At 37.3% G+C, this 72,089-nt stretch overlaps 5 protein-coding genes and 2 pseudogenes across 6 annotated transcripts; 5 read left to right on the top strand and 2 right to left on the bottom strand.

Annotated features, from left to right (window-relative positions):
• The first annotated feature begins 3,131 nt into the window (after positions 1-3,131).
• On the top strand, positions 3,132-11,600 carry LOC126586516 (ent-kaurenoic acid oxidase 1-like; annotated as a pseudogene).
• A 1,857-nt stretch (positions 11,601-13,457) lies between these two features.
• LOC126586566 (DAR GTPase 2, mitochondrial-like) lies at positions 13,458-17,051 on the top strand (annotated as a pseudogene).
• A 23,289-nt stretch (positions 17,052-40,340) lies between these two features.
• On the top strand, positions 40,341-40,841 carry LOC126602716 (secreted RxLR effector protein 78-like). Its single transcript, XM_050269610.1, has one exon. The coding sequence runs from the start codon at positions 40,341-40,343 to the stop codon at positions 40,839-40,841; it is 501 nt and encodes a 166-aa protein (XP_050125567.1).
• Positions 40,842-49,319: 8,478 nt separating this feature from the next.
• LOC126586551 (AUGMIN subunit 7) lies at positions 49,320-56,262 on the bottom strand. 2 transcript variants are annotated; one of them, XM_050251405.1, is made up of 9 exons: positions 55,989-56,262; positions 55,808-55,893; positions 54,863-54,924; positions 53,230-53,321; positions 52,963-53,088; positions 52,562-52,652; positions 51,922-52,029; positions 51,409-51,507; positions 49,320-49,793 (listed from the first exon to the last, which is right to left on the bottom strand). In XM_050251405.1, exons 1-9 carry the CDS (start codon positions 56,120-56,122, stop codon positions 49,596-49,598), a joined length of 996 nt encoding a protein of 331 aa, XP_050107362.1. In that variant the 5' UTR covers positions 56,123-56,262; the 3' UTR covers positions 49,320-49,595. The 2 variants fall into 2 exon arrangements, with proteins under 2 accessions (XP_050107362.1, XP_050107369.1); XM_050251412.1 differs by having other exon boundaries at positions 54,898-54,924; positions 55,989-56,249.
• Positions 56,263-59,463: 3,201 nt separating this feature from the next.
• Positions 59,464-61,189, top strand: LOC126586524 (xylulose 5-phosphate/phosphate translocator, chloroplastic-like). Its single transcript, XM_050251382.1, has one exon. The coding sequence runs from the start codon at positions 59,721-59,723 to the stop codon at positions 61,068-61,070; it is 1,350 nt and encodes a 449-aa protein (XP_050107339.1). The 5' UTR covers positions 59,464-59,720; the 3' UTR covers positions 61,071-61,189.
• Positions 61,190-64,152: 2,963 nt separating this feature from the next.
• Positions 64,153-66,306, top strand: LOC126602708 (B3 domain-containing protein Os06g0112300-like; the record flags this gene model as incomplete). Its single annotated transcript, XM_050269604.1, has 3 exons — positions 64,153-64,219; positions 65,347-65,495; positions 65,714-66,306. Coding segments are annotated over 3 exons (522 nt in total), but the record flags the coding sequence as incomplete, so codon positions are not given.
• Positions 66,307-66,964: 658 nt separating this feature from the next.
• Positions 66,965-71,552, bottom strand: LOC126586506 (protein NUCLEAR FUSION DEFECTIVE 4-like). The gene is made up of 3 exons (XM_050251362.1): positions 71,083-71,552; positions 67,938-68,869; positions 66,965-67,848 (listed from the first exon to the last, which is right to left on the bottom strand). The coding sequence occupies exons 1-3, from the start codon at positions 71,389-71,391 to the stop codon at positions 67,347-67,349; spliced, it is 1,743 nt and encodes a 580-aa protein (XP_050107319.1). The 5' UTR covers positions 71,392-71,552; the 3' UTR covers positions 66,965-67,346.
• Between the last annotated feature and the right edge of the window lie 537 nt (positions 71,553-72,089).

The raw sequence follows: 72,089 nt of genomic DNA, 5'->3' as shown, positions 1-72,089 counted from the left end.
AAACTGACACACTCCGATCGGAGTCGAGACGTGCTGGCCGTCACGTGATAGCGACGTAGCCAAGTGTGCAACATAAGTGATAATAATAAAAGAAATGTGAATAATTAAAAACCAAAACTAAACTTATTTAACTAGATATAATATGTAAGTGTGTGAAAGTGATCAAATATAAGATACACGTATCTCAGAACATAGGTAAAACGAAAGTGCTACTTATACAAACAGGGAGAAGATCCTTACTTTTATTTATGGAAACGTCAGAACCGCTGTGTAGTCCTAGTGAGCATCCAAAGATGAACAGCTACCTAGAACCTGGAGGGGCGCAAAACAGAAGGGTGAGTGGGCAAAAACAAAGCGTTTGAAAACACATTTATCTTTATGAACATAATAACCCCTCTCTATAAAACCCGTATAGTTTCCAAAAAATACTACTAAGTAGGTATGAAAACAAATGCGCAAGAGCAGCAAAAACTGAAGTATGCCATGTCATAATATCTCAGCAAGAATAAGTGTAAGCCAAGTGTGAAACCAATATAAAATAGTATGCCAGTTAGAGTCACCTAACGTGACTTGTACGACTGAACCCATAGCTCATCAACATATGTTTGCACACAAGTCGGAATCACCTAATGTGACCTGTACGACAGACTGGGTGTAAATAAGTAAGCTCAAGTGTTACGATCACGTGAAAGTTATGCGATAGATCGTGGGTCACCTACGAGTCGGAACCACTTATTGTGGTCTGTACGACAGGCTAGCACCAAAACTTGGATCCAAGGTGAACGTGCAGTGCAGGAGGTGAACAATCATGTGAAAGCTGTTCCCTGGCCTCGGGTGGGAGCACTAACACCGGGGTGCAACATAATAAACTCTAAATGCATAAATGCATAGCAATATGCAATGCAACAAGACCAATCACATCCTAACTCACCTGCAGCTTACTTGAGCCTCTGCAACATCAAATAGAATAATTCACAATTCATACTAATGCAACAATATAGTACTAAGCGGTATGGACATGGCATACAAGGCATAAATTCATTTAAAAAATGTTTTCTGGAAATCGTAAAGCATATATATATATATATATATATATAGAAAAGAAATGCCCACTCACTAATAAGTAGCAGGATCATAGCCCCCTAGCCTCGCTTGTCCATGCTCGTCTTCGGGGTACTTCTCACCTATATACGATACAACTATTTTAACGTTAATTCGATAGCACATAAACAAAGCCTAGGATTAATTCCTCATATGTTTCTCAAATGGGGTGTTTGAATATACCAACATGATCTACTAGACAACACGAACACCCCCATATTTTTAGAAAAAAATTTGGATGTCGGACGCGCCCTCACGTGCCTGGCACACAGGACAGAAACCCTAACGACGTTAGGAATATTCTGTTAAAATAGCAGAATATTCCGTTAAGTTATAATGGTGTTACTTGAAGCCGTTAGGATATTCCGTTAAAGTTAACGGAATATTCCCCTTCTTCTCCGTTCACTCCGCCGTCTGCCGCCATTTGCACTCGCTGGTTTCTGGAAAATTTTCTAAAGCTTATAACTTTGTCATTTCTCAACCAAAATCCATGAAATTTATATGAATTTGAAGGTCTCGAAGAGTAAAACACAATCGTACCTATTAGGAGTCCAAAATCCAATGTAAAATGGTCGAAAAATCCCTCGAAAGCTCCAGCCAAAACTAGAGTTCCTCTAAACTGTGTGATCCAACGTCAACGCAACCTTAAACCTACTCTAGAGTGCTAGGGAAGTTGCGTGGGAACCTTTCCAAGTCCTAAAACCCCGTAATCTCATCGGGATCACGTCGGAGGAAAATTACACCTCGTCGGAGCTCTGCGTTCTTAGGTTTTTTACGTCCGTTCGACAACCCACATGTATGGTTAGGTTGGTGAAGTCGTTAGAAAGGTGATGGTGGGTTCTAAAAACTCGATCCGTGCGAGTTTGATGATAGTTGGGTGTATGGGTGTCACGGTGCAAAGGGTGAATGAGGGAGAATGATCGAGAGAGAGGGGAAAGGGTGAGGGTGCACGTGTGTGTGTGTCTGATTGGGCAGCATCAGAAAATATCATTTTCTGATTGGGCTGCCGTGAGAAAGAATGAGAGATATGATTCTCAATTGGCCCAAAGAAAGAAACCCAAAAATCTGATTGGCTCAAGAACATTGGAACTATTGTGATTGGTGAATACGTGATAGGTGTACTCAACCCTAAAATATTTCTACCCATTTACATATTCAAATAATCGTAACATTTTCGTTACGAATCTGATTTGGTCCTAACTCGCGTCAACGCGCTCGTGACGCTGAGTACGATTTAATTACGATAGCGAGATAAATAATTTAAAACCATCTATGTACATCCACGTCAATAAGCCAACGAGGGCAATATCGTCACTTTACACACTCAGGGAGAAAATTATATAATAAATTGGGACAGGTCGTCACATGTAGTGAATTAGTGACACATACGAAAATATGTAAAAACATAAGTGTACCGAAAATTCCGTACCTAACTATATGATACTAAATTGGTGTACCAAAATGTCGGTACCTAAAATATATTATATTAAACTAGTGTACCGAAATATCTGTATCTAAACATATTATACTAACCCAGTGTACCGAAATGTTCGTACCTAAATATATTGTAATGAATTTGTGGCAGATAAGAAAATATGTGAAAACATAAATGTACCGAAAAATCTCTACGAAAATATTTTCTTATATAAGATGGTTACCATAATGAGAATTAAAATTTATAATATTTTCATAGAATTTAAATTCATAAAATTATAAATAAAAAAGAGACATTGAATACATTTGATGGCATTAAATAGAGTTTAGGGACTAAAATCAATTTTTAATCTTGTATAAGACATTTTTCTAAACTTCATCAGAGATTAAAATCTAATTTTCTAAAAGACTGATCACAATTTCCTTAACGTATTTTATACCGCTTTGGGAATTTAATTAATCCAGAATCTTCTTTGTAGTTATATATTATAATATTTCCCCACACATTAATACAAGGAGCTATATTTCTAGCCATGCCTAAATTGTATATAAAGGAGCAAACATAGAGACACGGAAACAGACGGACTGAGGGATATCCCTCAAACTTTGAGCTTCTTCTTTTCCCTCTCTCTCTCTCTCTCTCTGTTTATATTCAATCTCTGTTTCTTAAGTGAGTGAATAGTGAGTCATCACAAAGGATAAGAAAAACATGGTGCTGGGTTTGGTGGTGGGTGTGGGAACGGGGCTGGCTTCCATTTGGATGTTATTTCTGTCGAGCTTTGTTGGTCTTGTGGCCTTCTGGTGGCTTATCAAGAATGCAAATCGGTTGCTGTATGAAACCCAGCTGGGTGAAAGGCAGTACTCCCTCCCACCTGGTGACTTGGGCTTGCCTTTCATTGGCAACATGTGGTCCTTCCTCAGAGCTTTCAAGTCTAACAATCCTGAGTCCTTTCTCGACAAGTTTGTTTCCAGGTCAATTTCCACCCCTCTCTCTATCTACTAGCCTTCATGCACGCGCGTGAGGTATTTTTTGAATCACGGCATGTTACGCATGACTTACACGTTTTAAATGTATTTATATGCGTAAATTGACAAAAAGAAAGTCAAATATTTGAAGTGAATGAATAATCTTAGATCATGCTAGAAGAAACCCCTCATAAACCAATTAAAGCAGCTGAATTCACATAATAAATCGTCTCTATAGAATTTACATTAAGAATAGAGAAAATAATATTTAATAAATAATGGATTGAATCACATTATTGCTAGCCCATTGTGAGGTTAAACCCACTCTCTCCCTCTTAATGCAGATAATATCATTTGTTAAAAAAAAAATCATTTGACAACTAATTTAATCACATTATTATCTGCGTGCGAAATACCTTTTTTATAATCAGCAATCCATGCTTCTTAAGATGTTTTGAATATGTTTAAAAATAGAGAAAATAATATTTAATAAACAATTGATTGAATTACATTATTACTAGCATATTGTGAGGCTAAGCCCACCTCCTCCCTTTTAGTATAGATAATATCGTTTGTTAAAAAAAAAACAATCATTTGACAACTAATTTAATATAATTTAATCACATTATTATCCGCGTGTGAATGACTTTTTTTATAACCGGCATTACACGCCTCTTAATAAACAACTGATTTAATCACATTATTGCTAGCCAATTGTGAGGCTAAACCCACCCCTCCCCCTTAGTGTAGATAATATCGTTTATTAAAAAAAATCATTTGACAACTAATTTGATGTAATTTAATCACATTATTATCTGTGTTCGAAAGACCTTTTGAACGCGTTTAAAAATAGAGAAAATAATATTTAATAAACAACTGATTGAATCACATTATTGCTAGCCTATTGTGAGGCTAAGCTCACCCCCTCTCCCTGACTGTAGATAATATCGTTTGTTAAAAAAAAAAACAATAATTTGATGACTAATTTAATCACATTATTACCCACGTGTGAATAATCTTCTTTATAATCGGCATTACACGCATCTTAAGATGTTTTGAGCGTGTTTCAAAATAGAGAAATTGAATCACATTATTGCTAGCCTATTGTGAGGTACTAATTAAAATAAAATAAAAACCACCAAAAAAATAATTATTAAAAAATACTATTAAAATGATGAAAATGCCCTTGCCTTATTGCATTATTAAAAAAAATACCATTCGCCTTTTCCATTGGCTTTATATATAGACTAGCCTGAGCGCGTGCAGAATGCATTTTTTGAATCACGGCGTGCTATGCACGGCTTACACGTTTTAAATGTATTTATATGCGTAAAGTGACAAAAGGAAAGTCAAATATTTGAAGTAAATGAATAATCTTAGATCATGCTAGAAGAAACCCCTCATAAACCAATTAAAGCAACTGAATTTATGTAATAAAATCGGTCTTTATAGAATTTACAATAAGAATAAAGAAAATAATATTAATAAACAATTGATTAAATCACATTATTGTTATCCCATTGTGAGGCTAAGCCTATCCCCTCTCCCTTAGTGTAGATAATATCGTTTGTTAAAAATAAAATAACAAAACAATCATTTGACAACTCATTTAATCACATTATTATCCACGTGCGAAATACCTTTTTTATAATCGGCATTACATGCCTCTTAAGATGTTTTGAACGTGTTTAAAAATAGAGAAAATAATATTGAATGAACAACTGATTGAATCACATTATTGCTAGCCCATTGTGAGGCTAAGCCCATCCCCTCCTCTTAGTGTAAATAATATCGTTTGTTAAAAATAAAAATAAAAAACAATCATTTGACAACTAATTTAATATAATTTAATCACATTATTATCCGCGTGTGAAGGACTTTTTTAATAATCGGTATTACACGCCTTTTAATAAACAACTGATTGAATCACATTATTGATAGCCTATTGTGAGGCTAAACCCACCCCTCCCCCTTAGTGTAGATAATATCGTTTGTTAAAAAAAAATCATTTGACAACTAATTTGATGTAATTTAATCACATTATTATCTGTGTGCGAAAGACCTTTTTTATAACTGGCATTACACACCTCTTAAGATCTTTTGAACGCGTTTAAAAATAGAGAAAATAATATTTAATAAACAACTGATTGAATCACATTATTGCTAGCCTATTGTGAGGCTAAGCTCACCCCCTCTCCCTTACTGTAGATAATATTGTTTGTTAAAAAAAAACAATCATTTGATGACTAATTTAATCACATTATTACCCACGTGCGAATAACCTTTTTTATAATCGGCATTACACGCCTCTTAAGATGTTTTGAGCGTGTTTCAAAATAGAGAAATTGAATCACATTATTGCTAGCCTATTGTGAGGTACTAGTTAAAATAAAATAAAAACCACCAAAAATATAATTATTAAAAAATACTATTAAAATGACGAAAATACCCCTGCCTTATTTGATGCATTATTAAAAAAAATACTATTCGCCTTTTCCATTGGCTTTATATATAGACTAGCCTGAGCATGTGCAGAATGCATTTTTTGAATCACGGCGTGCTACGCGCGGCTTACACGTTTTAAATGTATTTATATGCGTAAAGTGACAAAAGGAAAGTCAAATATTTGAAGTAAATGAATAATCTTAGATCATGCTAGAAGAAACCCCTCATAAACCAATTAAAGCAACTGAATTCACGTAATAAAATTGGTCTTTATAGAATTTACAATAAGAATAGAGAAAATAATATTAATAAACAATTGATTGAATCACATTATTGTTATCCCATTGTGAGGCTAAGCTCATCCTCTCCCCCTTAGTGTAAATAATATCGTTTGTTAAAAATAAAAATAACAAAACAATCATTTGACAACTAATTTAAACACATTATTATCAGCATGCGAAAGACTTTTTTTTTATAACTGACATTACACGCCTCTTAAGATGTTTTGAACGTGTTTAAAAATAGAGAAATTGAATCACATTATTGCTAGCCTATTGTGAGGTACTAATTAAAAAAAAGCACAAAAAAATTAACTATTAAAAAACACTATTAAAATGACTAAAATACCGTTGCCTTATTTGATGCATTATTTTGGGATGCTTTTGAAGTTTTTTGTGTTGGGGGCATTTTTGTCCAAATATTTTTGCTGAAGCTTGGTGACACCAAACACTATTCACATTTTCCATTGGCTTTATATATAGATATGTTGGTTTTGCTAAAGTTATATTGTTCTTCTTATGTTGTTTGATATTCAGTAAAAAAATATGACTCGTATCGAGTACCAATTTACAATATCTGGTACATTCTCGATACACGCTGCATTCTTAATGCGGTACTGTAAACTGATGTTGAATTTACCAATTTGGCCCAACAAGGGAAAGTTTGTGCTGTACGTTTCTTACCATACGTAACCTTAGTGAAGTAGAGAATAAACAACGTTACCAAACATGTTTTTTTTTTTTTTTTTTTAACAAACGATATTATCTATATTAAGGAAATAGGGTGATCTTAGCTTCACAATAGGTTAGCAATAATGTGGTTTAAATTCTCATTTGACAAGAATCGAACCTAAGACCTTTCACTTTCAAATGAAAATGAATATACCACTAAACCGTAGTATTAAGTGGCACAAAAAATATTTTATAGTTGGCTATTTTTTTCACTTTTACTGTCACATTTGTAACCGAAGGTTTTATTCTTGTAATTTGCTTTTGTAACTGATTTTTCCATGCATATGACACTTGTAGAGGACAGTCTATACACAATGTGGGTCACTGCGCACCACACTTCATGCAAATACTCCCAATTTTTCACCGTTCCTTATTTTGTATGTTTTCTGCACAAAAACCCTAGTTTTTGGCAGTCAATCCCCAACCATTACTCGTGATCTTCAGCAGTTTTATCGGCCCCAGAAGCATATTCAACCCCACAATGTGCATGCTTAGGAAGGCTCACTGCCCTCTGCTACAGTAATTTCTTGTGTCGTATAAATTATTCTTTTGGTAGACACGTTTCACACTTTTTCTTGGTTTTTACAGTACAAGTAAATTGTTCACATAGGATTTTAAACTAGAAACTACCAAAAAAGTTAGTTGAATTTGTGTCAAGTACATATTTTAACATGACGGGTTTTTATTTAACCTTTGATAAGAGGACAAGGATTGTCTGCACTTCCATTTCCGATGCCCTCCTGTATCCTTTTGTTTGTGTGGTCACGGTTAAGCCACGTCAACATTTTATATTACTATTAATTTTTGTCTTATTATCTTTATAAAAAAATAATATAAAATATTGACGTGACTTAACCGTGATCACACAAAACAAAATGGCACGTAAGGGCATCGAAAGTCGGAGGGCAAATAGTACTTGTCCTTGATAAGACGGGCTCATCTCCTCCTTCTATGTCCCACACACCAATTGTACATGTGGGAGTCATAGACAGACAATGGGTGGTGGATGTTAAACCAAATTGTCCATGTAGGATGCTAAAACTATAAAATATCCCAAATCTTGTTTACAAAAAATTTGGGTTTAACAATAAACATTAAAAGAAAAAATGTTTTATGTTTTGTATGTGTAGCACTCTTTTTCCTTGACAAAATTGTTTCATCGTGTGGTTTTACCGAGTTAGGCTTTAATGAGGTCACATTTTTTTGCGTTTAGTTGATACTTATTTAATGAAGATTTCATTCACCTTAAATAAAGAAAAATAAAATAAAATAGTTCTACAGTTTAGTCTTCGATGGGTTGAGAATGTCTTCATTTTTGTAATGCGATGATTTGGTAAAGTTTTTGATATTTTGAGTTAGAAGCCTAGTTTAATTTCAACATGCTTCCCCCTTGTCATCAACTACTTGGCATTTTCTGACCAAAGAAACTATTTGGCATTTAAGTGCAAAAGTGAGATATAATGGAGACTCATTCGGAATGACGATGTGGAACTCCATTTCCAAACATTAAGAATAAGTTCCCTACTTTAGTTGATTAACTAACTGCTTTTTCTCCAAGTGATTCTCGTTAGAAACTGCTTTTAATATTCTTCTTTTTTTTCTTTCCCTTTTCTAAAATAAAAAAACTAACAGAATTAAAAAGTTTAGAATTAAATAATATATAGGATGCTAGAAAACTGCCTGAAATAACAAGTTGACATTGTGGCCAGCAATTTGGTCTGAGATTTAGAAGCAGCAAATATTTTTGGTCCAAACTTGCGTGCTTTTGTGGGGTCACCATGTAGCAATGTGTCACTCATTTTTTTATTAGTGTCAGATGCAGTGCGCTTAATGCACCGAATACAAATTGGTACGTGGATGAACGAACATTAGTCACATTGTACCAATTGTTGAACAATGTGAATGGAAGAGTTTCTTAATTTTTGACACATAAGCTCCTCTTTGGTTGACTATTTTCATTTGAATTATTGACAGTTAATTATCGTTTTGTGTGTGCAATATGTTTATCCGATTTGACCAACTTCAGTGTAACTTTGTTGCCTTGTCAATGAACAATGCAGATATGGGAAAACTGGAATCTACAAGGCCTTCATGTATGGGTTCCCAAGTATCATTGTTACAACTCCTGAAACAAGTAAAAAAGTTTTGACTGATGACGATGCATTCAAACCCGGGTGGCCTGTTTCTACCATGGAGCTAATTGGAAAGAAATCATTCATTGGTATATCTTACGAAGAACACAAAGGTCTAAAGAGGCTAACAGCAGCTCCAATCAATGGTCATGAAGCATTGTCTGTGTACTTGAAGTACATTGAAGAGATTGTCATAACGTCCTTGGAAAAATGGTCCAAACTGGGACAAATAGAGTTCTTAACTCAACTCAGAAAGCTTACCTTCAAGATTATTATGTACATCTTTCTTAGGAGAGGGAATATACAGTACTTAACTACGGAGTTAGAGCCATGGCAATCAATCTTCCGGGATTTGCATACCATAAAGCACTTAAGGTGAGGAACTGATAAGTTGGGTTTTTTTGTTTCATAACTTGGACAGTGGTGTTTGTAATTTTTTAGCATTTAACTGAGTTGTTTCCATTTTAGGCTCGGAAAAATCTTGTTGCTATATTTCAATCAATTGTGGATGAGCGAAGAGCTCAAAGAAAGTCCGGAAACTACTATGTAAAGAAGAAAGATATGATGGATGCTATGCTGGATGTTGAGGATGACGATGGAAGCAAACTTACCGATGAGGACATTATAGACGTACTGTTAATGTACTTGAATGCAGGCCATGAATCTTCCGGCCATACCATAATGTGGGCTACCGTTTTCCTACAAGCAAACCCAGAAGCTTTCCAGAGAGCTAAGGTATTTGAATTCACATATTTTTGGGTAGTTCATCTTGAATGTATTTCTTTCTCTGTCTCATTTTTCTTTTGAATATTAGGGGACTGATTTACATGTGCAGGCGCCTTGTCGAAAATCACCATAGTCACAACATTTTAGCGTTCATTTTGCATGCATAATCAATCCACTTAGATTAGCCCGCATGTTTCAAATTCATGGATACTTATGTTGTTAAGATTGTTTAATGAAGAGATGTGATCGTATCCTTGATATCGTTTGATGAATTCTGGTTTCATAACTCCTGAAAACTTCAAATATAATTTGCTAATCATGTTTGGACAACTTTAGGCTGAGCAAGAGGGGATTCTCAAGAGGAGGCCACCAACGCAGAAGGGCTTGACACTGAAGGAATATCGAGAAATGGACTATCTTTCCAAGGTAAAAAAATGGCTTCATTTTCATTTTCGTTCTTATTCAACCATTGCCAAGTGGTTCCAGCTAACTGTTTTAAACTCCATAGGTGATTGATGAAACTCTTTTCGCGTGATAACATTCTCACTCACCGTCTTTCGAGAAGCAAAGAAGGATGTCAAAATAAACGGTAGGTTAAGATTTTTTTTTCATATGTATTTTTACTCTGCGATGGCAAGTGCCTTCGCCCATGAGCGGTAGGTCTCGGGTTCGAGACTTGGGAGCAGCCTCTCCATAAATGGGGGTAAGGCTAGCCGACATTCACCTCTCTCAGACCCTGCGTAAAGCGGGAGCCTTGTGCACTGGGTACGACCATGTATTTTTACTCTGCATACATATCTTCACCCGTTACACATTTTTCTTCGAATAACTACTAGACCTCATAAATTTGGCTTTCAGGTTATAGCATTCCCAAGGGCTGGAAAGTATTGGTTTGGTTCAGGAGCATTCACTATGATTCTGAATTATATCCAAACCCAATGGAATTCAACCCTTCCAGATGGGATGTAAATTTTTAAGCACTTATAATTATGACAAACAATAATTTATACTTACATCTGATCTGACTTGTTTTATTGCTTTCTGCCGGCCCAGAATTTCACACCGAAAGCATTAAGTTTTCTTCCCTTTGGAGCTGGAAGCTATCTGTGCCCCGGAAATGATCTTGCTAAGCTGGAAATAGCTATTTTCCTTCACCATTTCCTCCTTAATTATAAGTTAGTACTCTTAACCAATTTCCTCTCCATGACTAAAATTGGAAAATCGGTTGTTATATTTTTAATCATCTTCTAATGTTTCGGTGATTTGATCGATGCTGCAGGATGGAGCGCGCTAATCCGGGGTGCCCCTTGATGTACTTGCCTCATACTAGGCCTAAAGACAATTGCGTGGCAAAAATCAAGAAATGTGGATCTGCAGGGGCATGAGTGCATTGAGATAACAAGGGAACTAAGTACACAGATCAAGGTATATATATTTCATATCGTAGGTTATAAAAAACAACGTTTTTTACGGCCTAATATATTTGACCTAGGTCATATGATTTTAGTTGGCAAGTTTTGAACTTTGATCCTCTGTCCATCTGTTACCAGACCAGGAGCCATGCCAGCAACTAATCCTTACTCCGAAGTGTGGCGGCCGGGGAGTTCTCGCGCAGTCATCAGCTAGCTAGTTTTAGCAGTTAATTTAGAGTTTAGTTATGTTTTATCGGGAAAGAGAGCCTAGCATACAAACTAAGCCATAAGAGCTGGTACTTCTGCATTTGCAGGCTTGTTGAATGTGTAACCTTGTTGTCCTCGCTTAATAAAACTGCTGGACATTGCACCAAGCACTTTTGTTCTTTTTTTTTTCTTGGGCCTTTATGATAAATTTGGGCGAGAGATTTCTTAGTAGCAACGAATTTAATCTAAATTAATTAGAACTGGACTCCTCATGAGCATTATAAAGTCACCAAACAAACAAAAATGCTATTATTATCATCTAGGTGTACCTCATTTGTACCATCTCTCTAATATAGATGAGAGAGATGGAACACACGTCTATTGGCAGCCCTCTCTCTATTAGAGAGATTTGCAAGCGGCACAGTACAAGTAATCAGTTACAAATCTCTATCTGTGCGTTAGATTGTGTGGTTTCAATTTTATGTAGGCCAAATTTTTTTCGTGGTCTGTTTGGTGACTCGGCACTTTCAATGTGGCCCTCATGGTAAAAAAAATTGTTAATTAAATCCTCGTGATGTGCAGTGTTCGCAATTGAGGTCCAAATCCAAATTTCTGTTAGACTTATGTTAAATAAACTCACGTGATTATCATGGCGGGGTCAAATTAGTCATTTCAATCCAAATTATATCGTATGTTGTGGACATCTAGTATTACTTAGGATTTAACTGAAATTAAATTTCACATAAAAGAAGCTTGAACGTCGTCGAAGAGTGAAAAAGGGAGATAATTTACATTAACCATTCAAGAAAGAACAAACAACTTCATCATTTCCCAGACAATAATATATTTTGCACACTAATGACAAAAGCATATGTCCAACATAAAAAAAAATAACAAAGACAAAAGTATGTCTTCCACAATATATTGTGGTTCATCATAACAAAAAGACAATGAAAATATGTCTCTTGTGAGTTTATGAGTTTAGTTAGTGAAAAGGTTACTTACTCATTAAGTTTTCTAGAAACTATATATAGCTATTGAGCTTTCTCTTTGTAACTAATTCATTTAGTTGAGTAATACAATTGATTTCTCTCATATTTTTTGTTTCTCTCTCTAAGACGCCATGACTTCTTTGTTAAGCTTTTGCTATACTGTTATCATCTTTCACAAAATTAACAAATAATCTAGTTTCCCAAAAATAATTAATTCCCTCCACTTCATCATTTCTATTGCAAGGTACTATGCTTTTTCATCTGTTGATTTTGTATGTTGTGCATTGGGGCCATTTCAGAAGGTTTCCAAGGATTTTTAGCATTGGATGATATTGCAGAGGTTAATCGAGGAGGTCTCTAAGGTGCATTGGCAGAGTTGGCACTGGATGGTATTATTGTAGGCAATACAATCGATGGAGCTGAACTTGCAACATGTTCTACGGTTGTTTGCTCCTTACACTATATATTATATTTGTAGAATAAATTATTAGAATAACAAAATAACATCCAAATGTCTACATAATATGCGCATAATTACAAAATAAACGATATATGCACTTGCATTGAATTTCCAACTGACTGATATTGCATTCACCTATTGGACCTTCAGTGGTTGCAGTTGCCATCTTCACTTGTTTAAATTATCTCCCATTTTCACTTTTCGACATCGTTAAGCTTCTTTTATGTGAAATCTAATTTCAATACTAGATGTCCTTGGCATATGATGTAATTTGGAATGAAAGGATGAATATGACCTCTCCATATGATAGTCAAGCGAGTTTATTTAACGGAAGACTAACGAAAGTTTGGATTTGGACCTCAATTGCTAACAGGGCTCACCACGAGGGTTTAATTAACAACTTTATTTACCACGAGAGTCACATTGAAAGTGTCGTATCACCACAGGGACCACAAAATAAATTTGGCCTAAATATGACACGTTTCATTTAATCTCAATATCTCATGGATATTAATATTGTGAAAATTAAACTAACATTATCCGAAAGATTTTTACTATAGAAGAGCGTCAAAACCAACATATAAGGGTGGGTTCCTGTTGCCCACGTCTAAAACTCGCAAAATAACGGTATTTCAAACTCGAAGCGAAATGGCAACGGCTACTTTGGCAAGACAAATAGGCAGAGCTATTACAAACAGCACAAGCAAGGGAAACGGATGGTTCAACCCTCACATCACATGGCTGCTGCTTCTTGCGCCATTGCCGAACGGATCTCATTGGTTGATCTCGTTCTCCAAGTCAGAGACGCAAGGGTAATGCGTAATTGTGATTCAAAGTATTTGTCAAGCACGCACTGCAACTGTTTGATGAAATGCCCGCCTCACGTACTGTAGCCTCTTTTTCTTTCTTAGGATTTCTATGTTTAAGCTCTGGATTTGTGACTTTTAGCCCTTTAATTGTAAAAAAGTAGTGCAACCTGTGTATCTGGCTTTCAAGTTTGCTTAATTTGTTTGGTTGACAAAATTGCTTCATTGACCGCAGAATTTTATACAATTTTCTTTTATGAAGTTTACTTCTACACTACCAGTTTAAGCTTATTGTATAACTTACTTTTATGGAGCAATAATTTTTTGTCGAAGTTTTCATTCATTACTCGGTTTTTGGTTAATCTGGAGTGGAGGAACCATATGGTTTGCTTACTTTTGAAACATATCTTTCGTAATGGATTTTTCCATTTGAAAGTAATTTTTTAGCTTTGAAGTTGGCTCTTTACTCCTTACTTCTTTAGCGAATAAAAACAAAGAAAAAGAAAAATTGAGTTGAAATATTCTCCAGGAGAAATAAAAAGTTTGTTTGAAATCTTAAATGGGAATATTACATAAGTGGTTTCAGAAATGCTAATTCAACAGTGATAGCATCATTTCACATACTTCCTTTTTTTATCTTTTCTGCTTTATGAAAAGAATTGCACTAAATATGATCTGAACCACGAATAATTCAATAATACTACTTTTAGATTCCATTGTCGTCGGAGTTTGACCAACTAAGGAACCATACACCACTCTTAAAGAGAATAATACTGTTCAATAAGATGGACCTTGCGAACCCTTCTCAACTGAAGGTGAGCATTTCTTCAGCTGCTTTATTTCTATTCATGTTATATTTATAGGACAAATTACTGAATAAAAAAGGTCGTACCCAGTGCACAAGGCTCCCGCTTTACGCAGGGTCTGGGAGAGGTGAATGTCGGCTAGCCTTACCCCCATTTATGGAGAGGCTGCTCAGCATGAAATATTGTAAGATAGGTCAATTGACTTTTAACTGAGGCTGATGCTTCTTTCCTTTTGCTTTTACTACGGTGTTGAGAGATTGTGTATACCTGTTCCTAAAAACCATTTTCATTTCTACTTTTCTATTAATTTCATATTTTGTTTAATTTGTAGGACTGGATGAAGTACTTTAAACAAAATAATCGTGTTTCGTATGGGGTCAATGCCCATAATAACGAGAGCATTCAGCAGGTAAAATGTAATTACCATGCTTGTTTGTAATAACTTTTGTTAAATGCATTTTCATTAGAGGAAGAAGAAATTGAAAGATGGAAAGCAATCACACTTTTCATTTTCTATATTGCTAGTTGTTTCCATCTATCTATTTATCTGGACCAACTTTGCGATGACCACACTGTGCTGGAACTGGAGGGGGAGAAGTGAGGTTTTGTTTTTTTTCTTTTCTAATTTTCGGCAGAGAAAAATGACTTTTTAACTGAAACTTTGACTAAAAGACTGGACATAAGTGTCTGTTTCTGAAACCTGAAAGGTTGTGGTGGAATAGGTGCAGAATTCTCAGAAGGTAATGAAATGTACCCCACTTCTATAACCAAAATGTAGTAGGAAAGTCAATTGTGTGATCTCGGTTTGATGGGATGCCAAAACAGTCTAAAACATTTGGGGCACTCAAAATAATGATCAGCATTTTCTTGTTCTGTTCTACTTCACTGGAATTCACGTGTGCTTGGTGATCATTGGCATGTGAACTCTTACATACTATTAAATTGAAACATTTATAGGTTTTTCCAAGAATATCCATACACAGCAGAACGATATGCTTTTTTGGTTCTTGATTTTTTGTCCCTAGATTAATTTTTCAGTTTGCTGGATATTGAGGACAGTTTACTTCTTACAGTTGTTGAACTTTTTGCAAGCTCAAGTAAGAAAATTGAAGAAAGCTGATCACTGCCATACCACAACAATATTGCTAGTTGGAATTCCTAATGTTGGAAAGTCAGCCGTTGCCAACTCTTTGCATCGAATTGGGAGGATTAGTGCAGCAGGTACCTCTTTATATCATAATCATTCAATTTTCTTTTCTGGGAGTGTTTAGCTGGAAATAATCACAAAAACTTCATTTTCATTTATTACGTATCAGTACAAGTTGAATAAATTATATACTTGATTGGACATTGGTTGTATTGTAGAGAAGGGAAAGTTGAAGTGTGCTACAGTGAGTCCACATCCTGGTGGGACAAAAAATATAAGCAGCTTGAAGGTTTGTAGACTATGTCTTTTAATTTTAACATTGTATTCTGTATATTAGTAGCTGCTTACGGCATTCAGTATTTCATTACAGATTGCAAGCCACCCCAATATTTACGTGTTGGACAACCCAGGTGTTTTGCCTCCACATATTTTGGACATGATGTCTGCACCAAGCTAGCCTTGACAGGTACGAGCATTACGGATAGTTTATTTTAGCTTCACTTGGTTCAAAAGGGTTTCTGTTGCTGGTGTAATACCATCTCTCCTGTGAAGAGGACAAATAGAGTTACTTGCCATACACTCTTACTGCAGAATGACTGATATGAGTGAAAATTATGACTTTTTTAAGATGCTCTGTTCATCTGTTTGCATTTCCAAATGCAGGAACGATTCAAGATTGTTTTGCTGGGGAGAAAGAAATGGCTCAGTATTTTCTGGCTATCTTGAACAGGAGTGACGAATACAAGAAATGGGCAAAGTTCTCCAACAACGAGAATGAGGGATCACTTGCAAATAAGTAGCCAGCCTAGGTGACGTTAATTGTCACCAGGACGAGATTGTCCTGTATCCGGGAGTTGTGAACCAGTATCTAGGCGGTATGATTTCTTTATATTGAAAATACATTGTGATATATGGATATCATACCATTTCCAAGATACCGGTTCACTACTCCATGGAGACAGACATTATTAGAATACCAAAGAGACATTAGATAATGGCACTGCTGTCGTACACACTTATCAAGACAATTAGGGCCAACGGAACCGCAATCATAGAAACTTAGGAGCAAGCCATGTAGGAAAATAGCAAACCCGTAGTCATGTCAATGACATTAACCACCAATAAGACATATTACCCTTGTTTATTCAAATACTTCAATCACATGGTGCCTTAGTCGGGTATGTCTCGAGAATTCCAATGCCACAAGGCAAGTCTGTTATGCTAGTGTGAGTGTAGTGATTGCACCGTTTCCATTACCAATCTGGTAATGCTAGTTAATATTATTTTGTTGGATATCGTGGAATTCCACGTAATCCTTATGGTCAGCCCTACTAGCAAACATCAGAAACTGAAGGACAAATTAATCCTTGCTGCAAAGGTGAAACATTTATTGAGAAAAGTTGTTAAGGCTTATTAGTGTGGAAATGTCCCACATTGACTGTATCAATGACAAAAGAAGAATTTAAATACCCTAATCTCACTTCAACTAATACCGAGGTCTTTTGTAATAAAACCCAACATCTGACGGATTGTGCAGGTGGTTATTACCAAGTTGGGGACAGTATCGGTGTTGTTAGAAGTGGGTCGTATGACCTGTCTCTCTTATAATTCTACATGGTATCAGAGCCAGGGAGCGGCCCCGTACCGTACTGCCACGTGATGGGTGGGTCATTTTGGCCCCGCGCGATGATGGTGGGTCCCTTGGCCCCGCGTGTAAGGTGAGTCCACTTGGCTCCACGTAGTTGTCAATGTGTGGATCTCCCACATGTGACCTGCTAATTGGGTCCCACGTGAGGGGGTGTGTTGAAATGTCCCACATCGACAGTATCAATGACAAAAGAAGAGTTTAAATACCCTAATCCCACTCCAACTAATACTGAGGTCTTTTGTAATAAAACCCCACACCTGACGGATTGTGCAGGTGGTAATTACCAAGTTGGGGACAGTATCGGTGTTGCTGGAAGTAGGTCGTATGGCCCGTCTCTCTTATAATTCTACAATTAGCGCTTGTTGTAAAGGAAGACGACAATCTGGTATAGCTGGAAATTATGAACCTAGTTAAACTAAATTCGTGACGTCATTCCTAAATATCTACCTGTGATACCACTAGATTGAGGTGTGAGAAGCACCATTGATCTACGTCTAAGTATAAAACCTATTTTCCTTGATCATTCATCGTAGAAACCTCTGCTTCCATTCTTGAAGAGCAAAGACCGAACCTTAAAATTGTACATTGTTTACTAGCAATTCAATTGGGTGGCGATTAAAAACCGTTAAACCATGCCTCGAATTGATGATCTCTACAACCAACTCTATAGAACCCGAGCTTTCTTTGAGATTGATCTGAAGTTTGGTTGCAACCAGTTGAAGATCAGAAATGATGATGTTCCTAAGACTACGTTCAGGACTCAACATGTTCATTGTGAGTTCCTCGTGATGTCATGCGGGTTGACGAATGCTCCAACATTGTTCATGAACCTAACGGACGGTGCATTTCGCCTATGTCCCGAAAGATTCGGGATAACCTTATTGAGAACTTCCTTGTTTACTCCAATAATGAAGTCAAACTTTCTAAACACCGATGATTTAATCTAAAGCAATTTCAAGGTGAATCAGCTTTAACTAAATTCCCTAAATGCCAGTTTTGCTTAGATCATGTTTCTTTTTGGGAGACATGAGCTCAGCAGACGACATTCTTGTTAATCCCCTAAAATGTTGTAGTTGTAGAAAAATTGGAAACCCCTACAAGGTTTTGCGAGATACTAGGTATCTTTGGTCTTGTCAATTACCATTGACGTTATGTGCTAACTTTCTCTACCTTAGCCTTATTTCTTACAAGTTGACCAGGAAAGAAGTTAGTTTCATTTGAGAGGTGAATTTGATTAAGTTTCTAACAATTGAGATGTTGTCTCTTACCGACAATCATTCTTACACTTCTTGATGACACCAATAATTTTGAAATCTACAGTGATACTTCACTGAAAGATCTGGCTGCATGCTGATGCAGCATAGTAAGGTAACCACTTATGCCTTCCGACAGTTGCAGTTGAAGCCACATGGAGTGAACTATCTTACCTACGACTTAGAGTTGACAACTACTGCCTTTATGCTAGAAATCTTGATGGCGGTTTCTCTATGGAAAAACTTGCCAAAATCTTCATCGACTCCCTTAAACCTCTCAAATACATCTTCATAGGAATGAGCTTGATTGTAGATGGCGATGATGGAGAAATTAATCAATGTCTACGATTGCACCATTGTGTACTACCCCGGTTGTGTAAACGTAGTTAATGACGACCTCGGCAGAAAAAGCACATGGATGACTCAGCCGTTATGTTCTATTTCAGTTATAACTCACGAATATTGATGTGATGTTACTTATTGATCATCATGGAACCTTGTTAGCTAATTTTCCAAGTTCGACCCTTCCTTTTTTAACTTGGGATGAAAAATGAGATTGCTTAGGCATTAAGCAAGAACTTGATTTGTCAACTAGTCAAAGCACGATGAAAGAAATCGTTCGAGTTGTTACAGTCATTCCTTATATCCGGATGGATACAAGAGAATATCACCATGGACGTCATGTGCGAGGTCACCCCGTACATGTGGAGACAATGATGATGTTTTGGTGATTGTCGATTGACTTACTTGGGTGCCCATCTTTTGTTGCTCCATGAGGACACCCTCTAAACCAATTGGCAGAATCCCGTCCCACTTTTATTTTTATTTTATTTCCCTAAACGCCCTTGGCCGGCTAATTGGAAATCCTACCCGGATTTCATGCTTGGACATTTGAGCCCTAGTCATTTTTGTCCCTTTTCTCATCTTTCTAGGTAGTACATGTTCTTACGAACATGTGTGCACGAATTGCACGATTTATGCACTTTTCCCGATGAGCAGCAAAATCGTAATTTTGCACTCTTGTAGTTACATTACTTGTTCATCAAGACAACAGTCAGCTGTCGGTATTGCAGGTTGGAAACTGTGATATTGATGGCCTATTCGTTGGGTTCGTTAAGCAAGTGGGCAAGTAGGCCCGTTTCTAGTAGTATTTTATTAATTGGGCATCGTGCCTAATTAATTATTGTTTGGGCTTGATCCAAAGACACACACACCTACTCTCGTAGTGTTGGCCACTATGATCGCGTGGACACAAGCGATACGAAATTCGAAGATACCACTATGTTGAAGAGGCTTCATGGGAAACTGAAGAACGTGTAAGAGACTTGAATGTATTTCTTCCTTGATTAAATTCTGTTGTTTTTAATTTCGAGGACGAAATTTTCTGAAAGGGGTAGATTGTGACATCCCGTCCTAAGATTTATCATATTTTATTCTTAGTAGGGTAATTAGCCAAAATGGTCCCTAAGATTTGCATAACTTATCATTTTGGTCCCTAACATTTCAAATCAATCAAAGTGGTCCCTGAGATTGTCCACCATCCATCATTTTGGTCCTTCCGTTAAAAACTCCGTTAAGTGTCCCGGAGCTCTTCGCCAGAAGTTTGGGCAATTTTCAAAACTTCGTAACTCAATCATTTCTTAACCAAATTCGACCCATAATATATCAAAATGAAGACAGGAAAGTGTAGAATAAGATTATACCTATTTGGAAGCCCAATGGTTACCAGAGATGGCCGGAAAATAGCCTCAAAGTTAACTGGTCCGAGGGAAAACTGGAAAACTCTCCGGAAACTGGGTAAACTTTAAACATTCATAACTTCTTCAATACTCAACGAAATCAAGTGATTCAAAAACGAAAATCGTACTTCTTGACGAGACGAAGAGAATGGTACCTTTTTAGATGGCTAACTCGCCATTCGAGCCATTTTCCGGCCAAACCATGGTAAGTTAGCCGTCTAAAAAGGTACCATTCTCTTCGTCTCGTCAAGAAGTATGATTTTCGTTTTTGAATCACTTGATTTCGTTGAGTATTGAAGAAGTTATGAACGTTTAAAGTTTACCCAGTTTCCGACGAGTTTTCCAGTTTTCTCTCAGACCAGTCAACTTTGAGCCTATTTTCCGGCTATCGTTGGCAACCATTGGGCTTCCAAATAGGTATAATCTTATTCTACATTTTCCTATCTTCATTTTGATATATTATGGGTCGAATTTGGTTAAGAAACGATTGAGTTACGAAGTTTCGAAAATTATCCAATCTTCCAGCCAAGAGCTCCGGGACACTTAACGGAGTTTTTAACGGAATGACCAAAATGATGGATGGTGGACAATCTCAGGGACCACTTTGATTGATTTGAAATGTTAGGGACCAAAATGATGAGTTATGCAAATCTCAGAGACCATTTTGGCTATTTAGCCTTCTCAGTAGTAGTGAAATTATCAAAATACCCCTGAGATACCACATAGGCCTTCCACGTGGACCTCAATTTTCCTTCCACTTTTCCAGTCTTATTTTACTATTTTCGAATAGTATTCATTTTTACAAACTCGTGGCCGCAAACGAAACTCAATTCGGAATTATAACGAACAAGTTATGTTCGAAACAGCAAGGTTTTAAAAAACGCTAGGCGCTAGTCGGGCAGCAAACAGGGGCCTAGCACCTAGGCGGCCTAGGCGGATTTATGTATATTTATTATATATTATTATAAAATATGAGTATATTTGTAAAAATTTAGGACGTTTTATGTTAGTTTTATAACATTTACTCAGCCCACATATTTTAATTATTATTGGGCTTTGCTTCTTTTCTTGATCAAGATTGGGCTTTGCTTCTCATTTAATAAACAACTTTGTTTCTTTATATAAAAATAAATTTCTTATTCCTGATGACATAGACAAAAAATGACAAAAAAAAATGACATAGACATGGCAAATGGACAGCCACATCTCTTTTCCCACTTTAGTTTCTTATCAGCCCGTGAACCACACAAAATCCCAGAAATTAGCCCGTGAGCCACACAAAATCCTAGAAATCTCTCTCTCTCTCTCTCTCTCTCTCTCTCTCTCTCTCTCCAGAAACCTCTAGCAAAGCAACCATGGCTCTCTCCCTCTCTTTCTCTTTCGTTCTTTTTCCAGAAACTTTGCAGATCTGATAAGAGTTCAAGACGACAAGAGTTGCAGAGCCTTCAACGCTGGCAAAAGTGGAGACCGTGGAAACTGGAAAAAGACGATTGACAACGATGGCCCAAAAAGCCTCTCGAAGTCGCAGCGGGTGAGTGCACTGCAGTTGAGGAAGAAGAGACGGAGTGGTTGACGACGAGACTTGGTTTTTGAAATTAGGGTAGCTGCAAGGCACAAGAAGTTAAAAGTTAGAATAAAGATAGGAATTTTTTTTTTAATTTAAAAAAAAACGCCCAGCTCCGCCTAGCCGCCTAGCATCGCCTAACTCGGCTAGGTGGCCGCCTAGAGCCCAGTTGATTTTTCTGGCCAATTTGCAAGAAAACGCCTCAGATGGTGACCGCCCAACGCCTAGGCACCTCCTAGGCCGTTTTTTAGAACACTGAGAAACAGTGTAAATTTACCTAAGACAAAGTTAAATTCAAAATTTTCATTTTTCTACCTATTGGTATAATTGAGTGGTGGCACCCATGTTTAATTTTTATATGGGATTGGAAATCCAACTCGTGACTTCTTTCCGAATGTTACAGACCTTTCTTGTTTTTATAGGAGGAGGATTATCTACCCTCCTATTATCATCCCTTTCCATCCCCTCCTCCCACACATTGCTTTTTGTCTTATTATCTATATAAAAAAATTAATATAAGATGCTGACGTGGCTTAACCGTGACCGTTAAAATAGGAAGGATGGAAGGGTAGAGAGATTAGGGTTTACTATCATATTCATTTCTTTGTTTTCTTTAATCCCCATTTTCCCATCTTTTCTATTCTATTTCTTTTCCATGTCAGCCGATCCCACCCCCTCTCTCTCTCTCTTTCTAACTCTGCAACCTTCACTCTCTCTCTAACTCTACTTCTCTCTGTTGCACTCTCTCTGTCACCAAGAAAAATCATCACTACCTCCACCTATTTTTTATTCAAGATTCAACTTGAAACCATCATATTCAAACCCAGTGTGACTTGAGGAACACAAAAATGCTCCTGCATGTGTGTGTAGATAACGGGAAGGGGAAGAACTCAAGCTCAAGTTCTCGGGGAAGGAACTCCGACGATTTCAAAGTGAACCTTAACAAAATCTGAGGTAAGTTAGTCTTGACATGCAGTTAGATTGTTACTAGGAGTGTTTTCCAGTTTGTTTTGGTTGCAACTGAGCTGCAAACTGAGATTTTAACATATGTTCCTCGTTCTCTGTTTCCTCCAAGGATGTCCAGACGAACTCCGGCGACTTCCGAGGCTTTTGAGCCATTTTTCGACCAAACCATGATGATTTAGCCATCAAGAAAGGTATCATTCTCTTTGTCTCGTTGAGAAGTAAGATTTTTATTTTTTTAATCACTCAATTTTGTTGAGTATTGACAAAGTTATGGACGTTTAAAGTTTGTCCAGTTTTCCGGTGAGTTACCCAGTTTCCGACGAACCAGTCTCCTTTCTGGCCGTCTCTGGCCACTTTTTGAACTCCAAATAGGTACAATCTTGTTCTACACTTTCCTAGCTTCGTTTTAGTATATTATGGGCAAATTTTGGTTGTGAAACAGCTCTGAACGGAGGGTTTGAATCCTTCCCAGATTTTCCGACGAAAATCTGCAGAAAAGAAGAAAAAGGAAAAAAAAAAAAAAGAAACCCAAACCTTTGGCCCAACTCGGCCCGAACCCTTTACCCTCCAACCTGGATCCGGATCCTAACCCGGGATCCGGCCCAGCCCAGATTCTAAATGGATTCTGGAATATTCTCTAGAATATTTCTGGAATGTTCTTTGGAATATTCCTTGTGTTGACTTTTATGAAATTTTCTCGGAAACCGTCCTAGGCTAATTTTGACGTCCCGAGTCAATTTTTGACATCCATTTAGGAAAATTCTGAAGTTTTAGCATAGTTAACCACTTGGGCGTCTCGGTTAACTTTTTAGGGTTGACCGTTGACTTTTTCGTCGACTTTTTACAAAATTTACCCAAGACCCTTCTTAGCATATTTTGATGCGTTGATTCCAAATCCGCACTCCGTTTTCTCAAATTTGATCATTTAAGTTGACTTTTACTAATGGGCCCCAATATTATGCTTAAGTGCGATTACTATAGGACACTCCGACTTTCTTAGCTTGAAATTATGTGACATTGCAAGTATCTATGAATGGGTCTTTTGTTTTTATGTGTGTGTGTGTATATATATATATGTATGTATGTGATTTTCCTAACAACTGCTTTTATATATTATGATGTGACATGTCATGTTTAGCTTTACAAATAGACTTTTCGTACACTTTATGTTTTTAATATTATTTATGAGCATAAACTTGTGGCATGACATCCTTAAGTTTTATCTACTCATTATTATATGTTTGCACATTGTCTCTTAGCTACTTGTATTGTCCTGGGCCAAGGACTAGCTTCACGTGTAGTTCACATGCACCGTTTACATTCGCTTTGGATCCAAAGTTAGGTGCCAGTCTGTCCTTTTGTGTGATGTTTTGGACTCATATGTGATGTGACTAGCGCAGCTTATGTGATGTAGTACTAGAATGTAAAACCTACACCCAGCCTGTTCCATTGTTTGAATATCTCTGCAGTGGACTTGTGTGCCTACATAAATTAATGAGCATTGATTTCTTGTAATAACGATTTCAAATTTAATGTTGAGATACCTTGTTGTTGTACCCTACATCTTTGACTCACTTCTACTAGAGGGTACCTATTACATACTATTATTATAATATTTTTGGAAAACCATATACTTGTTTTTACGACAAGGGGTTACTCTTTTCGAAAACGTTTTACAAAACTTTATTTTTCAGACTCACTCACCCTTGTTTTTCACTTCTCCAGGATTTTGGTGGCAAAGGCTTCATGACGACGATGACTGTTGGCAAAAGTTGTTATGTAGAAGACTTCCCCTTTCGGTATAAATGTCATTACTCTTCTTTTACTGCAATTTATCTATGCTCTGACATCACTTGTGTGATATGGGTTCAATCCCTGCTCACATGCGCACTCTAGATTAGTCACATTTAGGTTTTAATTTACTCACATTTTCCGCATCACTACACTTTATGGCTTCATCACCGTCTAGGTGTCGGCCAACATCGCGATTTAGGTGTCCAGGTGGACATTCCGGGTCGGGGTGTGTCAGGTATGCTCTGAACCATCTGAGTCTGGCCTAATCATGGTCCCACACTATCTAATGGAGTCAGAATTTTTTCTTAAATATATGTGATATTATTTACACTAAACTGAGTTAACCATAATAATTTGGTTCGTACTTTTGGCAAAAATCGAACATAACACTTCTAACTTACAAGTAAAGAAGATGCCAACTTTTACAAAAAGAAGGAGAAGAAGCCAACTTTGACTGAAACTACACATTGTCTAGCCAATTCAGAAAATGTGCTATATGCCACCATTTTAAGGGCATTGCCTTTATCGGTGGCATTGCAAATTAGGTTGTCACTATTGTCAAAAGTAGGTGTCTTTAACTTTAGTAACGCCGATCATTGGTGGCCTTACCTTTGTAAAACCAATCATTGGTTCAACTATAAAAATTTTGACACCCAAGGCATGTTTTTGTTGTGAATAATATGTGGATGGCCCACATGAATAGTTTGTTACTATTTATGCACAGTATTTTCACTATTCATTTGTGGAAAATTTGTAAAGTGAATAGTTTCTCTTTTGTTTATAAAATGAATGAGAGGTGAAGAAGGTTGAGAGACTCACGGAGAGATAGGAAGGAAGAAAGGATGAGAGAAAAAAGATAGGAAGAGAGAAAAGAGAGGAAGAGGAGAAGAGATAATAGAGAGAGTTATCTTTGTACTCCTATTATTCCAAATTATAATGAAAGCACTAATGCTGCCCCGAGGACGTACTCCAGTCACACTGACTGTAGAGGAACCTCATAAATTTTGTGTCTTGTTTCATTTATTCCACTGCACCCACTGTCGATTTTACAACACGTTATCAGCACGAGAAGCTATCATGTCAGTGGAAAGCACAACGGCATAAATCCGGTGAAGCATTACCTACCTCTCACCTCTGCTATCCAAAATATCACAGAATAAAAGGTATGTCCATTTTCTGTCTCTCATACTGCGCCTGAAGCTCCCCACCAAATTCCAGTGAGAATTGAAATTTACAACGACCTGAAGTCGTCACTTGATGAGAAAACTCGTACTTGACAACTGGTTTCCAGAGATCCAGAAGAATCTCATCAGACTTGGAAACCCAGATCGCGTCGTTTTTTATGGATCTCGAGAACTCCCATGAATACTCGATTGTCTGAGATGGTGAGGGCAGGACTGACTCCACATAAGCCTCCCTCTCTTATACCTCCATCAACCCCGCTGTCATCTATGTTCCTGTATGGAGGTTCTTGCTTTGCGATGCCATGTTCTCTGGGCCATGCAAGAAAATTGAAGAAAACACGGGGATGAGAAATGGTATTCCTTATCTGGCCTCTCCTATGGAAAAAGTAACAGTCTGTGGGTTTTTGCAGAAAGAAAAAGGGGCAAAAACAATGGAATGATGCATCATCACATTTTGAAAAAGCATAAGACAAAATAATAAAATAAAAGGAAAAATGATGGTGCATCAGGCACCATGTGGAAACCAAGGAAGAAAACAAATAAAATAAAATAACATAAAAGCAAAAGTTTTCGGAATGATAGCGTTTGAAAGAATAAGAAGAAATAATAAAACAAAAAGGGGACATAAAGGTTGTTGTGATGGCAACAAATTTCGAACACCTCCGTAAGTGGAATTGTCAAACTCCACCAACCACAACATTACAAGCTCTTTACTACAATTTATTTATGTGAATGGTGTTGGTTTAAAATCATTTCACAAGTTCTATTTACTTTAAAGCAATTTATTTACCATGGACGGTTTTACCGCCTACTGCTTTAAGTTTTGATTTATGTGAATGGTGTTGGTTTAAAATCCTTTCACAAGTTCTATTTACTTTAAAGCAATTTATTTACCATGGACGGTTTTACCGCCTACTGCTTTAAGTTTTGATTTATTATATTTATTTATGGCTGGAATTACCGCCTATTGCTTTAATTTATTTATTATACTTATTTTTGTTACGATAAGTACATACTGGACCTGAAATTTCTTGATCAGATCAGAACCTGTAGTTTCTTGATCCTCATCATATAAAATGATTGGACCCGAAGTTCCATCATACAAAAAGATCAAGCATGAAGTCCCTTGATCCTAAAGATCAGGACATGAAATTCCTTGATGAGTATCGTAAGTGTGAAGTGCCGCAGTGCCTCAACTTAATTGTACTAAAAGCCATAAGAGTCTCAGTCTACAGACTATTTAATAAGGACTAGAAGTTCCTTATGTCCATACTCAAAATGGTTTAGTAGAAGCATTTATTAAGCGGATGAAATTGATTACCCGCGCTCTGCTCATGAAAACGAAATTGCTAGTTTTGACATTGGGACATGTCATTTTACATAATTCATTATTAAGTTTGGTTGAGGCCAGTTGCCAACCATCAATATTTCTCAGTACAACTCGTGTTTGGGCACCAACCAAACATTAACATTTACGAGTTTTTGGTTGTGTTATCTATGTGCTTGTAAGACTGCCACAACGTACTAAAATAAGGCATCAATACAAACTGGGAATTTATGTTGAATTCGATCCACCATTTATCATTCAACATTTGGAACCCTTGACTGTGGATATATTTACCGCATGATTTGCAGACTATGATTTTGATAAGACAGTTTTCCCGCCATTAAGGGGAGAAAATAACATTGTTCCAAAAGAACGATGAGAGAATATCATTCCAGAAGAATGATAAGAAAAGACCGTTCCAAAAGAACGATGAGAATTTGTCTTATTTTGATTCACGAAGCAATTAATATGAAAATGAAGTAAGAATAATTGAATGATGCAACGAAAATGAAGTAAGAATAATTGAATGATGCAACGATGAGAAAATATAATTGAACGATCCACCATATATACTTGCTGCAAATGTGCCTACAAGAATTGATGTCCCTGTTGGACAACATAATATGGCAGTAAATGATTTATCTGTTGCACGCCTAAAGCGTGGCAAACCTTTAGACTCAAAAGGTTCATTCATTCGAAAGAAGAAGAATATGGCACTACTAAACTATTGCATTCCCAAAGCATAACTGTTGCATGCTAGAAGCATGACAGTCGCCGCATAGATATACATCCCAAAAAGGACAATCCACGGACATGGGAATGTTGATGTCTCATGCATGGAGCATGATAGACAAATAGGTTCAAACGACTCAACTCCCGGAAGTGGAGATTAAAATCCAAGCTCTATAACGCTCTAGAAGAGGTTATGATCCGCATTCTCTAAATTACGACTATCCTGGAAGAGATAGTGTAATGCCCTTGAAGAGGCAATGGATATCCAAAGAAATGAAAAGCTTTTATGCATGCGCTTGCACATGAGAATATGGGATCACAGATTGATGATAACCAATGGTAATTTTGGTTTTTATAAGTAGCTATTAAATTCATCAATGAGTTGTGTTGATATTGAGTCTCGTTCTTTTTCGTCAACAAATTTTTTGGCAAAAATGGAGAAAGGCAATTCCAGTACAATTTTGTAAGAACGTGGAAAAATTGACCTATATATATTTGAATAGCCAAAATATGTTGAATCAATGAGGTTACATATAGGCATTTGTAATACAATGAAATACACTTCCATGATATGACCCAAGGTTACTAATTATACTCTTGTAAACGAGTTCATATGAATGGAGAATTATATACGAAGGGTTGTGAGTCACCCACATCATATCTCCATAAGTAAATCCCTCAAGTATACATGGGAGCAAATTGCTCTGTATAAATTCCAAAGGAAAATGTGTCATGAAGTGTAGAAAATCCCTGAAGGATTCAAATTGCTTGAAGTAAGCCCCCGAAGGGTAAAGCATAAATTATGTACTCAATACCAATGGATGGTATAAATTGCCTTAGTACTATCATTATGATATTGTTGCAACATACTAAAATCTCTTGCAAGAGTCAATGACATTAAATTAGAACTCATGAAGAGTTGATGATATTAAATTGGGACTCCTGAAGAGTCAAGAAAGATTATAAAGTGTTGAGAGAAATATTGTCTCAAGTTGCAGATCGAACAATCTACCAACATGAATCTTATCCATGATGTCTATGATATTAAAAGAACCATATGGATTGAAGATTATGAGTTGAATACTCAAATGATGTAGACACTAAGAAAGATCATTTATCTTCATGAGGGTAAAGATACATTAATGTTTGGTCCAGAAGTACCACATCTTAGTGAAGTATATGCTTTATTGTATTTGGCACAATACACTGAATGAAATAAAGCTTATCTATTAATATCCTTGAGAAATTACAGATATGTGCATACACATGAGTTAAAACAAACAAACATGATGGAGCCTTCACAAAGGTTGCTCATGTGAAGCCTCAGTACTCTAAAATACCCCATAATGAGGAGGCACTGGAGATTGATCATGTGGCACCCTAGTACTCAGCAAAACACCAGAAGGGGAAGATATCAGTTTCTTTCAAAATCTAGCAATGACCCTTTGGTGATCACTTTGAGTCCGATTTTCGGATTCCTGCAGCTGGTCGAGCTTTCTTTTCATGCTCGTAGAGTAATTATTTGCAAGCACGTGTAACACTCTATTCTCGTGCTTGAGCCCTCTGATCTCTTGTTTAAGACTTGCCACATCAGCCATCAATGATTCAACTTGGCGAGTTTGAGCAAGTAAGCGTTAACCTATATTGGAAACAGAGCCAGCACACTGAACATTGAGAGCCAAGGAGTCTTGAACGGCCAACTCGTTAGACCGTTTTGAAAGGATTATGTTATCCTTTGGAGTGAGAAGATTCCTATCTACCACAGTAGCGGTTATATTATTCTTCATCACAGAGTCCCCAACTGTAAGAGGACCATTAGAAGATAAGAAGGACGGACACCATATGTTATCTTGACGCTGCTCGGCTGTATCACTCCTAAGACTCAAATCTAAGCAAATGTTAGATGGGCAAGTCATTTTCAGAAATGATGAAGGAAAAAAAAGGTCAAATAAAATCTCAGAAGTACAAGAAGGGGAAAATTTCTACAGGCAGTAACTTTCTTAGCATACTCTTGAACACAATTGATATCTCTATAAAAGAATAGGCAACAGATCTACTTGTTCAGAGATCGAAGAGGCACCGCTCTCTGAATTTCAAAAGCCATATTTTCCTGAATAAAGTTCGTTGGCATTTTTCTGACGCAATCTCAGCTTTTTCTGATATCGAATGCAACTTTGTCAAAGATCTCAGACAAAGTTGAAAACGCGTAAATCTTACTGTTCTAATTACAACACAGTTGCTGACAAGAGTAAAGGCACATCACCACCACTTGTTATTGAAAAATCTCTATATATGTCGACCTTCGTTCTCCATAACAAGGCTAACCTGCAAAACTCCTAACTCTTCCTCATCTCCGAAAATGCATCTTCAACAAAGCATCTTGAAATACTCAGTTTTCTTCCTCTCTGAGAATACCTCTTAAAAAACAAGTCATGCCAGAGCAAGAGTACCTCATATTATCAGGGACGAGAGTAAGAGTATCTCATATCATGCAATCTCCCTGTCTTTTCCTTTGTCCTTGTTCTTACCTGCAAAGACAATGATAAAGAAAGCAATATGTCGGAACCTCCACTCCAACTCCCAGTAAAAAACCGACTGCCTGGAACCTTTCCTGATTGCTAACCTAATATTGCTCTCGAGTAGCCATCTTCAACTGTTGTTGGAGCTGGGTCTCCAGTCACCAAGAAGTGATGAACCATCCAAATGCAAGGGTTGCATTCCACTCCTGCATCAGAAGGCAAATACTGCAGGAGAATATGCCACACATGCATGGGGGAAAACCTGGGAAAATACTACTTAAGTAAGGAAAACAAGTAAGGCAAGTGAAAATGATACATTGAAGTATGTGGAAATAAGCGCAACAAATACGTGCTGATTCATCCCCGACAAAGCCGAAGATCACTTGCCATTTGAAGCTTCTCACGGTACAACTTCATTCAAGATCAAGTTTCGAAGGTCCTTGAAGAAATCACAAGTTTGATTCAAGATCAAATGTCCACCACCTTTGAATTAGATTTAGCTCCAGATAAAAGAAGTAAATTCAGACCTTTGGAGGAAGTCTAGCAGAAGGCCCTCCAGCCCAGTTCAAGAACAAGTCTGTGGAAAGTTAACAACAAATAAAGCACCTCTTTCGGCAACTCTTCTTACTAAGAAACTGAAGCAGAATGATCAATGATCAGCCTAAATGATTTGAAATCAAGGGGAGATACTCATCAGGGGGAGCATTCAAAACAGATCAAGATTTTAAAGAGTTAATCAAAGACTTGTGGCCATCCAAGGGGGAGTGTTGTGAATAATATGTGGATGGCCCACATGAATAGTTTGTTACTATTTATGCACAGTATTTTCACTATTCATTTGTGGAAAATTTGTAAAGTGAATAGTGTTCTCTTTTGTTTATAAAATGAATGAGAGGTGAAGAAGGTTGAGAGACTCACGGAGAGATAGGAAGGAAGAAAGGATGAGAGAAAAAAGATAGGAAGAGAGAAAAGAGAGGAAGAGGAGAGGAAATAATAGAGAGAGTTATCTTTGTACTCCTATTATTCCAAATTATAATGAAAGCACCAATGCTGCCCCGAGGACGTACTCCGGTCACACTGACTGTAGAGGAACCTCGTAAATTTTGTGTCTTATTTCATTTATTCCACTGCACCCACTGTCAATTTTACAACAGTTTTATGTTTTTCAGCTTTGGAGTTCATTTTCTAGTTTTTATTTTCAGTTTTCTTCTCAATTTCTTCTGTCAAATGTACTTTTATTTTCACTTTACAATGTTATTCTACCGTACTTTCACTGTTTCACCACCTATGTAAATACAAAGTTTACCCCAACACAAATTTTCAACCAGTCGTTTCTCCTCAACCCCCTTCTTTCTCTATCTCTCTCTCTATATACCCTTCCATTGTCGGTTGTTCGACCTCAAACTGTGTCACAATACATTGTTGACAGTCACAATTCCTCGCAACTCCATTGTTGATGCTACAATCCCCTGGCAAAATCAGATCTGCAAATCTCAATTCATCCCATCATGTAGACAAAATCCAGGCATGTTCTCGTAATTAACTTACTAATTTCAGTTTTATGATTTAATCCGAACATAATCTAATGCCCTATTGTTCAGATATGCAATACACTGTTCATCCTATCTTGTTGAAAAAGACTCAGGCCCAAGTGTCTCGTCCCGATGAACCCTCAAGGTATGTTCTGGTAATTTCCCTTTATTAATTTTCATGAAAAAATATTAATTTTATTTTTTTACATATTTCATGAAGAGTATTTCATTTTTTTTGTTCTTTGCTCATGCATTTGAATTGATGGAAACAGGATTTGAGGAACTTCTAAAATAAAGGAAGAACATAACAAAGACCCAAAAAAGAGGAACACAGCAGAGACCCAAACAGAAAACAAAACAAAGCAGACACCTAAAATAGAAAAATGTTGCAGCCAAAATGAAGCAATGAGATAATATTGGGTGCCATGTTTTGTTGGATATATGTCAACAATATGTGATAAACTTATATATGCTAATAAATAATAAATACGACTAAATATTGAACAGAGTATAAACAACGAAATAATTTTAAACAGAAAAATTGAAGATCGAGGAGTGCGTACCGCAATGTCCTTGAAACAGAAATTTTGTCCCTACTCAGTGCTTGTAGTTCTACAGACATCTGCTTTATTAGGATTCAACGATCAAGTTAGAATTCCAGCACCGGAAAACTTAACTTCTGGCGAATTTATGTGTGGTTCTCTCAGAATCCGAAAATTAATTAATTAAATAATTTAATTATTAGAGCCCGAGCCTAATGCCCATCTTTTGACAATTAATTATATATTAATTATCAATTAATTATTACACCCCTCAAAGCCCAACCCCAAGGGTGAGCCCAATTTTAGTCTTCAATGTCCATCACTTCAATCACTTTCTATAAGGGACAAAGCCTTATAAAGTGAGGAAACCCTGTGATGGTGAGCAATGTGGGACAATGAAATTCTCTACTCAAAATTTTCAACATGTTTCTGGCTTTTTTAGAAGATAAATAAAATAAAATTCAATTTGAAAACTAGCTAATAATAAAATAAGAGAAATACCCTCTTAAAACTGGAACTCTTTGCTACAACATATTTTAGCATAATGTTTTATAATGTTGGTATAAGAATTAATGTTAAACTGTGAAGTGTCAGATAGTCCATGAAGAGTCCCACTTTGAGAGTCTCCTTAGCATTTCTCATCAATTAATATCAAAAAATTTAGTTTTAACCATTCTCTGCGCCACCAACTTGTGAAGGGTGCACCACGGACTTGTGAAGATATCTTGGCGAAATTGTTACATATGAAGACGACAAGGTGAAGGACGAGGTGGTGTGATCTGGCTTGCCCAAATGGCCATTGCTGTCAGTGGCTGGCGGTGGTGTTGGCCACTGCAACTTCTCAATGTTTCATCGAGAGAAAATAGAGTTAAGAAGAGAGGTCAAGAAAGAGATGAGAGGGAAAGAAAGAGAACAAACCGGAGAGTGACAGAGCGATATGGTTGCCTGAGGACTCGCTGGAGTACGCAGCAAACGGGGATGGGGCTCTTTGCCCTGCGTTGCACAAAGAGCATAGAGAGAGAGTCTGAAGGTGAGAGGTGAGGGATGAGAGAATATGAAATAGAGGTCCGAGAGAGAGTAGGAGAGAAACTGAGGGGAGACACGGGAGTGAGGGGAGGAGTGACGTGGGCCCACTTGGCACACAAGTCAAAGTCATCAATGGAGAAACAGAAAAATATCTCCTGTAAACGTGAAATTACTAAAACGTCCTTTACTATCGTAGTTCCATAAAATTTCCATTGCAACTCTGAATTCGATTCCGTTTACGTCTACGCGTTCATATCGTCAAGTACTTCAGGAATACGATAAAATAATAGGCCATACGTCTCACAAAATGATGGTCAACGAAAGTCAACGGTCTCGCCTTTAGGGACATTTTCGTCAAATCATTCTTTTAAAATTTATAAAATCGTAAAGTTAAGGACGGATTATCACATATTCGTGCCGGATTAATTTACAAAATAATTACCACTTGAGCACCCTATATATATAACCCAAGGAGAATTAAATTGAGTACTTAACTTGTAGAAGTTAATGAATAAACGAAAATTACATACAATTTCAAGGTTTTTCCTTTATAGATTTCTTTATTGACCTTCTCTGTATGATCAGTTATTTATATATCAGATGTTGATGGGTTTATTTTGTGTCTCACTTTTTTTTTCAATCATTAGTTATTGTTTTACTTCGATATATACATACATCATCACTTAACATAGTTTTTTTCTCTTTCAAACATGAACTTAATCAATTATTGTTCCCAAATTCATGTGAAACTTTTACCACATTATTGTGAGGCACGATGAAATAATGGATTAGCAATTTAAAATTATTATATAAAAAGTTTAATAACTTATCCGATAACCAAAAAAAAAAAAAAAAAAGAGTGCAATAACTTCCTATGAAATCAACAAAAAAACAAAAAAGTCGACTTTTCACAATAATGTGAAAAGCATAGTTTAGGGTTAAAACTTTTTTAGCTATTTGTATAAACTCTTTATTTTTAGGTGTTCATTCAACGTCATCCTTGATTATTGCCTTAAAAATTTTGATTATTTTCGACAACAGCACTCTTTTTGTTTTTTTTTTTTTTGTTTCACAGTTTAGATATTTAAACGATCTTCAATTTGAGTGAATTTTCTAAGAGATGGCAATTCTATGAAAATTAAAAAGAAAAATGAACAATTTAAATAATGAAATTAAATAGTAAAGTGGAAGCAAATGAGTTATTCATGCCTGATTAACTTAATAAGTAGTTACCACTTGAGCTCCCTATAACTTGTGGAAGTTGAAAAAATACACTTTTTTTGTCTAATCTAATTTATGATTTTAAAAAATTGCTCTCTAGGGTTTCGCTAGGAGAGCACTAGGGTTTGATATTGCGGCGTTGGCTGTCAAGATTTCTAGGGGATTGTCCGAGGTAGTGGTTCGACTGGTACTCAAGGCAACAATCTGGGTACGTCAAGGGTGGATGTTGTCTAGAATAGTAAGATTAGTAGGGGTTTTTGGCTACAAGTTCTTGCTGAGCACTGTGCAAGTGGTGTACAGGGGGATGGACGATATGGTTATGAAGTTTGCAGATGGTTTGGCTCTCACGATTGAGGAACAGAGGGTTGTGGTGATCGACGATCATGAGCTCTTCTCAGGACCGACAAGGTACTCTTGGTGGAGAAGGTGCTTACATGAAAAGCCTTCAAAAAAGGATAGGTTCAAACGTCAAATGTTGAATCTTTGGCACTCGAAGACAAGAGTTACGATAGTTGAATTAGATGATGGGTTGTTTTCATTTGGTTTTGACAATCACTGGGAAAGGGCAATGGTGCAAAAAGAGGGCCCACGGTTGTATGATGGTGCCTTGTTAGTGTTGGCGGAGGCAGACAGTTTTGGAAGCTAAACAGCTCCTGGAGTCGACGGATCAAAGGCAGCAAGAAGCTCCCGAGCATGGCTGCTATCTGCATCGAAGAAGAAAGAAGAAATGAAGGGTTAAAGCCTCCAACGGCTAGTTTTTGTTTAAATGTATGAGTGAGTGTGTGAGTGACAAGTGTACACTTCAGATTAGATCACTTAGAACCCAAATGAAGGGCTAGGATTAAATCTGGAGAAGTAAGGTTGAAATACTTGTTTATGTCTCTTGTCAATCACTCTCTCTAAAATGTATGGGTCATGGCAATGCACCATACCCTTCAATCACTCCTCGACTTAATGAAGTAATGGCTGATGCATTTTTTTAAGCATAGTCTTGAAGCCGTCAGTCACCTCTCCAAGTTTTCTCCATTCTCTTCCATTCTAACATTAAGAAACCCATCCAAACAATCAACCAAAACACTTAAACAAACAAACTTTATCAGACAGTTTGGCAAATCCAGCATGTATTCCGTCAGTGTCTCAAGAATTCTAGGTTCAAGTCAAGGGTCTACCTCTGCTTATATGACTCGGCATATGGGTCATTTTATTGAGAATCGGATTGGAGATCATGTTTTAACTGATCATAGCAGGAAATGTGAGCTCTTAGGGAGCATTCTACGTATTAGAGTTGCACTGGATATTACTACACCAATTCACCAAAGTCTGTTGCTTTCCATACAGGGCATAGAAGTTCGGGTTGATTGTGGTATGAGAAGCTGCCAATAACATGCTTTTTATGTAGGCTTATTGGTCATATGGAAGAGCAATGCGTACAGTTCAAGGGGAAGAACAATGATGATTTATCGAAGTCGTATAGTCGTTGGTTCCAGAATGATGTCTTAGGAGATAATTATCATAAGCCACAAAGTAAGAGGTTTAGGTTAAATCCATCGCATGGCTGGGCTATGAAAGCCCAATTGCATGTCGAGGAGGTCGATAGTACAAATAATTATGAAAGGGAGGTCCAGGACTCGGTAGAGGAAGTTGTGCCATTGGCTATGGAGGCACGTCTAAACGATGACAGTCTAAGAGGAGAGCAAGAGGATGGTAGTATTAATGACACCATTAATTTGCTAGATTTGAATGTTGCCGTTACTTCTGAAGAGATGATGATTAATGCCGTGGCAATTATTCCTTTCCAGCCAACTCTTACAAATCAGAAACCACGTGGGTTGACTTTATTTGGATTTGATTTGAATACCACACCAATTGTGAGTGGGGAGCATACTCCGGTCCAGTCTTCTATTGTAACAGTAGGGGCAGAGAGCACAAATGGGGAGGGGCTCATTGGGCCTCGCAATGGTGAGGGGATTGTATTGGGCCATCATGTGGAAACGATGGAATACAATTTGGGCCACACACAGACTCTAATGGGTTTGGGCTTTCCTCAGCAGGAGTTGTCAAGACTAGAGTCGGGCCCATTTAATTTAATGCCTATTATTGAGCATTTTCATAAGGGTAAGAGAAAGAAATTTAGAAGGGAGAAATGGGCTGGTGGTGCTAGTTCTAGCAGAGTGCAGGCTAATGCAAGGCAGGGTGGTGGTGCGCCGCTACCTGAACTAGGAAAAAGATTGGTGCGTGAGGAGGAGGACATGGTGTCGCGACCAAATGATCGTAGGAAGGTGATGGCTAGCATGGAGCTTTTCAGTTCATCAACAGAGGTTGACCAAGTTCAACCCCACCGTCAACAATAAGTTGTTTAAGTTGGAACTCCCAGGGGCTTAGGAACCTTCGTGCAGTTCATGCGCTTCAACGCCTAATTTATAGTCAATAACCCACTGTAGTGTTCTTGTGTGAGACTAAAAGTAATTTTTTTCACATGGACCGTTTACGTTTAAAGTTAAATTTTGATCGTAGTTTTACAATTGATAGTAGAGGTAGCTTAAGAGGATTGTGTGTTTTATGGAAGGATGAAATAAATTTATTTTTATGGTCTTATTATCAGAACCATGTTAATTTTGATGTGGGTGTTCCAGAGGATTCAAATTATTAGCGATTTACCACTTTTTATGGATTTCCAGCTACGGCCAATCGTTATAAATCCTGACAATTGGTACAGTATCTTTGTCATAATGACTCTTAGTCTTGGTTATGTGTTGGCGACTTTAAGGAAGTTCTCCAAGCTAATGAGAAGGAAGGGGGTAATGTCCGACAAGATAGACAAATGGAGGGTTTTCGTAACGCAGTGGAGAGCTATTGGTTTATTGATCTTGGCTTCACTAGGAATAAGTATACGTGGTTTACAATGAAAGGGGGTGGAATAAAGGTGGGGTTAGATCATGCTCTAGGTAATCAGGAATGGATTGATTTGTTCCCTCTACTCACAGTGCATCATTTGAATAAATCCATATCTGATCATGTACCGGTTCTATTAAATTGGTCAGGGTGTATGCCAGTTCAGGGGAGGAAGCAGTTTTGCTATGAGGAATTTTGGAATATGCATGATGAGTGTGGTGCAATGGTACGGGATGGATGGGAACGTGTTGTGGTTGGGTAGCCAATGTTCCAGGTCACTGAGAAAATGAAATTGACAAAGATGCAGCTAAACAACTGAGCTCGAAGTAATGCCTGGTCAGGGCTAAGAGAGATTAGGGAAGTGGAGGACAAGCTTAAAAGTCTATTAGGCCACCCTTTTACAGAGGAATCTATTGAGCAAAAGACGGCACTTATCGGTCGACTAAATAGGTTACTTGAACAAGAAGAGCAATATTGGAGACAGTGATCGAATGAGAATCGGGTTAAATTTGGGGACTGTAATACCAAATACTTTCATCATAAAGCATATAAGCGACAAAAAAGAAATTGTTCGTATGGTCTGATGGATGATCATGGGGTGTGGCATGAGGACCGTGGAGGGATGGAGGATATAGTTGTGTCATATTTCTCTGGCCTATTTACTTCTAATGGAGTGCATAACTTTGACGAGGTCTTACGTCATATCTTACCTTCGGTAACAAAAGAGATGAACTCTTCACTAGAGAGCCCCTTTACGGATGATGAGATTAAATGTGCAGTGTTTCATATGCATCCAACCAAAGCTCTTGGCCCTGATGGTATGTCTCCTGGATTTTATCAAAAACATTGGGAAGTGGTTGGTGCGGATGTGTGTAATAGGGTTCAAAATATGCTCATCTCAGGTCACTTTTTGAGGAAATTTAATTATACCCATGTGATCGGATCATATTTATATATATTTTTACTTCGAATTCACTCGTCTTTTCTTAGTTAGTTCCTTATATTTTTGAGCTATTTACGTTATTTTTGTGTTTATAGGATTTGTTATGCAAAGAAAATAAAAATAGAACAAGTGAAATTTTATGTAATAAATTCGTCAAAACTGTCTGTGTAGATCAGCTGACTTTGGGAGCAAGTTGCGAACAGTTCAGAATGAATTAGAGAATGAGCCTTATATGCTTGGAAAGCTACAGATGTCTATTTTCTAGAATACTTCGCGGATTGTTAATATTATTTTTCTAGAAGAAGTTATGGGCATTTGAGTAAGGGAAGGTCTAGCTGACGACAACTTGCAGATTGGAATTGAAAAGCAGACAAAGATGACAAAGAATAGCATAAAGCATAAAATCATGATGAATGATTAAGGCTGCCCTTTGGTTTTGTCTGAAATGCAACAAATACAGCAAAGCACAGGTTGGCAATAGAAGAAAAGTCAAATAAAGAAATAAATAAAAACAGCAAGTAGATGGGGGCATGAGTGGTTTAAGGACACGGAGGCGCAGAAAAAGAAGGGGAGAAAAAAAAGACAGCAGAAAATTTAGTGAGAGAGACTGAGGAGGAGCAGAAACGAGAGAAGAATCAGCAAGCTGCCTTGCGCAGCGTGAGCCTCGGAGAGGAGAGATAGGCAGAGAGAGATTGACAGAGGCTGACGGAAGCACGGCAGCAGTAGCACAGAAGCAGAGGCTTCACTCAATCTTTCGGTTAAATCTTTCCAAATTTATATTTTATTTCTGTTTTAATAATGTGTAACTAAATTTATTTTGGCTAGAGGTTAATTCAAAGCCATGAATATATTTGTAATATGAATTGATTACCTTCAGTTGTGATTTCTGAGTTGTGATTTAATTTGCTTAACTGCTTGATTGATAGCTTATTTTTGTATGTTGATTAAGAATGCATACTTAATTTACATGCATGAATTTGACGCTAGAATATAAGGGAGTTTCACCTAATCGTTATGAACTTATATTCACAAGTAGTGAAGGTTGCTAGTCACAATCACGTTAAGTAAATTCTTGGCATAAGTTTCATGCAAATCATAGTAACGAGTGCCTCGTCAATGCTTATGTTTTTCATAGAACTTAATGATTCTTGCTTGTATCTCTATTATGCAATTCATGTAGGGAACTTGTAGGGAATGTTTTGGGTTGTCGTATGCAATCATCCAACCCAATAACTTGTGGAAAAACTGAGGGTTAATTAGTGCAATTCACGGTTAATTTGGGGCGTTGAGATTTACAATTTATTGAAAGAACAACTGAAAATCAATTTAGGTTGCATATGTGTCATGTGTGGAGAAGAACCCTCTAGCTAGTCCGTCACCTATCCTTTCACCTTAATTTCATGCTTTTGTCAATTCTGTAATTTATTTAAGTTTAATTTACTTCTCGTCAAAACCAAACCCCCCCATTATTAAATTATATTATTTAGTTAGTTTTTATTGTTGTTAGTCTTTTAATTCAATTTCTGTCCATTTCAGTTCCTAGTGTCCAATTTGATTGTTTTCATTATTTTGAGTCATTCTAAGTGTGTTTCGAGTTATATTAGAGTTTTTAGCCTAGTTTTGTGTCCTTGAGTCTTGTTTAATATTTTTAAATTAATTTAGAATAGATTAGCAATCCCTCCTAATCCCCGGCCTAGAACGATACCCTACTTACATCTATACTACAATTGTCAAAAAGAGGGTTAATTTGTGTGTTAACTTATTTTACGCATCACCATGTTACGTTAATTCCCAAGGTAAATGATGCTACGAAGATGACACAGTTACGACCTATTAGTTTATGCAATGTCCTATACAAGATTGTGGCGAAGGTTCTCACGAACAGGTTGAAAACTATTCTCCCTCGTATTATTGCGCCTACCCAGAGTGCTTTTATTCTGAGGCATCTGATCTCTGATAATTATTTGGTTGCCGCTGAAGTTGCTCATTATATGCATAAGAGATCATTGGGGTCTAATGGTCTCATGGCTTTGAAATTGGATATTAATAAGGAATATGATCGGGTGGAATTGAGGTTTCTTGAGGCCATGATGTCTCACATGGGCTTCTCTAATAAATGGATTAAGATGATTATGTTATGTGTTACAACGGTGACCTATTCTTTTAAGCTGAATGGGAATCCCGTGGGTTATGTGCATCCAAAAAGGGGAATTCGACAAGGGGACCCCCTATCACCATATTTGTTCGTCATTCGTGCCGAGGGTCTCTTGGTAGGGATGGCAATTCTAACCGTTAAACCCGATAACCGTGGATAACCGCCTGAATGGATTGGATTTGGATATGAAAATTCGGGTATGGTATGGATATGGGGAAAAACCGTGAACTTTATTCGGTTATGGTTTTGGATATGGTTATAGGGGTCCCTAATCCGTATCCGACCCGAATATTATATATTATATATATGATATATAATATAATTTTATTCAATTTACCGAACCCTCCCTATACTAATTCATTATGCATGCATCAAACCCTATACTATCTTTATTATGCACCAAACATCATGCATGGGGCATACCAACAACCTCATCAATTCAATACTCTTATTGTTATACTCAACCAAATTAATTCATTGAATCATTTTATATATCAATTATTGAATGTTACAAGTTTATCAAATTCGTCTCTCTTCAAGAGTCTCACTGTCAAGAAATTGGTGCATGTTATCATGAACAACTTCAAATATATTGTTATGTTTTTTGTAATTGGATGTTGCTATTTAATGACGGAATTAGTATCTACTAAAATTTATAATGTGTCAATTGGATGAATATAATTTATTTTTTGTTTTTTGACGAAGATGGATATAACCGATAACCAATTGAAAACCCATTACCCGGTGGATATGGTTATGGATAATCCCCGATGGTTAATTTGCGGTTATGGATATGGTTAATTTTCGTGGTTATAGGGATGGATATAGCATTTCCGTCCCCAAGCTGAACCATTGCCATCCTTATCTCTCGACATTGCTCTCAAAGGCCGAAACCGAAGGGGAGTTGCTGGGAATTAAAGTATGTCGTAATGCTCCTAGTATTCATCATCTCTTCTTTGTTGATGACAGTTTTCTGTTTGCTCGTGGTACCCTTGATAAGTGTCAGAAAATCAAGCAGGTGTTACGTACGTATGAAGAGGCCTCTGGGCAAGCAGTGAATTTTTAGAAGAGTTGTGTCTTCTTTAGCCCTAATCTCACGAGTGTTGATAAGAAATTGCTTACCGATTGCTTTGGCATAAAGAGGGTGGAGTTTCATGATAAATATCTAGGGTTGCTGGTCCTTATTAGGAAATCAAAAAATGAAACTTTTGCGTATGTGAAATATAAGCTTTTGGTGGAGTGGTGATCTAGGCAAACGGAAAATACATTGGCTTAATTGGCGATGTTTGTGTAAGTCTAAGAATGAGGGAGGTCTTAGGTTTAAAGTTCTCTACCCTTTTAACCTTGCTTTATTAGCAAAGCAAGCTTGGCGCTTCATGCATCAACCTGAGTCGCTTGCTTTTCGAGTTTTCAAGGCTCGATACTTTCTTACGATGTAATTTCTGGAAGCTCGGGTTAACGCCAACAACTCCTATGTGTGGAAAAGCATTGCCGCTTCACGGAGGTGATACAGAAGGCTTCTATATGGCAGGTGGGGAATGGGAGGAGTATACGCATTTGGCAAAACAATTGGGTGCCGAGAGGCCATTACTTTTGGATCTTGACCCTTCTCCGATGCATTGGGATATTGATGTTATGGTGGACGGTCTCTTTTAGAATGAGTCAAAGCAATGGGATGTTCAGTTGTTGGGTGAGCTCTTTTCTTCGGAAGAAGTGGAGTTAATTCGTAGCCTTTCTATTAGCTTGAGGAATGTGGAAGATTGTCGAATTTGGCACTATGAGTGGACTGGCAAGTTCATGGTGCAGAGCGTTTACCATGTAGCACAGGCCCTTAATGTTTCTAGCGAGGGAAATGCAGCAACATCGTCTTCCTCTTTTGGTAGTGTGGGAGAGAAGTTTTGGAAGAAATTATGGGACACATGTGTCCCAGGGAAGGTTAAGATATGTGCTTAGCGTGTGTGCTTAGACACGTTACCTACACACTCAAATCTGTGCAAACGGTGAGTGATGAGTGAAGATGTGTGTGTGGTTTGTGATGGGCTAGTCGAGTCTGTTGAGCATGCTTTGCAAGATTGTAGCTTGGCGAGGGCGGTGTGGTTTCAAAGTTTGGGCCTGAGGGTGGAGCTGGATCATGGGTTGTCTTTAGTGCAATGGCTCTCTTGATTATCTCTACAGATTCCATCATCCGTGTTTGAGTTGTGCTTGATGTTGCTTTGGGATATTTGGAAGCAAAGGAATGACATGGTTTGGAACGGTTCTTCGATCCCACCGCAAGAGGTAGTGATAAGAGTTGAAGGGTGGCTGCATGAGTTTCAAAAGTGGCATAAGAGGGCTGCTAAGAAGGCTAGCCGAGAGGTGCAGCAATGGCAGAAACCAGAGATTGGGTGGAGTCGAAATGAGCTACGATGGGGTTTTGGGGTGGTAGTTCGCAATCATTCAGGGGAATTTTTGGCTGCTTCTGCAAGTCCTATTGAGATGACACAATCGGCATTCCATGCAGAGTTGATTGCTTTTCGAAATGCAGTTTTATTGGTTAAAAATAATTGTCCTATTGGCTAGAAGGTTATTTTTTAAGGAGATTCGAGTTTGGTGCTGGCCGCAATGAAAAATCAAGGGGATGATTGCTCATCCTATGGTCCTGTAATAAATGATGTTAAAGTCTTCCTTAGAGGGATGACTCATTGGCGGGTTTCCCATGTGCAACAGGAGGGCAACTTTGCAGCTCATCGCCTTGCTCGTATGGGCAGTGGGAGTTCCCAAGAGATTATGTGGTTTGAGGAGCCTCCGGATTTACTTCAAGATGTTTTAGTTGAGGAAGGAATGTAATTTCTTTATTGTTCAGTTGAGGATAGGTCACATTGTTGTGCATGACATTCTTTTTCCCTTCGACCGGGTTGAAATCCCTGACAAGGTTTTTATTGAGGCCCATTATGCACACTATCTTTAGGTTGTACGTATTATTCGTTTGTTTAATGAATATCGTACCATTCTCCGAAAAAAAAAGGAAGTTAATAAATAAAACTACATACACTGATGGTTTTTTCTTTATAGATTTTAAATATTGACCTTTTTGTATGATTTGAAGTTTCATGTTTTGTTTCGTTTTTTAATGAGACCACAATTTCACTTAGGCCTTAATATATCAAATGTTGATGGGTTTGTTTATGTCTACGTTTAGTGTTATTCCTCTTCACTTGTAACTGAGATGTCTTAAGTTCAATTCTCGCTAAAAGCAAATTTGAACTACATTGCTAAACCATTATGAGGCTAAACCCACATCTTCCTTTAATGTAGATAATATTGTTCAAAAAAATAATCATTAGATCATTTTTACTTCGATCTTGCTCATATCCATATCCATCATCACTTAACATAATTTTATTTTGTTTTATACAGGAATTAATCAACTATGGTGTGATGGATGTTGTGAAGGCTTATGCAGCTGGGTCAGGTCAGGAAATTAATATGCTAAAAAGTTCGATTTTCTTTGGTTCGAAGGCTATGAAACGAAATAAGAAGAAAATTGAACAAATTTTGAATATGAAAAATAATGAGGGCATTGGGAAGTATTTAGGCCTACAAGCTGATTTTGGTCATTAAAAAAAAGCAGTGTTTGAAGAAGTGTGGGAAACGATTGAGACACGAATGGCAGGATGGGTTGAGCAGTTCCTATCACAAGCAGGGAAGGAGATCCTTAGAAAGGCAGTGGCTATGGCTATGCCTTCATGCCATGAGATGATTTAAGCTTCCTATTGGGGTATGCAGAGACATAGAAAAAGCTATTAGGAATTACTGGTGTAAGGGAAATGATCAGTGGAAGGGACTTCATTGGGTTGCTTGGGATTGTTTAATGAAACAAAAGCAATATGGTGGATTGGGGTTCAAAGATATACAATGTTTTAACCTTGCACTTCTGGCAAAGATCGGGTGGCGACTAATCCACAACCTGGAGTCTCTTCTTGCTAGAGTGTTAAGAGATAAATAGTTCCCAGGGAAGACCTTTAGGGAGGCGTGTGGTGGGCAAAGGACGTCCTGGGGGTGGAAAGGTATTGTTGAAGCACGTAAGGTGCTAGATAATGGTATTCGATGGAGGGTTGGTGATGGAACTTGTAAAAACATCAGAGAGGAACCGTGGTTTCCTAAACCAACTACCTTTAAAGTTCGGCCGTGGGAGGGCCTGCAAGCAACAATGGTGAGTAATCTGATTGACTCGAACCTAAAGACTTGGAATACTGATCTGGTTTTGCCGGGGTTTAATTGGGAGGACGTGGCACCAATTTTAAGTATTCCGGTAAGCAAAACAGGTTGTCGGGATAGGTTGGTGTGGCACCACACTATAAATGGGGTGTACATGGTCAAGTCTGGCTATGGGGTGGCTTTGGGGCTTATGTAAAATGGTGTACTGGGGAGGAAAGGGAGGGGTGTGCCAAGTTCGATACCGAAGAACAACCAGGTGTGGAATAGGATATGGAGTTTGGAGGTTCCGAATAAAATGAAATTCTTTATATGGCGGTGCGGCAATAATGCGTTGTCGGTAAGACAAAATCTGCAGCGGAGACATATGAGGGTTGATAACGTATGTGGGGTGTGTAGCCGAATCGATGAGACGGAAAACCATCCATTTTCCGATGCGAATTCAGCCACCTATTCTGGTTTTGTTCTCCACTCTAATTGAAATCTTTTGATTTGGAAGGTGCTGATTTTTTAGAAAGTTGGGAGAAATTCTGGAATCATGTTAAGGGAATCCAAAATGCAGGCGAGATCATGCAAGAGTTCGTCTTTGGTTTATGAAGATTATGGAAAAATCAAAATGAGGTGGCTTTCAACGGTGTTCATCGACAACCTTTAGAGGTTTTGGAGGCATGGAGGATGAGTATTTCTGAATTCAGAGATGCGAGGGTACAGGGAGCTGAGGGCGTGTGCCCAAAAATTGGGACGTCGACTGTGGATCTGGGAAAGACTGATCAGTGGCAGAAACCGGGGTTTGGGACAATAAAGATCAATACAGATGCGGCCTGGTGTAAGGATTCGTTGCGCGTTGGAGTATGATGGGTTGCTCGTGATTTCGCAGGCGTGCTGCAAGCAACGGGAGCCTCGGGAAAGATGTATTGTCACTCTGCATTAGGGCCGGAAACTGTAGCAATCCGGCAAGCTTTGGAGGTTTGTGGTGACAATGGCTTTGACAATGTGATTGTTTAGTCTGATGCAAATGTGATTATTCAAATAATTAGGAAGGAATTGATGCATGATTACAGTCTTGAATGTATCCTTGGTGACATTGAAATTATAGCGCGAAGGTTGAGGTCGGTGACGTTCGTCTTTGTGTCTAGAGAGTGCAATCGTGTTGCGCACTCGATGGCTAAGTATGTGTTTAAGGAGAGGCGATCTTTGCGATCTTTTGTATGGGATTGTATTGGTCCTGATTTCCTGTTTAATATCCTGGCACAGGATATCAAACTTTCTATTCGATTATAATAATAATAAATTTATCCTTTGGAAAAAAAAACAATTGTTTTCAAATTCATGTGAAACTTTGACCACATTATTGTGAGGCATGGTGGAAAAATAGGGTGTTGGCTACAATATTTACATGTATTTAATACAATCAACATTTTGAAGGTCAATGATGATGATTGTATTATTCACATGATTATATTTGACCTTCAGATAATAATTATATTAAACATATGTAATTATTGTAGCCAATTATGAAGAAAAAGAAAATAATTTGAAATTAAAATATATAAAAGTTTAATAACTTATCCATAATATAAAAAAACAGTTAAATCACTTCAAATGAAATTAATAGGAAACTTGAAAAGTCTTTCATAACTACGTAAACAAAAATGAATTTTCGTTGACACCCAATAAATATCTGGAAACTGAGTAATACTAATATGCTATGAAACCACTTAAATATACCACATTGATGTATCATCTCATGTAGCAAGTTATGCGTACAACCAACATCCAATGATAAGGAAAATGCTAGAGAGACCAACTTTCTGTGATTTTGCGAAAAATCAATAAAAAGTTACAATATTAACAATAGATCAACAATATTTATATTAATTATAAATAGGTTAATCATGTATTGTGATACTTCAATGCATTTAAAATTAAAAAAAAATTACAAAATCTGCAACTACAGCTGGCACCCACTTCAATTAACACTCTCTTTCTTATAGTTTTATATTTGGAATAAGTCAATACGAATCAGACACTGCAATGCAGTGTCTGTTTCCTGATTCTGTTTTTTACATTTGGATTCAGACACTGAGTTGCAGTGTTCATTTATTGGTTTCTTTTGTACATTTGGATTTAGACACTGGAATGCAATGTCCGTTTCCTGGTTCTGTTTTTCACTTTTGAATTCAAACGCTGCGTTGTAGTGTCCGTTTCCTAGTTCTATTTTTTCCATCACTCATATGTCTTCTACACTTCACACCTCATGCGACTCCTGATTTTACATTTAGATTTAGACGCTATAATGCAATGTCTGTTTCTTAGCTCTGTTTTTTACATTTAGATTCAGACAATGTAATGCAGTGTCCGTTTCCTGGTTCTATTGTTTACATTTGGATTCAAAAACTGCAATGCAGTGTCCATTTCTTGGTTCCTTTTTTTTTTTTTTTAAACTTGAGTGGACTCCTTCATGTAAACATAGGACGAGAGAGAGTGATAGAATATACATATTCTAACTATTTATTGGATTCAAATCCTCTCAAGATTAGTTCTATAGGAATAGAAATCCAACGGCCAAATCATTTTCTCCCGCCTCTCTTCTCCCTAAACTCCTATTTCTCCCTTGCACCCCCACACCCCACCATTGTTAACAAACCCCAAATTCAATTGCAGGTTATCTTTGCTCTAAGTTTGATTTATTTTTTCACTATCCTTACTGTTTTAGTTTTTTATTTGTTATCTCTTTCTTCTTCTTCATCTTTGAGATTTCTCTCACTTTAATTCTTCCATAGTTATGAAAAAGATCTTTGCAACCAAAAGACATTGGTTTGCACGACCCCTCTCTTTGTTGTTTCATTAATATTGGCTAAGATTTTAAGGTCAAAGGACTTGCAACTGAGGGATGTGGTGGTGGGCTGATTTTGGAAAGGGTAAGATGAAGGACTTGCAATTGGTGGTTATGGGTTGGGTGGGTTGTGGTAGTGTTGGGGCTGATTTTGAGGTGGGGTTGAATGTAATTTGGAATTTGAGGATTTGGTGGTTCGAGATTGAGAGCTTCGAAGTGAGGGAAAAAAAGAAGAGTTGAGGGGAAAAGAGGAATGATAAGAGATTTTGGCCATTGAATTTGTATCAATGGATGAGATCCATCGGCCCAGAGTATCTCCACAAATTGATCCGAAGATAATCTAAATCCATATTTATAATAGTTTAAGCCCATATAACATTTATAGAGAGATAAAGAGAGAGTGAAAGATAGAATAGTCAAATTCTAACTATTTATAATGACTTAAGCCCATGTGGCATTCATCATTGACCTATTCCTAATTAATAAAAATATCATTGATTAAGTCCAAAACAAAAATATGTCATAATATATGGCTTAATAGTAAAGTTTTTATTGACCTTTGGCTAAATTACCTTTGCATTAATATATCATTTGATGTGGCATTTGATGTGTACATACAATGTCAATTAATGAATTCATCTCATTAGATGTTATTGTACTCTAGCATTACACGTGAGATAAATTCATTAAATGCCATGACATGTACAAATCACTTGCCACATTAAATAGTATAATGATGTGGTACAAAAATCTGGACCCTGTAGCCTTTTCCCTAGAAACTATGAGCTAGTTTGAAATTTCTTTAAAGCATTTTTTTTTATCAAAAGAACTTCCAGTAAAAGCGCTTCTATTAGATTTATATTGAAATTTCAAATAACAATGCAAGTGCTTCTTGAAAAAACATTTGACGTACTTTCCTAAAAGAAGCACACAAAAGATGCTTCTCCTAAAAAGCACTTCTAGTTTTTTGAACTTAAAAGCACTTTTTACTTTTTATCGCAAACATGATCAGAAAAACTTTCGATGAACTGAAAAAGATTTTAGTTATTTTCAAAGCACCACTTCTGGACAATGCCCTACGTACACGTGATTATTTGAAAATTTCCATATCAAGAAAAACAAAACTAAACCAAAACAATAATCACTGGAAATTCCATATAAACCACAATTATACTTCCCCCTCGATGGAAGGTGACCATCTTGTTCAATCTGACATTTATGGTCTGATTATTGTTCAAGTTGGGGCCCATCCCAACCGTTATTTTGGCCATGAAATCAATATAATTGAATACGTTTTCTCATTATTTTTGGATTGAATATTCATTGCAAATGGCTTTTTACCACAATGGTGAAAAAGAGTTAAGCCCTTACATGACGGAATGAGTTCGAACCTTATCAGTAACTAATCTAACATCTAATCTAACAAAATCTATCGCATGACAGAAAAAACAAAATATGGATTCATTCATTCACTCAATCCATCAAATCTTCCAGTTGGGCCTGATTCATCTCATTCCTTATTCATCATTTTGGCTACTAGGAGGGGTTTGTGTCTCTGTGTGTGTGAGAGAGAGAGAGAGAGAGAGAGAGAGAGAGAGAGCGGAGGACTTAGGGAATCACCTGTAAATTGAGGTGTCGTTCGCCTTGTTATAGGGTTCAATCCTAGGAACTTAAAAGAAACGGTCTAATTACAACGATGACTGTCAAGTAGTCAGACTGTAAACCAAACAAACATGGATAAAGATCCTCCCACAGAACAGTGTGGTTGATATGAATACTTTCATTCGACACGAAGAAGCTACATTTTCCCAACATACATTCGCGGTCCCAAAAGAAGGGGGAGAGACTGAATTCATGGCCCTCCCCTCAACTACAACAATTTCATCATAAACTCATCTCCTCACCTTGCTCGCGAGCAATGGAAGCCGAGAGAATCCCAAGGTCGCGATTTAGGAATGTCAAAGCAGATTCACACTCTGAGATTATTCTTGTGACTGATGAGGGCTCGCCAGCAACTGAGTCAGATGATCCAACAGCAAGAGCTGCGTATGAGTCTCTAAGATTCCTCAAGTTCCCCAGGAACTGCAATAAATGTAAGAAATATAAGAAGAGGCCTTTTTACAAAATTCATGGTCGTACTAATAATACTCGTTCAAATCTGGCATCGTTCAGTAATGTGATCTACAAAGCTCCATCCATACCCAAAGTAATCCCACCTCGCCTATTTCACATATCCAGACACACACAAAAGGCAATGGGGAAGTAATACCATGTTTGGAGCAGGAGAGAACGGGAGGAGAGAATCCCAACAGACGATTTGGTTATGGTTCTCTCCTACTGTTCGGTTGAAGAACATGGATTTCTTTGTCTGATGAAAAGAGAAGGGAAGCCAAGAAATCCAAAAATGGTTGAACTACAATATTGCCCTTTTCCATAATATACAAAAAAATTTGTACCCAATTTGAATGTTTCATAGATTATAAGGTGAAAATAAATAACCAGACATTCAGTCTCCCCATGTTAAGAGGATAATGCTTTACCGAGCTCGAGAGGAATGCTTTCCCAGCTCAAGGGAAAACTACCTTTCTCACTTTCTCTTCCATTTCCTCCCTCCTACCCCAAAACAAAGAAAAGCAAATTCCCCCTTCCTCTCCCCCACCCCCACTTTTTTCCTTCACTTTTTTCTCCTTTAAGACAAAAGGTAAAAGGTGAACTTGATTGAGTGAGCACTGAGTACGTTCTACAAGCAAACAACTACTTTTGTACTTTTCCATGCTAACTTAATGGGGCACTATGGATGTTTGAACCAGGGAAAGTCTATGTAAGCAAGGGTGGAATGACCACCACAGCATCTGCATAGGGATAGCAAACACAAAGCACAAATGTAAAGGGAGAGAATAGAAGGGACGGCATAAATTTAAAAGATCAAGGTTGACAAAAAGTCCAATGATATATGAAATCCCCATTAAACCTTCATAGCAAAGAAGAAAAATGTGGGATATGCAAAAAAAATGTTTCAATTGTTAACTCCAACTAAGGCCCCTCATGCCTACCCCACCATGCTACCAACATCCCTATGTTTGATACTTCAAAAGAATAACCAAAGATCAAGATTACATGTAAAACCAAATGAACGATGATCAAAAGGCCAAAGATCAAGATCCCTATGTTTGATACTTCTTTTTTTTGGTCGAACCCTATGTTTGATACTTCAAAAGACAAAATATCTCCATGAAACCTCTGTAGAGAACAAAGCCAAATGTAGCATGTAGAAGCTACTTTCAACAATTCCAATCCAGACCCCTTCCAACTAACACCCCAGATACCTACCCATCATCAGCCCCACCATGAAGCTAAGATGCCTATGTTCATTACCTCAAATCAATGAACACACCTGTCCTTGTGAAATTTAATTGTAGAAGAGATTTAGTTGTATAGATTGAAGAATTGATTAACTACAGAGGTACTTCACCGATACATACTACATCATTACATATAACAAGAAAAAGTCATTTTCTAGACAGGTAGAAACACCTATTGGATTAGTGGAAAATGAAGTCCCCATGAGGTCTTAATACTATATAAAACCATCACTTACATTAGTGGTATACGAACCAGCAAATTGCCATTCAGACTTTAGCTGATAAACCTTATAATGTGCTAGGAAAAAAAATGTATAGATTAGCAAATGAGATACCTTTAAAAGCATCTTGTATGCCTCCAACAATCGATTGGCAGCCGGCCCAAACCCATGGAGCTGGGGTACCTCCATCATGTGTGTCCAGGGACGTATTTCCTACAAAAGGCACAACATTTCAAGGTTGCAGATAAGCATATATACCTCATATGCGCACACAGAGCAAAACAAAAAACAAAAGGTATTATGGATTCATGCACGTCAAAATAAATGTCAGCATTCCAACTGGAGTACTGACTAAATAGTGAACTTTTCTATTATCAAGGAGCTGAAACTGAAGCATAAACTTTCTCCTAAGCCAACCAAGCCAGGTATGTGAATATGGAACCCACCAAAAAGCATATGGTTGATCATGGTGCACATGTACCACCGGCGCCTCACTTTTTTAGCAGATATAGAATTCTCAGTAACATGTCAAAATCTTTAAATTTGGTACAACAGGAAAAGAAAAGAAGAAAAGGGACATCAGATTGTCAAAAGGCAGAGTATATTAAAAGACAGAGAAGGTCCAACCTTAGTGTAAATCGTATTGAATGATTTTGCAGTTTCTAGAAAAGACTCCAAATGTGCACGCAATCTTGATTCCACCTCTGCATAATCCTCATCTGGGTTGTAAGCATGCTACATGCAATAGCACAGAATCAGAGTGAGAAAAACAAGGAATCAACTGCACAACTAGTTTTTTTTTAACAACAACCATACTAATATTTTTTTTTATTTTAACAACAACCATATTAGCATATTAATGAATCTTTCGGCATCCTCTGCCACTAGCGAGGGCATTACTATGCGTCTGTTCAGCATAGGATAGGTGAAGGTCAAAAGCAAATGAAAGGTCAGGAGGTGGTGTCTTTAGGTGTTAGAGGCAGTTAGAGAAACCGAGAACTTTCATGAACACAATGACAGTACAGTAGAATGGCTGGAAAAGAGCATTAGGATACTGTTTTAAAATGGCAACAAGTTTATTTTCTGGTTTAAGTTGGATGATTTAGCTAAATTATGTTGATATATGAACACTTGGCATAATTATATAACACAAAGAGCACTAGGTGAAGCTGATCAAATAGCTGAATACTCCAGGTAAAAAATCATAAGAAAAATAAGCAAGTATTGTTAAAGGCAAGAAGATCTAAGTTACGGAACGGAAACAAACCTTTGAAGCCAAATCGTCAACCTTCTGTTGAAGGCTTAAGAATATCTTTGATTGTTCTGAAAGTTTTTTCTCCAATTCAGAAACATCTGGCCTGCAAATGAATTATGATTAAACAAACAGGATGTTATTGTATCTAATGAAACAAGTCATTCAACTTAAATGATATAATCATCTCATTTAAAAAATTTATCCTAATTAATTGGGTTGGCTTTTAAAGAGGATTCCTCTTTTTCGACAATAAAATTTCAGTGAAGTGATTATTCTTTTTAATTCAGGGAGTAAACAATAATCAGAAATAGCTTTTCTTACAATGCATCTGCTAGAGTTTTTCTTTTTCTTTTATTGAAGCAATTATCTTTCATTTCATTACTCAAGGGGAGGAATTGAATAGATATCCTTACAATGGATATATGGACTGAATCTGAACATCTGCAGGGAACAATTTGCACTCTTCAGAGAATATTTGAGCTTGTTTTTCAGCTATGGAATCAATTAGTTGTATGTCCTTTGCTACCTGCTCATCGATACTGCAGAAATTACAGGTCATAATCTCAGCCTAAAATGATTTTTGAAATCAGAAAACAAATCACATGTTGTAGAAGATCAAACAGTACTTTTGTAAAAATACAACACCTTGCCAAGACATGTAATACATAGTATCATCCTACCTCCATTCTTGATTATCAGGATAAATACTTGCCTCCACAAGATCTACAATTAGATGAAGCATTTCAGTACGATCTTCATAGCTTCCTCGCCCCTGCAACAAAAAGGCTTTGCATTCAATAAAAGTGGAAGAAACTCACACAATAAAGAGTTGCTAGATTTTGTGACAAGTGCAGAATACATGATGCCCCATTAAAACATTTTAGCCTTTGACAGGACCTACAAGGTTGGTTGGGGTTTGAATTTTCAGACTTGAATCAGATTAGCTTCCTGAACCCCAAACGCCAATTCACACGAAGGTAATCTCAATTTTGATTTATTCAAAGTTGCGATCTTTAAATTGGAAAATAAAATGAATTGGGGAGGTTCTTTGTTCGCCTGATTAGAGCACAAGTTTCAATTAGGGTTTGATAGATGTGTTGGGTTACCGGGAAATTGGGAATGTTGGGTTTGAATCAATTTTGGAAACGCATCACACCAAGTAATCTTAATTTTGGAAATTGAAAATATTGTCAGTAAACCCTATTTACCGTTCTTCTGCTGATGCTCTGTGATATTGCCCATAAAATGCATAAGTACCAGCTACAGTGATGCTGAGGAATCGTTTTACAAATTTATTTGGAAACTTGGAGCTTTGGAATTGGGAATTGAAGGTTTTCAATACATATTTCTGAAATTTGATTGCTTTATTTACTGAAACTGAAATTTACCTCTCAATTGTGATCAAAGAGACTGAACTTTATTAGTGAATTGGAGATTAGAAATGTAATTCTTTTATAATTATAATTAAAAAAATTTGAATTCCTAGAACCCTAGAAATGAACTCTGTTTCCTTGATTTGGAAACAAAGAAAAGGAGTATGTGGGAGGTGTGGCCATGGCTGTGACTAAGAGAATTTCTAATCATGCAACAAGCTGTTGATCTGTCAAAAAATGAAGTCATGAATAATCCTGAATTTAATTTCTTTTTTTTGGACTCTTTTCGTAGAGAATTTCTAATCATGCAACAAGCTGTTGATCTGTCAAAAAATGAAGTCATGAATAATCCTGAATTTAATTTCTTTTTTTGGACTCTTTTCGTAGAGGTCGCACTTGGTGCGATGGCAAGTGCCTTCGCCCATGAGCGGTAGGTCTCGGGTTCGAGACTTGGGAGCAGCCTCTCCATAAATGGGGGTAAGGCTAGCCGACATTCACCTCTCCCAGACCCTGCGTAAAGCGGGAGCCTTGTGCACTGGGTACGACCTTATATGTTCAACTTGTCTAGACTGCCAACTACGTGCATGATGTGCATCTTGCAAACAAAACTTCATATCATCTTTATTTATATGATGTGCAGTCTATTCTATCGCATAAAAAGTTCGTTGTGATCTGTCAACATAATTTATTCTCAATAGAAATATGAATAAATTGATTGATAACTAGATCGACTCATGGTACAATTATCATAGAGATTGGTTGCCCGAGAAGAACAAACCAACAAACAATGACTTTCAAACGAGATATGAAATAAAAAGGACAAAACAAGTACAAGTGCACTCAATTTGTAAAGCTTTCTGAAGAGGAAAAAATAAAGAAAAAATAAACACCCATATCAGCCAGAATAAATACTCCTAATCAACACAAATCCACAACTAACTTGGATGGCTTCTGTGTCTATAGTAGTAGTAATACCCAAAAACTTTGCAATCTCTGCCAAATCTGCAAAACACAAGGTCAACATTTATTAGCTAAACAATAAAAGAGAAAATTGTCCCGTCAAATGACTAAAAACAGTGAAAACTAGCAGGTGCAACATATCTAACATCACATACTAAGAAGATTAGAATTTGGGAAGGTAAACAATCAACAGATAGACCAACCAGCTGGCTTTAGAAAAAGGATTAAACCCAAAAGGAAGCAGCAAGAGAAGGATGCTCCACAAAGTTATCTTAAAAAGTCCTAATAAGGCGAGAATTTGGGTGCATAGAGTATCGAGTTTGATAATTTATTAAGTTATCTCAAGCGCAAGCAATATCATACTTGCTTCTTTAAAGTCACATTGCACTAAGATTGTGCAATAACAACTTTGCTTCTTTAAAATCACATTGCACTAAGATTGTGCAATAACAACTGTAGTATGCATCTACCTTTTATACAATAGAACAGTAATCGTGTTCTTGTCTTTGTCCAGTAAACAGTCTTATTATTGATCTAATTTTTCTTTCGAAGTGTGATTTCCTTCAGCGTAATTTGAGAGATAAGAACTTTCGTCATATCAGTTTGAAGTGGCCATGTAGATCATATATGTAGTGATGATACCAAAAAGTTGTTTTCGGTTTGGCAACTACAGCACAGAAGTTCTTTAAAGCCTTAACACAGTTTGTCACTTAATTATCCATCAGGAAAATTTCAGAAGTTTGCAAGCAAGACTGGTTAAAAAAAATCACGACCACATTTTCGTATAAAATTAACATGACAACACATTAGTATAACTTAGATCAACCATTTGATGGAATTCAAAAACCAATATAAAGTACATTTTCATCAAATTCTCAACAAATTCAGCACGACCCAATTCGACATTCTACAAAATAGGGCTTACACTGGATTCGAGCAGTCTCTTCGTCACGATCCATGGCGTCCCCTTGAAGATTTTGTTGAGAAAACGGCGACTTTTCCCCCAGCAATCTGCAATTATACAACACAATCGGCGGCAATCAAACATGCAAGACACAGTGAGAACCACAAAAGGTCAAAGAAGAAGTAAACGGCATGTGGTGTACCGGAAGAAGAGCCACTCGAGAAGGGCGTAGCGTTCCATGCCGGCGAAGAGGAGGGACTGAGCAGCCGCATTGGCCCTGGGATAATTCAGCATCGCCAGCTTCCTCTGTATCTCTTCCATTTGTCTTGCGGCCATTTGCGAACTCCGTACACTTGGACTGAGATCCAAAATGGGCACAAAATGTTTTGGTGAATTTTGGGGTTTTAGTTGGGATGTTTGAATCGATCAACAATTTGAGATTTCCGTTTTTGATTTGATAATTTATTTTGAATTGTTTAATTCACTAATGATGGAGGGACTCTTTTTCTTTTGCCACGGAATTTTCGTTGGGCCAACATAAAACAAACTGAAACCACTATCATGAGGCCCAAATCCCAATCTACTCCAAATCCACACGGGGAGCGTTTTCTATACACTCAAATATATTCAACACAAATTAAGTGTGCCAAAATTATTCATTTTTATATATAAAAAGTGATTTTTAATTTTCATTTTATATAAAGAAACTAAAGTGATTTTCGCACTTCTTTTTTACCCATGCACTCATTTATTTTATTTTTTTAGCCTCTGAATTGAATAAATTAAAAAAAAACTTGGTAGAAAAAAAACAAGAAATGAGTCCTAAAATACAAAATGAAAATCCTAAGTAAATAAATCAGTTCCTTACCAGCCACTTTGGTGTTTCTGACAAAGTTGATGCTGTGAAGTAACTAGGACACCGACAGAGTTGAAAGTTAAAGTGATTCATTTTTGCCTTTGAAAATGAATTCCATGAGCTAAAGTTGTTTTGCCTTTGAAAATAAGGAAAACTAATGAAAAGAGCTTGAAAACTTTGAGTTTTAATGATAAGGACAAAATAAAGGGTAAAATGAATAGTACCAGAATTGACTTTTTAGTGTAAAAATGTGGTTTTTCGTTAAAGTGAACAGTACCAGGTGCTTTTCGTTAAAGTTCACTTGAAAATATAATACAAATCTCACATTGTTCCCTGAAGTTGAAAGTTTTGTTTTTTTTTTTTTTTTTTGTCAAACGATAAATTTTATTAGATTAGATGTTAGATTAGCCACCGACGGAGTTGAAAGTTAAAGTGATCCATTTTTGCCCTCTTAACTGGTGTTTCATGTCCCATTTTACCCTCACTCTTGAGTTCGTTAACCATTCGGCTGAAAGAGTAATGTTAAGGAGACTTTCTTAAAAGTATGACTATCTATGGACTCTTTACCACATCATGTTTTTGGCATAATATTTTATAATATTGGAACGAAAATTAAGTTAAACTGTGAGGAGACAGAGAGTTTATAGAGAATTTCACTTTGAAAAAATCTCCTTAGCATTCCTCTCAGCTAAAATTCCTAACGTGGCATAAAACGGCCCATTGTTAATAAACAAAATTGCTCTAAAAAAGATAAAAGAATATTCATCTATGTACTAGTTGTAATAAGGGAAGGACCTTTCCCTTTGGGGGTAGGAAAATCACGATCGAGATAGCGGACCCAAAGCTATGAAATTTGAGTGTGGGTCTTTTGTCGAAATGCAAGGCCTTATTTTTTCTTTTTATCTATTTATTGTATGTACTAGTTGTAAGGGAGGATTTTCCCTATAACCAATGCTTTGGTCAACTGCTTCTAAGTAGGGTTGTAAAAAAACCCGAACAAATAGAAATCGAATTGAACCGTACTCAAAATCGCTCTATAAAAATACCGAACTACCGGTCGTACCCAGTGCACAAGGCTCCCGCTTTACGCAGGGTCTGGGAGAGGTGAATGTCGGCTAGCCTTACCCCCATTTATGAAGAGGCTGCTCCCAATTCTCGAATCCGAAACCTACCGCTCATGGGCGAAGTCACTTGCCATCACACCAAGTGCGACCTCCAAAAATACCGAACTACCAATACCAAATAATTCAGTAACCAATTACCCAAAAAACTCTAATAATTCAATATGGGAATCGGGACATAAGTTCGATAATACCATACGAAACCGAACAAACAATAAATATCTATATATATGTATGTTTTATTAATTATTATTATTATTATTATTATATATTTGAAGTATTTGTGACTGTTGGATTTGATTGGAATTGAATTTGAATTATTCGTAAAAACTAACTCTACTCACTCGTAAGTCCTTCCCAATTCCGTTTCTCTCTCTTGACTTCAACTCTCCATCTCTGTTTTTTCTCTAGCTACACCACACTACACAGACCTCTAAATTTATCTTCTTTGGCGACTCTGACTCCCTCCCCTTGTTTCTTCTCAACTCCGACTTCCTATGACATGACTCAATCTAGATATCCATATGGAAATCTAAATCAAGCCGCTTTGGGCAAAGACCATAAAGTGATGCATGCCAAAACATGCATAAAGGATATAAAAATATAAGTTCAAAGTAGGGCCTACAAAAATTTTGGCATAGTTGGCTGTTATAACAATTAGACATCAAATCTAGCACATGAAACTCGACATGTTTCAACATGTAGGATGCTCACAAGGCGGTATAAAGTTACAAGGGCTGAACTCAGATGTACTCTGGTTAATGTTTAGTTATTTGTATGACAAACATTCAACTATAACATAGTGCTCAAACATCAGTTTAGCAAAATAATAATATAACTACAATAGTATTTCTTTATTTTGGGATGAAAATCTACTTAAAGAAACACACTAAAAGAAGAGAGAGAGAGAGCGCTAACTTAAGCTTGGAGACTTGCTTGAATATGCACAGTTGAACTTTTATTGATATACAAGAGTTTGCAAAGGAAGTGTTTACAAGAGAGCAATAAAGATTAATACAAGAGATTAAATGACGTGAAAGATTTTATGTGTGTTTACTACTAAATACGATCCTCTTTTCTACACTTTTAAGTTGCCTTCAAGAAAAAAATGCTATAGTGAGAGGACATTTGGGGTTATCCACACACGTGTCACTTTTAGTAGCGTAATAATTGTTTTTGCAGAAAGAAACTATTCTTCTGGAATTTTAAAACAATGGGGGCCATAATTTCCCCCAAAAAAAAAAAAAAAAAAACTTCATTAGACTATTTCGTTGAGCTCCTAGTGGGTACCTACCGTGTTATGCCACATTTTGTCGATTTTTCCAATACCTGTCAAGGAACACATTTTATCGAACAATTGATGTGAATAGGGTCGCACACAAGAAATATGAGAAGAAACGCATAAGAAAGAAAAAAAATCTACAAATAACCATATAAAGTTGCACAAAAAAAAAAGTAGAAAGTTGTAATTTAGTGTTTTCAACTCACTTTTTTAATTTGCCGTATTTGTCTTTAAGAGTTACGAGTCCCATATTGGGTTCGCAAGGCCCAAACCTTGCGCTACATCTTGGCAATGTACAGTCAAAATTGTACTCTCTAAGGAACTGTCGATTGTAAAAATGCAGAATTCGCTTGAGTTATAATTACTTGACATTTTCATTCAATAAAGTCGGTCGAGAGCCAAACTCGGCGGCATACGGAAGAGCCTGATTTCTAGGCTCGGGCCTATTCTCGCAAAAGTGCCTTCCGTCCCAACAAAATGTCTTACGCAGCATATGCCAAACTGAAAAGGAATTTATAAAATCAAAACCAGAGGATTAGGAAGCACTCGGGTCCTCCTCAAATCTCCAAACCCTGCGCATTTATATTGTACTTGCAGAATCTCTGCCCCTCTCTCTCTCTCTTCTCTCTCCTCTCTCTCCACAACCACAGCCACAGCCAACTGCCACAACACCAAATGCTTACCTTGAATATCAGTTGTCCTTCTTCCCCTGTCACTTTCTCCAAATCCCGCCGTCAAGTCCCCTCTATTAATGCCCCCTCCTCCTCCCCCTCCCCCTCCTCCTCTTCACTTCTCACTCGAATCCAAACGCACTCATATCCTCTGCACCTAAAACTCACCTCTCTTAGACCCCAAACATCCCCCAAATTCTCCAAATTCTCAAGCTTTACCAGAATCTATGGCTACCCATTTGGAATTTCTTCAAAAGAAACAAAACCCATGGGCCAGATTCGAGATTCGAGCTCAAAGATCAGCCATTTGAGCGAAGCCTGTGAATTCCCATCTGGGTTTGGGAGAAAACCCAGGTCCCAAATCCCAAAAGCTGCTTCTGAATCCAATACAGGAAGAGAAACTGAAGCTACAGTCTCAAAGCCCAAGGCCACCACCGCCCAGCTCGCGCTTATTTTTGGGCTATGGTACTTCCAGAACGTTGTCTTCAACGTCTACAACAAGAAGGTACTGAATGTCTTTCCATATCCATGGCTTCTCGGATCTTTTCAGCTCTTTGCTGGGTCTGTTTGGATGTTCATTCTTTGGTCCTTGAAGCTCCAACCCCGCCCGAAAATTTCTAAACCCTTCATTGTTGCACTCCTTGGACCTGCATTGTTCCACACTATAGGCCACATTTCAGCATGTGTCTCGTTCGCTAAGGTGGCTGTTTCTTTCACCCATGTAATCAAATCGTCGGAGCCTGTTTTTTCAGTAGTGTTTTCGTCGTTCCTAGGCGATTCGTACCCTTTACAGGTCTGGCTTTCAATTCTCCCTATTGTTATGGGTTGTGCTCTTGCTGCTATTACTGAGGTATCATTCAATGTGCAAGGCCTTTGGGGTGCTTTGATTAGCAATGTCGGGTTCGTATTGAGGAACATTTACTCGAAACGTAGTTTACAGAACTTCAAGGAAGTAGATGGGTTGAACTTGTATGGTTGGATCAGTATAATTTCGTTCTTCTATCTGTTTCCCGCCGCTATTTTCCTTGAAGGGTCTCAATGGGTTCAAGGATATCACAAAGCTCTTGCAGCTGTAGGAAAACCATCCACATTGTACCTATGGGTGTTGCTATCTGGAGTGTTTTACCATCTCTATAACCAATCATCGTATCAAGCTCTTGATGAAATTAGCCCCTTGACCTTTTCAGTAGGAAACACAATGAAGAGAGTGGTGGTAATTATATCGACTGTGTTGGTGTTCAGAAATCCAGTTAGACCTCTTAATGCACTTGGATCCGCCGTTGCAATATTTGGGACTTTCTTGTATTCGCAGGCTACAGCTAAAAAGAAAAAGGGAGGTGAAAAGAAGGATTGAATATAATTTTTACTTGGTCTGCTTTAGGTGTCTTATTTTTTGGCCTGGTAAAATTTGTGATTTTGCTTTGGTTTGTTCTACAGCTATCAAGTTTTAATAATGGCTCAGGTTTCATATCATCGTTTCTTCCCCCTTGAATTTATGCTTGCGTCCGTGTGTGTTACCGATGAATGTATGCTAGGATTGATGAGGCCTTTATTCTACCTGTTCACTTGTTACCTGCTTCGAATGATTTAGTTTTGATGTTTATTTGAGCCTAGAGACCTAGGAAGTTGAGTGCAGGATTTTGCCTTTTCTTTAAGCTTACACATATGGAGGAGGTCATTTTATTGTTAAGCTTCAAATGCTTGTTGTCTGGCTTTATAGTTATGCAGCACCTGAGACTATGAAGGTCGGGAATGTGGATTACTTGTAAGGTAGTAGTTTTGCGTTCCTATATTTCTTGAGCTTCCTTACCTTGTAAGAACAAGCTGCAACATGTAGGATATTGGCAACTGAGGAGTTTTCTGTACACCCTGATTCGTCTAAACTATAGAGCTAGTATTTTATTTTAAAATAACACGATGAAAACTTGCACTTTGGTGATATTTTAAGTAAAGCAAAGAAACAAGACAAGGCTGGCTATAGAATGAAGTCGAAAATCCGAAGGTATGGAGCCCCAAATCTATCTTTCACTTTAAGAAATTCTCATTTTATTGAGTTTAAGTTGCGTTAATCTGTATTTGTCATTTGCATGCTCTAGGACATTACTTCTGGTCCTTTTCGTTTGCTTTTGGGTCTGAGACCGTAATCTCTGCTTGATCTTTACGTTCAAGGTTACCAAGGGCGAAGCTGATTTAAAGTATCTTCTTTTTCTTCTTGGTTAATTTGTTCTGTTGCTACCTTCAAACATGTTTGTGCATTTTCTTTTGTCATACTCAATGACCGTAATATTTTGTTACGTTCCACAGCTGATCTTTGTAGATGTATATTTGATACCGCTTCCTTGATTTCTTGCTACTCTGGATCATGCTTGTCAGATTGACGATCATGAAAGCAAATAAGACTGACCGGAATAACTCCAGATTACTGACGCAGCAGATTTATTCTATCCATTGTTGCTTCATCCTATGCTTATTACTTCAACTACGTAGTTCCTATCACTGCAGGACCCAAAAACATTAGTGTCTATATCTGTTGCGTTCTTCTTTGCGCGTGGCGGGTAGGCCTGACATTTTGGACCCAACCCGTTAATCCGACCTGACCTAACCCGTTAATATTTGTATTTGGATGGATGCTTAACGGGTCGGGTTGCTAACGGGTGAACCCGTTAACAACCCGTTAAATAATGGGTCACTTTGGGTCAACCCGTTAGCATCCGTTAGTTGAGGATATTTTAGTAAAGTCTTAATAACAAAAAATAAACTTTATGCAAAAAAATAATAATAATAATTGTTAACGGGTGAAACGGATGACCTGTTAGCTTAACGGGTCGGGTTCGGATGACCCGTGGGTTGGGTTGAACCCGATTCAAATCTAATAAACCCGACCCGTTTACAGGTCGCGGGTGTGCAATGTTCCTTTTCCTTTTTTTTTATTTTTTTTTTATTTTTTTTTGTTTTCCTGGAACAGAAATTTGGAACACACACACATTTTAAGTAACTTGCATTCAAAGTAAAAATAAAAAATCCCCATCTTAATATTGAAGGAGCAACAATACATTCACTTTCATCTGCATCATAAATATTGGAGAAATTTCATCTTCTTACAAGTAACAGCAGCTAGAACTCTTCTATCCGTATTCCGTAATGCTTGTCCACCATAACGTAAAATTATTGCATTCTTCTATCTCCTTCTCCAACCGAAGGGGTTAGCATATCGTGCCAACAAGAGGATGATCGAGCTACAAAGATTCACTTCCGTTATTAGCGAGGAATTTGAAGAAAATTGGGGAGATCATCCTTTTCGGCTTATATTTTGTAAACCACATTATGTGGTAGTTGATGGTTGAATCTAACCATCAGTTGCTACATGTGGTCTACAAAATATGATTTAAGTAGACGGCATGATGGGAAATCAATACGCTACTTTCATTATCTGTCAAAAAATGCATGCTTATTAGCTTCAAAGAAAGATGAAGACAATTCTCCCACGAGTCCATTCGAATTGAAAGTCTGAATGAAGGAAATTGATCCTGCTTACTTGTACTTGATGCGTTTCCACGGTTTTTGCTTACTTGTATTTGACGTGTTTTTGTTGTTTTTTGTTCTGGTAAAATATGAACTCTGATTTCTAAGTTTGTTCGTCATTCGTCTCAATCACGCTATAAAGAAATATAAATTAAAAAAATAAACTACCAGCTAAAGCAATAGGTGCCAACAAAACCAAAATTTCTGCAATGCCAATGAAAATGTATCTATTTGACTTAGTTAGTTTTTGAGTTATTAGATTAAGAACACACAACAATTGATTGACTTGTATGCATAAGTTGGATAAAGCTATTCCTATCTAACAACTCATGATGGTTTCTTCTCAAGTTAGAAATCAAATGTATTTGCACACGAATATATGTTAATAAGTAAATTACAAGTTGAGACTAAGTAACCAAAAGAATCAAAATTTTCACGATGCAAGTGAGAATGTATTGACTTGACTTAGCGGTTGCTACAATATAGAAGGTGCAAATTTTAAGATGTAAAAGTCACATTTCCAAGAGACAAATAGAAGTTCTACTTCAACTAGAGAGGGAGAAATTTCGAATTTTATTTACAGTTTTCTCATTTGCTAGTGGACTCCACCTCATAAAGATGTAAAACAAGAACATAAAGAAATTCAAGTAAAAAAAGAATCAGGGTCTAATGCTCTGTTTTTGGCGCATCGAAAAATTTATCCGGAAAATACCTAATGACTAATTTGTGTTTATAAAATACGAATAATTTTTGCGTTACGTGAGTCGTGATGAATAATTGAAGTATTAAAAGTATGCAATTTAAAAAGTTTAAGATGTCACTCCAGTACACCGCGGTTCTTGCCTTCTGGGTACAGTCCAGAATCCCAGATAGAAATTTATAGGTAAAAAGGGGTTGATTGATTCTCTCTTCCCTTCTCGCTCCGCTCGATCTCTGTCACTCGGCTACTCTCACCTCAGTGGCCAACCCCACTCCAACCAGGTTCTCCACCAACGTATTATTTTTCCTACTAAAACTGGTTTCAAATTTCTGGGTTTTAGGATTTTATTGTTTCTCATTTGTGGGTTTTTAATGAATTATGTTCTTCATAGAGCACAAGAGGTTCTTAGTTCTTTGTTTGGGAAATACTAGGTTTTTGTTTGATGTTTTGTGCTTGTTCATCTGTTGGTTGGATGTATCTTTACTTGGACTGTCACAGTTTAGAATTTATTTTCCATATGTGGGCAAGGTTATGTTGGAGCTATCTTGGTCTTAGAATCTCATATTTAAAAGAAGAACAATTCACCATCTATGTTCATTGTTTTGCTCGTCAACTTATTAGTTCCAGCTCGATTCCTACTTTTCGCCTTCAATTTTTTGCCCTACACTACACACCTTGATTTTTTATGATAGCTAATAGCTCCTTCTACTTTCGATTATAATGCTCTTCATCACTGGCTTCTGGTGGTGATCCATGGTTGTTCTCCGACGGACTGATGCTCTGATTCTTAATATTCATATGTTTCTAGCTTCAGTCCGAATATTTTCAATCTATTCTCCTCATGTTATTGGAGTCTACAGACAAGCTTTAGCTGACTCTGGTGATTCATGCTCATCATTCCATATAATTTACTTCCGTTCCACGCCTCTGGGATTTGGGGGCTTCAGGTGCAGAAGTTGGTTGATAATAAAGTTATATAATTGCTTTCTTTGTAAACATGTATATATTCTAGTTTGGCTACTTGTCGTCCAGAATACTTTTTCATATAATCCTCAGGTTATTAGTCTATTGGCAAACTTTATATTAGTCTTCTTAGTTCATCCTATGTTTTATACTGGTTTCCCTGTGTTTCACTTTCACCCTTTCGGGTACTTCCTAAAGAGTTTTATTTTACCTGCTAGGTAAAAAGTTTTCCTTTTGCTCATCCTTTCTGATATAATTTATGTTTCTTGCGCCAATGCATGTTTTGTTAAGTTATTTTTGAAGCTGTTAGCAACTTGTCATAACCTTTAAAATTTCCGACTTATTTTTCATCGCAAGATGTTTTTTTGTGTTTTGCACTGTAAGATATCTTTTCATTAAGAGCATGATCTGTTTCGCTGATGATCTCGTTTTTGTTAAGTTACAGTTGCTGAAGCAGAAGATCCTCAAATGGGAGACCAACCCACATCAAATCCCCCGATTGAATTGCAAGGGGATGAGTTTTGGCCGCTTTCAGAGAAACCCTTTTTTGAAGTCGTTATCGCAAAAGCAAATGTCAAGCCCTCTTATCAAATGGTAATGATCTTATCTCCCGTGATTGAAAGGTGGTGAGATATCCGACTATGTCAATTTCTTAACTGTTGATGCTTGTCCACATTAACACTTTGTTGCTGCTCAATCTTTTTTCGTCTTTGCAGTTATAGGAAAAAGTGATAATATGCATTACTGATATGCTAGTTTGGGATCATCATTTTATTAGCTGTGGTCTAGTTAATAATCATTTGTTGGGATAGGTGATCCCGGCCAAATTTCAACAAACACTACCTTCCTGTTCAATTCATACGGTTCTCATGTTTGGGGGCAAAAACTGGGAGATGACATATACATGCGGATCTGGTCAGAGAAAGTTCGATACTAACTGGAGAGAATTTGTCGATGACAACAATTTGAAGGTTGGAGATGCATGTGTATTCGAATTCCTGGAGTGCAGCAGCACAAAACTCGTATTCAGAGTCCAAATTCTCAGAGGTGACATCCCATCTGAACTTCTACGCAAGCTGAAAGGTGAGACTGTAGATGCACCAATAATTATTGATTAGTATATTCTATATTGCCTGCCTTTTCATCGATGCTCTCATTTTCCTGAATGATATTATCGTCAGGAGCTAATATAAATTGAATATGTGGAACTCCAGCAGATCTTGTTAAGGATGCTACATCTGTATACTGTTGAGTCCCTTATTTTGTTCCAGTCTAGGCGTTATGGTGTAATCTGACATGATATTTTATATATGAGAATCTATTGTATGCACATTCAGATACATTTGAAAGAATGTTATTTAGTAAAGTATTTAATTTCTCAGAGGCCTCCTTGAGGTTTCTGTAACTGTCCTCTTTAATAAGTTCTTACCGCTCAACTGACCTGCTGTCTCAAAATGCATCAAACAACATGAGGAATGAATCTGAAAGTCACATAATCCACTATAGTGACAATACTTGCTATTTCTGACGAGTTGGGAGGTTTTCTGTGGCTATCACGATTCTTGGCTTGAAGGACTACGTTGTCCCCAAGGGATTATTGAATCTGACGAAACTGAGGGGATGACACCGATTTGTTAAACCTTTAGGTTGTCTTTGTTTAGTCTGTACTTTTATTTGATAATTTACCAGATGGTGAGTTCCGTCATTTGATTTAAGATTGTATCTTTTCATTCTGTTTTTTTGTTTCTTTTTCTCTCAGAGTGAGCAGTTACTGGAAAAAAGAGCAGTTACCACTAGTTATGCTACATATGAAGATAGACCTTTACTTGATATAGCTATTTGACTGTCTCCCCAGCCAACTGTAGACAAGATTGTTTAGGCTTTCAAACCTTGGTTAAATGCAAAGAGTAGAATGTCAAAAAGGAGAAGAAAATCTCAATCCGTTTGAACTCCTGTAAATTGCAGCAGTTTATGTTGTAAAAGTGGAACCTGTTTATAAGGTTTGGGGCTATCTCAGGCGGTGAGGGGTTAGAGATAGCAGTCAGGAGCTTGGGATTAGGATAGATGATGAACTCGATCTGGACACCAAAAAACCCGGTTCTTACAGTCCTGTTTTTGTTGTTTATATGCTTCTGTGAATTGTACTTTGAAGCATGTGTAAAAGAATACATAAAAAGAATACAACAAAAACAGAAGGGTGAAAGATGGTTAGAACTCATCTAAAAAATTTCTAACATTCTCTTTCTGACATCTTACCTTCTACTATGTTACATGTAATCTCTTTATCTTCTCAGTCTAACATGCATATACTCATCGCTTATGTCTATGTTTCATTTGAAATCCCACACTTCTATAAGCTTTTCCCGAAGTTACCATTATATGAAATCCCACGCATCTATGAGCTTTTCCAAAAGTCACCATTTATAAAAATATGAAAATTCCAAGCTAAGAGGAGGTTTGTAAGGAGGATTCTGTGACTTGTGTCTGATTTCTGTTCCTCTCAAACTGATTATAAGCGGTCCTTGTCCGTAGGAATAGCAAGAAGCTTGAAGTTAAACCTACTATTGAAATACAGCCCCACCATATGAATGTCTGCCTATAGCATGACCTTCCCATGCACAATGTTGCATCCCTTAACACGCTCACTGGGGTGGTTGAGCTTCCTTCATTGGAATCATATACCAAAGCTGCAAGAAGGCCATATAGGAGTGAGCCAATTGGGATGTTGGTGATGAGGATGTTGTGGTTTACACCGGCGCTGTTTGGGCCGAAAAGCTCTGATGTGACTGACACAGCTGCAGAAAACACAAAGCCGGAGCTTATCCCGATTAAGCCTGTTCCGCTACGCAGCATTGCCTCACTGCCTGATGCGGCCAGCAGAAAGAAGGCAATTGGTGTTGGCACCAGAGCAACCACTAGCCATCCAGTCCTTGCAAAATAGACCTTGCTGCATTAGCAAGACGCAGGTTAGGTTTTATTGCATCTGGTTTTTTCTCATTCTCCAATTGATAAACCAGTAGTTTTTTAGATACATACTCACGCAGGAAATCTGGTGCAGCTGAGAGCAAACGGCCGAAGAAGGAGCATGAAGAATATACTGTGACAAGAGAACTAGTCAGGGAACTGTATCCAAGTGATTCTGAAATCTGGCCTAGATTGTTGCTGTAGACCAACCCAATAGTTGCCCCACATAAGTATGCAGCATAGTATAGCCAAAAATCCCACCGGCGTACGAGCAGCCTAGCTGAGTGCTCTTCACCTAGCACTGTCAACCTGTCTTTTCCCATCACCTTCCCAAAACAAGCGAAACACCCAAAAAAGCCTTCCCTGTGTATCAGCCCATACGAACTGGTGTTGGTGGGATTTGTGGCATTCGTGGCATTATCATTTTCACTTCCAGCAATGAGTTCCTTATGGAGCTCAAGATCATCAGTGTCAACCAGATTGAAGGTTGACGAGATTTCAGAAAGGAAGCTTGAGGGGGAGTTCCTACGAGCCCACTCACGCGCATATGCCATTCCAGGCAGACACAGAGGTAGGATTAGGAGACAAATCGCACCAACTAAGAGTATCCGAGCTTTTGACGCATCAGATGATAGTGAGTTGAGGAGGAGGAGATATAGGCCTGTGACCACAGCTAGGATGTATAGGCAAAGAAAAATCATGGAGTCACGGCGAGTGGCCTCAGCGGGAAGGGGCTGAACTGGGGGCTGACGGAGCACAGGGATGAATATAACGACAGATGGGAAGAGAGGAACTACAGCATTAAGGAGGAGGTAGATGGTATCACTGTTAGGGTTTATTGCATTGGCAATGAGGGTGTAGAGGGCTGCACTTATCCCATTGTAACTGATTGAAAGGGACAACGCGAGTGCGCGGTTGGCTTGGAAGTGTCTGATGCATAGAACATAGCAGACTGTGTTGAACCAGCAGATGCCGGATCCAGCCAACAAGCATAGAAGGAATACCTGCCAAGCCAAAACACTTAACATTAATCATCTGGTTAGTTGTTTTATGATCCTCAATCTTCCTTCGGTTTTTATTTTGATCTCAATAGTTTTTTGCTGCTTTTTCATTACTAGCTCCTAATGAAATGAGGATCACATGGCCCAACTTGTGTTGTGGCCTTATTCTTAATTCTTTGAAGCTTTTGCCTTATTTACTCAAAGAAATAAACCTTATTTGCTAGGGATTGCAGCGTAAGTAGTTAAGAACGTTTATTTATGCACTTGAGGTCATGTGTACTAATACTTTGTGAGTCAATATTGGTTCTTTAGAAAGAAAAAAAGTTTATTTGTAGCAATGATCTCTGAATTTTATCCCTAGTTTAATTTGGAAGGGGCTCTGGTCGCTTAAGCAAGTGGTCTCGGTTTCGAGCCCTTGTGGATGCAGAAAACTTTCTTGGGAGAGGTCCCCGCATATGCGCCCGACAGTACCTCGAAGGATTAGTCCTGGGCTTTGCCTGGGGATACCTTGGGAAACCTAAAAAACTAATGAAAAGGGCTTGAAAACTTTGAGTTTTAATGATAAGGACAAAATAAAGGGTAAAGTGAATAGTACCAGGATTGACTTTTTAGTGTAAAAATGTGGTTTTTCGTTAAAGTGAACAGTACCGGGTGCTTTTCGTTAAAATTCCCTTAATTTTAGTCTCTGAATTTTCATATTAGTTTTTCTTAGTCTTCGAACTTAAAATGTGTTGTACCATTGGTCTTTTTCACTAACGCCGTCTATTTCTCATTAACTTCAAGGGTATATTCGAATTGTATCCCACATAACTAAAAAAATTAAAATGTGAAGAAAAAAAAAATCTTAAATATCAGATTTTTTTTTTTTTTTTGAGTAAGAAAATTGAATACATATAATTTTTTTTTCGTAGCTTAATATGTGATTTGTTAGTTATTTAAGTCCAACCGCAGATTGATCTCCTACCAACTTTGAAATCGCGTTGCCAAATATCTACAAGTTGCTAAACTCCCAACCCTTTTTATTTTGTATTTTTGTAATTCAAATTTCATTTGTTTCAAGTTTTAGATATTAATTTATAAATTATCATTTGTTTTTTAGTTTTTTCTATTGTTTTTTGAAGTTTTAAGCTGAAGTTCCTAATAAAACCCTAGATTTAATGGAAAAAAGACGGAGTTAGTGAAAATGACCAATGAAGCAACACGTTGTCAAGTTTGAGTACTAAATAAACTAATATGAGAGTGTAAAAAATAAAGTTAAATTAGAGGTAAAGTTCAGAGATCATTATTACAATTAAGCCAAAAGAAAAACACAAACAAATCTAACTTAGTTTAACAAAACAAATAGTTGATTTAGGGAAAATAGATTTACCCTAACATTATCCATTGTCGTATATACTTTTGTATCTGTCACACCGACTTGCATATTTCTATTGTTAATTTAATACAATATGCCTTACTCTAACGTTGATTTAGTTTTTGTCAGAAATGATATTTTTAGGTCCACAACTTTATTATTTCATTTTGTGAATACAATGATATAAATTCCTAGGGTAGGATTTAAGTTCAGCCAGAGTGAACCAATCATGATAATGTCGTGTTGAACTTGTCATCAGCGGGACACTTCCAAATGAAGAAAAATCCTAGACTGAAGTACTAAGTGACTCCCAACTTTTATTTAGATGTTTTTCTTCCTGCATGCTAATAAAAAAACAAAACAAAAAAGAGAGTGAGGGAAAAAAAATTCGTCACCTCAGTTTTCTAGTGTTTTTTGGGGCAGATGGAGTCCTCACTGAAATGATGTGCTTGTTTTTCCTATGATTGGCTGATTAGTTGACTTATTAGGACTCGAACCAAGGGGTAGAAAACCGAGCACATCAGCTTACATGCTTTTGTGGCCGTGGAGGTTACAAGTTCATCAATTTTAGGCCTAACTTTCCCTTCACTTTCCCAAGAAAAAAAGAAAAATGACTCCAAAAAAATTATAACCGAAATTGCAAGAAAAACACATGAACACATATATCCAAAAAAAACCAAATCCACAAATATATGACAAGGAAGATAGAAAACACGTTGAAGTATGGTATCGACTTTCACTCCCGTTTTCTCTTCTTGCATTCTGTTGATTCTTCATTGATTCAAAGAAAGAAAATGGGAGTGCGAGAATCACATAATTCCGTTGCAAGAATTAAAAGAAAGAAAGACTAGAGCTGACTAACCATGACATAGGGCAGAGAGATGATTCCTCGAATGACAAACCATTGGAGGCCATAACCAACCAAACCCATGAAGGCAGCCATGAACATAACAATCCACAAGGGAAAATACATGAGAGAAACCCCAGAACACCAACCCAATGCCTTCCCCATATCCGAGGCCACCGATAGATAGTTGAGCTGCACCTGAGAAATCCCCAGCACAGATTTCAGTTCAGAAGAATACGATGCGAAATCAAAGTTTGTCCCTGTGAATGCCTGTATCCACGTTGCCGCCACAAGTATCATCCATTTTCCTGATTGCCCTACCATTCTTTCTCGGCCCCCAAAATCTTTGATTTCTAATTCAAATCGTTCTTCGAATTAGAAACCAAATCCGCAGAGGATATAGAAAAAAAGGAAATGGGTTATGGGGTTTGAGGGAGAAAGAAGGGGCTTTAGGGGTATGATTTGTCCTGGGATTTGGATTTGATTGATATTTTGATAGGTGGCATAACTATATCTAGCAACTGCTAAATTCGTACATGGTTGTGTTCGTTGGCGCCCTCGTTTTCATGCATCAGTTTCTCTCTCCTTATTAGCTCTTGGATCTTTTTACATCTAAGGGTCCAAATTAAAAGTTAAGATGATCGTCATTGAATTGATAGGTGACGTGGCAATGACGTGTAAATAAATTAACATAAATCTCAATTAATTAAAAGATTTAAGAAAAAAAATTCCCATTGCAAATAGAGCATCCATCTTCCTAAACCGCTATACGCCATTGTCCATCAAATAAAAAAAAATGACCATAGTTACTGAGTTCAAAATAAACAAAAGGAGACGAGAAGATTGTCATTAATTATTTGTTTTAAATTATGAAATATGAACAAGAAACTGGAAAGCTTCCTTTCGTGTAGTACTGACGAAATTAATAGCCTTAAGATTTGGTTTCTAAGCACCTTTATACATAAAATGGTTCAACTTGTTTGACAATCTAAATAGTTTCCTCCCCTTATGTCTTTTTCTTT

The sequence above is a fragment of the Malus sylvestris genome, chromosome 2, assembly GCF_916048215.2.
Source record: "Malus sylvestris chromosome 2, drMalSylv7.2, whole genome shotgun sequence".
Lineage (NCBI taxonomy): Eukaryota > Viridiplantae > Streptophyta > Magnoliopsida > Rosales > Rosaceae > Malus > Malus sylvestris.
The sequence above is the reverse complement of the archived record's forward strand: the minus strand, read 5'-3'. Positions and strand labels throughout refer to the sequence as shown.

Coding starts and splice junctions, on each gene's coding strand:
- LOC126602716 (XM_050269610.1), top strand. CDS start 40,341: ATGACACAGTTACGACCTATTAGTTTATGCAATGTCCTATACAAGATT.
- LOC126586551 (XM_050251405.1), bottom strand. CDS start 56,122: ATGGCCGCAAGACAAATGGAAGAGATACAGAGGAAGCTGGCGATGCTG. Junction 54,925..55,807: donor AGAGACTGCTCGAATCCAGT/GTAAGCCCTATT, acceptor TGTGTTTTGCAG/ATTTGGCAGAGATTGCAAAG. Junction 49,794..51,408: donor CATACAAGATGCTTTTAAAG/GTATCTCATTTG, acceptor CATTTATTGCAG/TTCCTGGGGAACTTGAGGAA.
- LOC126586524 (XM_050251382.1), top strand. CDS start 59,721: ATGCTTACCTTGAATATCAGTTGTCCTTCTTCCCCTGTCACTTTCTCC.
- LOC126586506 (XM_050251362.1), bottom strand. CDS start 71,391: ATGGTAGGGCAATCAGGAAAATGGATGATACTTGTGGCGGCAACGTGG. Junction 68,870..71,082: donor TCTCTCTGCCCTATGTCATG/GTTAGTCAGCTC, acceptor TTGGCTTGGCAG/GTATTCCTTCTATGCTTGTT. Junction 67,849..67,937: donor GCACCAGATTTCCTGCGTGA/GTATGTATCTAA, acceptor TTGCTAATGCAG/CAAGGTCTATTTTGCAAGGA.